The 72,089-nt window shown below is 34.7% G+C and overlaps 2 protein-coding genes across 2 annotated transcripts; both read right to left on the bottom strand.

The window, feature by feature from the left end:
* Positions 1-26,110: 26,110 nt before the first annotated feature.
* LOC145124015 (SWAP (Suppressor-of-White-APricot)/surp domain-containing protein) lies at positions 26,111-29,763 on the bottom strand. Its single transcript, XM_079059219.1, has 4 exons — positions 29,346-29,763; positions 28,713-28,873; positions 27,501-28,226; positions 26,111-27,419 (listed from the first exon to the last, which is right to left on the bottom strand). Exons 1-4 carry the CDS (start codon positions 29,596-29,598, stop codon positions 26,343-26,345), a joined length of 2,217 nt encoding a protein of 738 aa, XP_078915345.1. The 5' UTR covers positions 29,599-29,763; the 3' UTR covers positions 26,111-26,342.
* A 3,669-nt stretch (positions 29,764-33,432) lies between these two features.
* Positions 33,433-40,440, bottom strand: LOC145125668 (uncharacterized). The gene is made up of 22 exons (XM_079061093.1): positions 39,994-40,440; positions 39,652-39,852; positions 39,509-39,539; positions 39,248-39,432; positions 39,012-39,171; positions 38,825-38,921; positions 38,149-38,318; positions 37,909-38,075; positions 37,676-37,837; positions 37,477-37,566; positions 37,307-37,387; positions 37,097-37,240; positions 36,916-36,998; positions 36,684-36,825; positions 35,776-36,027; positions 35,615-35,702; positions 35,429-35,506; positions 35,265-35,331; positions 35,085-35,184; positions 34,092-34,208; positions 33,943-33,999; positions 33,433-33,728 (listed from the first exon to the last, which is right to left on the bottom strand). Exons 1-22 carry the CDS (start codon positions 40,108-40,110, stop codon positions 33,591-33,593), a joined length of 2,727 nt encoding a protein of 908 aa, XP_078917219.1. The 5' UTR covers positions 40,111-40,440; the 3' UTR covers positions 33,433-33,590.
* Between the last annotated feature and the right edge of the window lie 31,649 nt (positions 40,441-72,089).

The raw sequence follows: 72,089 nt of genomic DNA, 5'->3' as shown, positions 1-72,089 counted from the left end.
AAAATCTTTCTAAAGCTATAAAATTGGGACCGTGAACATACCCTCGATGCGTGATACCTTTGTTGTATGGTTGATTCAGGCTTGGGACTCGGGGGCACCTTGGGATTGCAGCAACTCCAGAGAGAGTAAGAGAGAGGGTTGGAAGGGTGCAGAATGAGGTTTCAGACTCTGCTATTTATAGTTGAGGTTTTAACATGCGCGATGCAAATATCGGCGCACGTCGCACATGATCATCGTTGCTCCATCAGGGTGTCGCCACGTGTCACTCTCTCCCTAGACGACATCACTCGGAATTTAATCAAATCTGGTGTCAGGTGCACACCGCGCAATGACGCGAACCTCACGCACACAAAAAGGATTTTGAAAAATCCATATCTTATGCATACGAGCTCCGATCTTTACCCTCTTTATATCTACGTGATGATGTTAACTAGTACTACGACTTTCCATTAGTTTGTTTTGGCTAGTTTTGACATTCATCTTTTTGCCTAACAGGGGTAAAAATAAATCATTTTACAAAAATCATATCTCTCTCATACAGATCCCGCTTTTGACATTCTTTTTCATAAAGTTCTTATCTCAAGGAGTACTACGATTCTCCGTTTTATAACTTTAGTCAAAACTTAACCAATCTCTACGTACTGTTTCCACGTCGTACTAATTATTTACGCGGTTGATTTTACTTTTTACAAAAATAATAACTCCTCCAATCGGAGTCGGATTTTACAAATTTTATATCCTTGGAATCACTTTGACGACTAATTCCAGAATATATTAACCTTTTTAAAAAATGGTACAACTTTTTGGACGCTTAATTTTGAGTCTAAACGTCGAATTATTTCTAAATGTAACAACATATTTGATTATATTTATTCATAAAATCAAACATTACAATACTAAGCTATCACATTTATGTCTCCCTAATATTTCATAATGGTGGATGGTGATGGTGATTTTCTTGGTTGTCACTAAAATGGATGCACCGTGTAACTTATCGAGCAATTGATCGATTTTTGGAATTAGATATCAGTCTTTGATGCTAATGGCGTTAAGAGATCTGTACAAAAATGCTACCTGTCATCCTTATTTTTCACTAGTAATACAAGGGAAGAATCAAGGCTTTGACTCGGTTTTATTACGCCATATATAAGCATTTTTTAGATCAACAAGGCATCAGTTGTTTCTGATAGTGCGGGTATCGATATGGCTTCACATTAACTGATGTTGTTGTAGGTATCGTTGGTATATGATGATCCTAGGCTCGCAATGGTGGAAGGTATTTGGGGTTGGTAAAGATGGATGTGTATGTATGAAAGATATGGGTTAAAGTAGGGTTGATGGTTGTTGGTGGGTAATTTGTTTTCGATGGACTGGACTCAAAGTGAAAGTAGATGGCATGTAGGAGTGATGGGCAATTTGTTTTCGATGGACTGGACTCAAAGTGAAAGTAGATGGCATGTAGGAGTGATATGATTTCTTTACTGATTAGTATTTTTATTTGTAGGGTGGACAATGAATAAGAATTAGGCTTACCACATAGTGTAATGGTTTTTAGGCCATGATTGAAAGTGAGCTGGGGAATAACAAAGTCAATGGAAATGGTCCCATAGTATGAAGCCATGATAGACCTAGAATAATATCTATGGTTGCCACCGATAAAATAAAGAAGGGAATTATAAATGGAGTTAGCTCGAGTTCGACTACAAGGTTAGGATATATACCGTCACATTAATATGGTCGTTGCCCACGATGACTAGGAATTCAGAGATGCTTTGAAATTCCAATTTGAAGAAAGAGACCATTATGGGTTGTATTGTATTGTGGGTTTTGCCACAGTCGATCAAGATGACGAATTGCCAACTGCCAAAATTCCTAGTAATACATAAGGCTTGCGGCGATGAAAGGCTAAAGAAGGTTGAAGTGGATAGGAAAAAGAATTGATGTTCCAACGGTGTTAGGACCTCTTCCAACTCAGTAGGTGGTTGTTCGGTATCCTGGTCATCGTTGTCAACAATTAGCTTGAAGTGTAGGGGTTGCACTTATAGCATGGGAAGTATTTCTCAGGGAATACGAAACACAAGCCTTAAGATTGATGCTTGTGTAGTGCCTCAACAGACAATCAGGTGAAGGAAAATGGAGTTTTGATTATTGGTGGTGATGGAAGTAACCAAGCGGTGGAGGTGGTTTTGGTGGTCAACGAGGTTACATGTAAAGTTATAGCTGTGTGGTTTGGGATCGGGGAAGGGTATGTAGTATAGTTGTGATTGTAGAGAAAACGAGTTTGGTACATGTTTAACTTATCTTCTACTAGCTTGGCTAACCCGTGTGCTTGATTCAGGGAGGTGGGATTGAATATCTTGATGGATACCAGACATAAAAGAATTAAGGATGGCTTCATTGTCGAGGCCATTCACACAATTGTTTATTTTTTTGAAGTCTGATTGATAAGTGGCAGTAGTTGATGTTTTGTGTAATTTGAAGAGAGCCGTCTAATGGTTCTTGTAAATAGAAGACCCAAAGCAGAGCTCGAGAGCTATGAGAAACTCCTCCTAACTTTCGTGTAAGTGTTAGTGGCATAGTGTTTATACCAGGATAAAGCATCTATTGCGGAATAAAATACCGACAATGCGAGGCGCTGCTCCGGTGGATTGGCATAGTAGTGAAGGTAATTGTCGGCCTAAAACAACCAATCTAGTGGGTTGCTACCATCAAATTTTGGAAGTGAGATTTTTGGTGAACGAGGTTGGTGATCGGTGTGAAAGGGTTTGATTTTTGGTTTATGAAAGTGGAAAGAAGATGATGGCTTTTCTGCATGGTTTTTTTAGAGTGGGGAGTAGGCGTTGGTTTGTTCATAGTAACCCGTCAACTGTTTCATGATAATTACTAGTAGGGTGTGGGTGGTGGATTGATTAGTGGTAAAGGAGGTGACAAGTTAGGAGATGTTATATACCATAGTTTCCATGGAGGCTTCCATGGTCGGAGTTTTATCAATTGTGACAACTGAAGAAGATGACTCTGTTTTAGGAGGCATGTTGAGGACAAAGCAATGAAAGCACCAAAATGATAATACCCGTAGAGGGGGTTAGGCTCCAAGAACCGAGAAGAAGAAAGAAACAAGTTTGGGATATTTTTTCGTGTTTAATCCAACTTCCAACATTACAATTTATAGGAATTCCAACTACCACTAAACTAGTAAATAAGATCATGCATGCAAAAAGAAACGTGGATACTTGATTGGAGCACTAGTTCCTTTATTGACTCATGAGAAAAGAACTGGTCTTCTTACTAAACTATGCAACATGTTTTGACTGTTGTATTAGGTGCTAAGCCCATAACTATATTTGGTATGTACTTGACCCGATAGTAGCATGGTCCTTTTGGGTTGCCTTCACCAGAGCAACTTGACTGGATGATTAGTGGAAAAAGAGGATATTATGGTTTATTAATATATTATATGAATAATATATTAAAAGAGAAATCATATTGGTTAATTAATATTGGTCAAGAATTAATTAAGAATTAATTTTGTGGTTAAAAGATATTAATTGAACTTAGGGGGCTGGAATTGCAATTATAAGATAATTGGATTTTGGGCTGTGGATCCTTTGGATAAAGGGATGGACGGAATTAAGGAAGAAGCCCACCTTGAATTCGTCCAAGGCCTTATTCCAGAAGATTCTTTTGGACTGTTTAAGGCCTAAGCTATCCAATTAGGGTTTTGACTGAAACCTTAGCAGCCCATCTATAAAAGGGACCCTAGGGCTTCATAATTCGGCTACCACTTGAACCCTAGAGATTAAGAGCCGATTTTGAGACTCCTTTCCCCTCTCTCCAAGATCATCCAACTTGCCTTGGTGTTTGTGATCGATTAGAGGTATTACATTTATGATACTAAGCTCTTGAAGGCTGAAGATTCTCGCTACAATTGAAAGGTAATCATCTAAACCTGTTTAATCATTGATTTCGATTTTGATATGCTAGGATTAGAGTTTATAAGCTTTGGATGATTTGCATGTACAATTAGAGAAACCTAGATCCAAAGCTTTAGGGTTTGCATGTGCACCATAGGATTGATGTATTGCTCAAAACCCATCATTGACTACTTCTAAATGTTACAATCCAGAAAACCGGTTGGCCTTTTGATGATTCTCTTATACTGAAGTTCCTCTACTAGGCTTCTAACAGTTGGGCTAGCAACATTGGTCTTGTGGCCTGTATCATTTTTATACTTATAAACCGAATGACCCATGAATTCTGTATCGAAATGGGTCAACAAATTTAATAAAATCTCTAAAATAATATCGTTTAGGTGATTTCGCAAGTCAATGTTAGGTCCCGTTTGATAGTTTCTGTCCGGTAAAGTACTGTTTGGGAAAGTGTTGGATGAGAAAGTTTTCTGACTGGGAAAGAAATCATATTGTTTGATTATACATTTGATTGACTGTGCTAAATGATGAAAAATGGCAATATTACACTGCTATTCTATACTGTGATGGATGAAGTTGCTGAATAATTATAAAAACATACAAATTGTCATACAAAATCAAAATTACACCATAATCATTTAAAAATTCAACTAGAATGTCGATTAAGTTGTTTTTAGTTTATTTTTTTGCAAGTTGATGTTACGTTGTTATTCTTTCTAGCAATTGTTTTATAACTCAACATGTGATTTTTGACCCGATTTATGTCTAATAGTAGTGGGATAGATGAATTTTCTAAAAAATATATTAGGATGATGGTGCTGTTGTCCAAAAAAGAAAAAATTAATCCAATAAATATGAATTAAAAAAATTAACTTAAAGAAATTAATAATCCAATAAAGTAATATTTATTAATATATAATAACCCAATAAAAAAATTAATCAAAAAAAAGGAAATTTAAAAAAAAAGAACTATTTAAAAGAAATTAATAATCCAATAAAATAATATTAATTAATACATGAATATTATATAATAAAAATACTATTTATTAATATATAATAATCCAATAAAAAAGTAATAATCTAATAAAAAGAAATTAAAAAAAATATATATTCAAAAGAAATTAATAATCCAAGCAAGAAAGAGGCAGTGGTTGGGGCACAATTGTCTTTCCAGCCTATTCAACCAGAAATATATGATTTTGGAGCTTTCTGGGAAATACATATCTTACCGGGAAATGCCCATTTTTTTTTGTGCATATCAAACAGTCTTTCCGGTCTATTCAGCCAGAAATATTTGTTTGGATCTAGAAAGATGTCTATTAAACGGGGCCTTAATTTGGTAATCTCTTTAACTTTGGTTTAAATCTAGAAAAATGAACTTTTGTTAAATCCAGAAAAATAGTAAACGTAGTTTTTTTCCTTTAAAATGTGGCAAAAATATTTTGTTAGAGAAAAAACAGCGGGATAATAATCGAAATAAAAAACAACTAGGTGCATGGAAAATATAAATATCATTTTTGATTAAAAAGAGAAAAAAGATTGAAAATCTCAAGAAAAATCTCAATATTTTCGGAAAAGTTACACTTTAGTCCCAATTTTTTTTTTCTGAATTTCAAACAATAATTACAAATGTGAAATCACCATATACAAAGTAAAAATATAAGTAGATATTCATGATTTCAATGCTACCAAATGGCTTCTAGCCCAACGGTATCAGGTGGTGTCCTCCCTCCTTGAGGTCGAGGGTTCAAGTCCCGTCGTGGACGTAGGTAGATTTAGGTGTTAATTTAGGTGTAGATTATATATTATATATTGCCGGTTCAAAAAATATTGTTCGTATTTATAATAATAATAATAATAATAATAATAATGTTTTTGTTTGCAGAAAAGTCATAATATTTTTGTTTATAGAAAAGTGTCAATATTTTGGGTTAGTTTATGAAATAGTCCCAAATTAATTTGGTACCATTCCAACCGGTCAAAAAGGGTTAAAATGTAAATTTTTGCCGGTTTTTAGGACTTTTTCGTTAAAAAAAATCTTGAGACTAAAGTGTAACTTTTCTGTAAATATTGAGACTTTTCTGACAATTTTCTAAAAAGATTAGAAAGAAACGTAGGAAATTTTATGAACGCAACTAAACCATTGGTTTACCAAGATATTATGATAACAAACGATTTATGAACGCAAATATCTTCAATATCTTGCAGCATGTTGGTCTCAATGATGACAATATATCTTCAATATAGACCAACCCGAACACGACCCATTTAATTATGGTGGTGATGGTGGCGGGTGGTAGTAGGCCTGACAATCGTGTCGTGTTTGAGTTGGCGGGTCAAAATAGACCAACCCGAACACGACCCATTTAATTATACAGGTGACGGGTTGGCGATTCATGGGTTGGCGGGTTTGGAACATAAATCCATATATGACCCATTAACCCGTTTATTTTTATGAGTTCACAGGTTAGCGGGTTCGTGGGTCGGATTTGGGTTTGTGTGTTCGTGGGCCAGATTCCATAAATAAAATTGATAATTAAACATTAATAAATTCTTGATGCAAACATATCTGAATTTTAGAAACTTAAGTCTTAAACATCCGAATGAAAATTAAAAACATTCATGGAATCATGTTCAAACTAAATATTAATACAAACATAGATAAATTAAATCGTAGATGTTGACGTCGTTCGATAATGATTCAATCGTTCGTGCCGCCATTTTTGTGAGATACTGAGATTATTTAGAGCAAACGCCAAACTGAGATTATACAGTTTATACTTTATACTAGGATAGGATACCTAAATACTAAGGATACCTAATATAAAGTATAAACTGTATAGCATATAATACTTAATACATTTAAAAAAATATATAATTTTATTTATTAAAATTCTAAACGGGTTGGCGGGTCAACCCGTATATGACCTGTTTAATAAACAGGTTGGCGGGTTGACGGGTTGAAAAAATCAACCCAAACCCGTTTATCTCGTGTCGTGTCGAGTATTGTCAGCCCTGGGTGGTAGTGGTGGTGGTGGCGGTAGGTAGGTAGTAGAGGTGGCGGTGGCGGTGGCAGTAGGTGGGCGGTGACGGGTGGTGGTAGGTGGTGATGGTAGCGGATGATGGTGGCGGTAGGTGGCTGTGGGTGGTGGTGGTGGTGTAGGTGGCGATGATAGGTGGTGGTGGCAATGGTAGAAGGTGGTGGCGGCGATAGATGGGTGGCGGTGGTGGTAGGTGGTAGTGGAGGCGCGGTGGTGGTGGCGGTGGTGAAGGTGGTGGTGGGTTGGTGGGTGGTGGTAGTAGTGGTAGAGGTTATGTTGTGAAACAAAACAATGATAATAAGATAAAATGTCATTTTCCTTAATATTAGAGAATTAATTTCATCATCTTCCCGAAGAAAAGTGTTTTCCCTATTTGATAGAAAGTTTTTTTATTTAGGATTCCAATTCCATCATAGTTGAACCAAACTATTCTTAATGCGTTCTTAAATATAACTACCAATAACACAAATTATAAAGATCAGTTGTTGATAGAATAGTTGTTGCTATTTCATCTGTTAAAAATACATAATATCTTGTTTTATATATAATTAAATAAAACTCTTTAACGACAAAACATAAATATCTAAGATACCGGTTAACAAAGATAATAATATAAAGGAGACAAATGGATTATAAAATAAAAAAATAGTATATTTTTTACTCAAATCATACATACTTATAAACCTAGCATTTTTCCTTGAACCTCATGCATTTGAAACCCCCATAAAAATTTGCAAACACCTCATGCATTTGAAACCTCCTATTTTAATGAATACCACTCAAAAATCTCTTAATAATGATTAACAATTCAAAGGTTTTATAACTTATATAATATATTTAATAAACAATTAATGGATACTCTATAAAAAGGTCTATCTTTTTTAGTAGACACACAAATACAAATCACATACAAAATTCACAAAGAAAACAAGTTTAAAGTTTTTTGTGCTGGTTTGAGGGCTTTGAACAATTTTTCGAGCCATGTTATTATGTTGAAGTTTTTAATTTGTAAGTTTGTTATATACTAATTCTTTTTTGTATTTTCTTGATTTAAGTATTCTTTTAAGAATATCATTGTATGTTGTGGGTGAAATTTTAATGTAAACTAGATTAGATTCATGTTATCGATCATATGTTATGGAAGATGATATATATAATATTTAATTAACTATTGTATACATGTTTGTATGTTCATGTTGCTTCAAAACAATAATTAATTAAAAATCATGGATATGTCATATTATCCATATTATCCATGTAAGTATTTTTTTAAATGAAAATTGTCTATCTTATCACTTTATATTTTAGTATATGTTTAACATTTTAATTATAACAATAAGTGTTTTTTAAAAGTTTCTTTCACTTATTAATAATAACAAGTGGTTTTAAAATTAATAAGCAATAATTATAAATAATAAAATCAAATTACATGGATATGTCATATTATCCATGCAAGTCTCTTTTGAAATGCAAATTGTCTATTTTATCACTTTATTATTTAGTGTATGTTTCACATTTTAATTAACAATATTAAGTGTTTCTTAAAAGTCTTCTTTAACTTTTTATTAATAATAAGTGGTTTAAAACTAATGAATAACAATTTTAAATGATAATAACATCAAATTATAAATTACATTTAGCTATAAATAAAGTGTATTTTAAATGAACATCATTATTGAAATTAGAAAATGATCGCATAAGTAAAAATATAATTAATCAATAATAATAATTGTTCAAAATAATACTAAATAGATAATTATATTTAATTCTATTAATGAGGAATGTGGGTTGATGTCAATGAATATTAATTGTTCAAAATAATAGAGATTATATATATATATATATATATATATATATATATATATATATATATATATATATATATATATATATATATATATATATATATTAGTGTAAAAATATTATCTCAAAGTTAATGTCAATAACATAACCATTTTAAACATATATTTTTCAATATTTTAACAATATATTTTTAATCTTCGCTCCGCAACGCGCGGGAATTCGTCTAGTAATAATATAAATAAAAGAGGTTTGACCAATTCCTCGGATGTATCGGGCCTACTAGACCGGGTTTAAAGCGTTGTTGACCAGCCATGTTAGATATGGTAATCATAGAGTCAATGAGTATGACTTAATGCAGCTTGGCCCCACATACACTCCAATTGCAACTTTTATCTTCAATTTAACATTTCGACTTTTTTCTACTTAATGTCATTAATATACCAAATATCTATGCATCTCTTAGTACTCCGGAGTGTTATCAATTTTTAATTTTGTTTATATTTAGTTTTTTTATACGTGACATATCATCTAATTTGTTTGTATTTATCATCACTCTTTTAACCGGTTATAAGATCAAAAGGGTTAAGATGAACACAAATAACAAGTTATATTGTATATTAAGTAAAAAAAAAAAAATATCAAATATAAATAAAATTAAAAGTTTGTTATCCAGCAAAAATTAACGGCTTCTTTTTTTTTCTTGTCAATGTAAAAAAATGTTTATGTTAGATAACAAAAATAACATTGTACTGACAGAAAATGTTGTGTTTTAATTTTATTAGTAGAAATAGTGTTTTAGTTCGTAAAATAAAAAAATAATTGTTTATAAATCTCTCTCTCTCTCTCTCTCTCTCTCTATATATATATATATATATATATATATATATATATATATATATATATATATATATATACTAGGTGTAAGACCCGTGTACTATACGGGTTTTGATCAAAGTTTAAATATTAAGCATTTTTAAAATAAAATTTCGAATTAAATACAACTGAAATGATGAATACGTAAGTACTTCAATCTATATTAATAAAGATAACTATTGAAAAAAAAATGAATGTAAGATACTACAATGAACAATTCAATAGACGTACATGACAAACTCACTTATTTAGAAACGTGAATGGTCAAAAGGGTAAATAGTAAAATTTTAACGCCCATATATGACATATATGAAAAAGCGAAAAAGGAAATTACGGGCCTTGGTTGTGATATTAATTAATTGCTTTTAACTTATATTCATCTAATACTTCATGTACTACATAGAAGTAATCTTTGTTCCCATGCTTAAGAATCATATCCGCAAAGATGAAAGAAGGATGTGCATTATACAAAGTAATACCATTAATATTTTAAGAATAGTCATCATCCATTAAAAGGACCAGGTTTTGTCGATTGAATGACGGTTAACATCAAATTTATCAAGAAAGGCACAGAGAGATGAGTGGTGAATGTATTGCAGTCAAGATAATTAGCCATCACCTTTGCAAATTGGACTATCATTAGCTATTTATCTAACAAAAAAACATTTACCGGAGCTCATGTGTCAAAATGAAAATCATGCATTAAACAAAAGCATTGAAGAAAATGTATTAAACAAAAGCAAGGTCACAAAATGGAAATATTAGAGAAAGTATATTCGCGTGATTACATAAAAAAGAAACTATTTACCTTCTTTCTTTTGGTTTTTATGGTTATTAGACTAAAGGAATAAGACTTTTTCCACCCCAACTTTTACACTCTTACCGGCTACTAAATACCCTTGTAATCCTAGAAAAAATTAATAAAAGATTCAACCATATTTCTTCTTTTGAACTTTCACAGAAGCTTAAATTTCAAATATAACACCAAAAAAAATCAAAATATAAAAATATCCAAAATCAAGAAGATTAGAGTCAACAATCAGGCACATTAAATCTTTTCTTTTTTCTGTATTATCTCTACATTCAACTACTTGGACAAAAATACCCTTTTTAAGTCCAAAAACACTCGATCCATATTTTGATCAACCAGAACCTTTTTTTATATATAAATAAACTGATATTCTCAATAAAGTTACAAAATATAATTTTTGATTTTCGCAAATGTCGTTTCTCTCGTGGCCTATTATCCAATCATTTCTTTGCATGAATCTTTATAATCACATTTTTTAGTCTAGAACCAATAACATATTATTACTATGTAGTAATAATATGAGTCAAATTAAAACAAAAACAAAACATATAAAAAGGATATTTGTGTACACACAGAAAAAATAAGTTTGAAGCACTTGAATTAAGCGTAGACTTCACAATGTCTTTGAATACACACACACACATGGATTTAACTTCGACCACACACTAAAGCCATAATATGGAAAATAAAAGTAGAATACGATAATAAGAAAACCACCTAAAGTACGTTAACAAAATTTTCATTTAACAAATAAAAGATACTCACTTTTAAATAATTTAGAGTAAAACACAATGTAGAAGTCAACTTATCACAACCCCCCGTATCATGCAATAATGAAATCCCTATAATAAGCACATTATTAAAAGGTAGTGAACATGGTGACAATTTCAATAATAATGTTGATGAATTACCTTTAATAACAACAAACCTCTTTTTACTTAATGAAATAAAGAACAATATCAATACCTGGTGCCTGATATATGAGGGTGAACCACAATGTAATTAGAAATTAGACATTTCCTTAGGAGGGAATGGCCAACACCAAAATTTACTTTTATAATAAAGTTATAGTCATCTGTTGATTTGATAGTAATAAAAGGATAGTACATTGTTATTCAAAGAGCTGATGATCTGTTAACATAAATAAATTATATGTTAACAGAAATTTGTTCCCTTTCTTTGACTTCCAACCACTTTTTTTTATTAATAAAGTACCCTTATTAGCATACATAACTTAATGATTATATTGCCCATGAACAGATTTATAGTTGGCATTGGCAAAAGTAAAATAGCATCGTAGCTTATACGAATTAAAAAATGAAACAAATAACATTGTTTCATAATAAAATGACCAAAATGCCCTCTTCCCAGATTTCCCCTGTTCAGAATGGTAGTTGGCTGCCATTATGGGTTTAAAATGTTATCAAAACATTTAAGTATGATATCGATACAATTTTAGCAACCTACTTTTATTTATTTTGATAATTGTTTTAAAACATATAAGTAAGATGCTATATGTGACATAAATCTGAAAAAAAAAATAACCAACAAATTTATAAAAGACAAATGAGATTTTTTTCCAATTTACCGATTTACCCTTCTGCTAAAAATGAAAGTAGCATGTTAATTTCAAAACCCATATATCTATCTTAAATAAAAATAAACACCGGTATACATATTTGCCCAGATGAATTTCCCATCATCATTAAGTAAAAAAGAAGTTACACCTTAACTGATTATTCCAATCATGACAATTTAGATCCACAAGATCTCGTTATGTTGTCTTTATTGAAGGGTATATAAGACATTAGTTATAGAAAATAACTTTTTTTGCAATTTAGAAGCTAAACATGTGCTAGGGAAATAAATGACAACATTGAGCCTCATGATTGGTATCAAACTAAGAGATTGTTTCTTTCATGTCACAGTTTTTGATTTGGATTTTACCTTCCTAGAGACATGTCTTGAGATCAATACCCACTGAACCTAGCAACCTGTGAATGAGTCTTGATGAGTGATTGTTTCCGCTTTGATAACAAACCCTTCTTTCCATTGTTTGCTATCAATAAAACATTTTGGTATGAAGATTTGTAAGGGCGCAATTAAGCTTGATGAAGTCTAGCAATGCAGAAACTTAAAACCCCAAGCAAGAATTTTTTGGGTATCGCTACCACACAGAACTGAAAAATCAATGGATTGGTAAAAACCTTAGGAAGAAAAATAAAAAATCAAGATATTTCTCATGAACGCAAAACTTGAAATAAAAAATCAAACCAAAATCAAAATAACCCCCACGACAAAAAATGTTGAAATTCAATATAGAAGAGGCATGAGACATAGGCATACGATATAAACAAAATTCTGATAATGAAGATTATATGTATTATTCGGAAAAATCAGAAAACAAATAAAGGGGAAAGAAAGCATTACCTGTAGTATCCACTGATGACACAATGTTCAGCGAAAGGACAAAGGGAAGTGAAGAACTGAAGATGAAGCCTCGTCCTCAAGAAGTCGTTCAAAATCGTGGAGATTTTGAGGATTTGGCTTTCAAATTAGCGTCCATTTAAGTTTAAAATCTCTTTTGCATGGATGATTTATAATTTCAATTTTGAAAGTTCCATTAAATTTTATACGGATTATTTGCCTACAAATCCTCTTATTTTTTTAAAAAAACTTACCTTAAATCATATAAAATTACCCCAATCATTCCTCCAAATCAATTCCACAAAATTAATCCCCATAAATTAGGAATCAATATTTTCAACTCTTATAAAACTTCCTTATTTGAAAAATCCAATGTGTAATTTTTCTAGACTATGTAAAAAGAAAATCTAAATTATAATAAAATTACATGTGGCCAAATATCTAAGAAGATGACAAGTGGCAAAAAAGTTCTTTATTTATTAGGGAGGATATATATATATATATATATATATATATATATATATATATATATATATATATATATATATATATATAGAGAGAGAGAGAGAGAGAGAGAGAGAAAGAGAGATAGGTTCATATGTGGATAAACAATTATTGTGTGGATGTAGGGATTAATGTGGATCAATCATTTTAAAAACCAAGATAATGATAAATTTGTAATCTTAGCTATTAATTAATTTTGGTAAATAAAAATTTATTAATTTCTATTTAAATAAGAGAATCACTTTCATATCTTTAACTTACATCCGTTCGGCCAAAACTCACGATCGCCTTCTTCGCTATTACCTCCGAAACCCTAAATCGACACCACTGCCGATCCAAAATTGTTTTTCCACATGTGTTCTTAATTTGTTGTTCTCTTGATCTTTTTTCTCGGATTCTTGGAAGTCGGCAAAATAGGTTTGTGTTTCGATCGTATTTTCAGTTCTGTCACATGATTGTCAAATTTTATTATTTAATATATAAAAATCTGATTAATGTGATAATGATTGGTTGTTCATCATTTGTGATTATGTTTGTTTGTTGTTTTACATTGATTCGATGATCTACTGGAATAAATATTCATATCATATTGAAATCATATTGAACGTGACTATTTGAAAAACGTTTCATTAAGTGATAGCAAGTGGAGAATCACCTTTTTTTCTCTCACTATATTGCCACCCAAATTTATGAGTTTGTTTTTTGAATTACCTTCGTAAATTGATAATTGATTAATATCACTAAGTAATCAAATTTTGATAGCCATTTTGGTTTGTTTGATTTTGGAAGTTACTGTATACTTCATTACTAATAAAATTTTCATTTCATATAAAAGTTTCAAAATTAGGGATACGTGTGATTCCATGCTCAAAATTATCGTTTCCAAACAACAAATCAAAACAAACATTATTTCGGTTACATTCTTATTTATTTGAATGTTAGTTGTCTACCACATTAATGATTGTACTGTAAATTTAAAAGAATTTATAGTTTCAATCTTTTACTAGGAGTTCTACATCATTCTTATTTATTTCAATCTTTTACTAAGAGTTCTACATCATTCTTACAGAATCTCTAATTTTGTTTGTAGGTACCATAAGCAAAGCTACAAAGTCAATTAACTTGAGTGAAGATATTTTTATTTGGTTTTTTAAGCATTTTCAGTTTTATTCTTTAAGAATAATATGTAATTATTAACTATTATTAGTTGTATTCTTTTAGAATGAATGTAATTTATGTTTGTAGTTGTATTCTTTAAGAATGAATGTAATTACAAATTCTAAAATATTAAAATTTGTTTCATATAAAATTTGTATTCATTAAAAGTTATTAATCTTGATAATATATGCTTATAGTATTCTATCCGAATATAATGTTTTTTTTCAAAATAATCATAAACACATTCTTTTAGAATGTCCAAATTAATAAAATTATTATTCAAATGACATTGTATTTTTATAAAACGTGACAGTAAAAATTGTTTTTTTTTTAAATTTTTTTTGGACCTTAGATTCTTCAAAATGTTCATTCAATCAGAATATATATTCTATTAGAATTTGTATTTTAAACTCTTGGTTCACATTTATCCCTACATCCACACAATAATTATCATTCATATTATAACCTAGCCCTATATATATATATATATATATATATATATATATATATATATATATATATATAGAGAGAGAGAGAGAGAGAGAGAAAGAGAGAGAGAGGTAAGTTCAATTGAGAAAAAATAAAAGGTTGAGAATTGGGGATTCATTCTCAGTCAATCATTTTTATATATGTAAAACACATTTAGATTAAGTCATTAAAGACACGCTGTTTTTCTGAATCGTTCATTCGTTCTTCATCAACAACATTTGTTATTCATTCATCTGGATCGTTCCTCTGTTCTTCATCAACATCATATCTTCTCCATCGACATCATCTGTTTTTTATCAACGTCATCTGTTCTTCATCAAAAAAACATCAACGTCACATGTTAATCATCAAAAAACATCGACACTTCATAAAACATCAATTCTTCATCAAATATCTTCGTTATTTCATCAAAATGTTGTGATTCATCATCAAAAACATTTATTCGTACTATTAAGTGTAAGTCGTGATTCAATCTTGTCCAGTTTCATTGATGTCAAGCAAAATCGATAAACATAATCCATATTTATCGATGTCACATCATTTTGCGATCACCAGTCATCGAAACTTCATCAATCGAACATTCACCAATATCAAAAAACAGATAGCAATCGAAAGTGCATCAACATAACCATATATTTGAAGATTTTTTTTAAAATCGCTTTTCAGGCTTGAAAAACTTCGTTTTTCATAAAAAATTTCACAATTTTTGATCTAAACCTACTGATTATTGATCAATTTTGATAGGATTTTATTTGTGTTGTAATTATTGGCTTCAATTGTTAATTTTTTACCATAATTATATAAGTTAATTTATTTGCACGCCAACTGTTCGATGAAATGCATAAACTAAATATATCACGTAATATTCACAAGTGAATATGTCTTTACACGAGAATCAATGTATGTCTTTTAAAAATACAGAGTAACTATGTAATTCATATGTGAATAACATATAAAAATTATTTTCACATGAGAATACATGTAATATTCACAAATGAATACAGGTAATATTCATAAACGATAATGTATTTTTTTCGAAAAAAAATATTGTTTTGAGGTCCTACGCAAGTTTGTAATTCATATGTGAATAACATATAAGAATTATATCCGCATGTGAACATATGTAATATTCACAAATGAATATATATGTAATAATCAAATGTGAATATATATGTATTATTCACAAATGAATAAAACTGTCAATAAAACCGAAGACTACAAAATATATAAAATTAAAGATAAAAAAAGTATTTGATAAGAATATATATTTATTCACATACAACTAATATTTTTAGGTTAATAAAATAATTATATAAGCATATATATTTTTATTAATGTTATATTCATTTGTGAATAAATGATAACTTTTTTTTCGGAAAATTATAAAAATAGAAAAACGTCATTTTGAGGCCCTAAACAGTCTCGAATGGCCGAAAAACACCGTACGTCACGACGATGCTGTGAGTTTTGTAAATCGCACCATTTTACATCAAATATGCGAATTTCGTCCAATTCCGAGACTAAACTTTATTGCGGCAAATTGTTTTGATGATGTCATTAAATTTTCATTCCTACTAGTAATGACATCATCATGACATGCTATTTATTCATATATGAATAAAGTTTAAAAATCATTACGACATATTTACTGATGATGTTACTAACTTCCATCTCACTAGTAAAAACATCATTGTAATCTGTTATTTGTATTTATGTGAATAATTTATACATGTATATTTATTTATTTTGTGAATACAACCTTTATATATATAAATAAATAATACACTATAAGAATTGGTTTGTGAATAGTTTTTTTTGTATATTGTAACAATATTATTTTACATATAAAATCAACATTATACTAAGACAAACAACATTGTATTGGTTAATGAATATCATTTGCATTTGAATTTAACACGATCAAAATAAAGAATATATTAAATTGTATAACATTTACACGTGAATATAAAAACATATTGTCTTCGTCAATGATATCTTCTCAATTACGTCAACCAATCGTCAACCACCAGGATATGAACAAACCATTGATTGAAATGTTATTCTTTTATTGAGTTATAACGATACCTGAAAAACATGTGAATACACATAAAAAATATTAAAAATATACTTTTAGTTCATAATAATAGCGATTTATCACATGGTATATTCACACATGAATGTATAATCATATGTGAATATTATATGATATATGTTGTTTATATTGTATATTTACATGTGATATTACATGGTATATTCACAAATGAATATTACATAGTATATTCACATATGAATATTATATGGTAGATTCACATGTGAATATTATATGGTATATTTACTTGTGAATATTACATATTCTAGTCACATCTAAATATTGCATGGTATATTCATTCATGAATATTACACAGTATATTCACATATGAATAATATATAGTATATACACTTGTGAATATGATACAATATATTCATATTTAAATATTAAACGATGCATTCACTTGTGAATATTACATAGTATTTTCACTTGTAAGTATTAGATGATATATTCACTTATGAATATTAGATGGTATATTCATATGTAGTATATTACACAGTTTATTCACATATGAATATTACACAGGATATTAACATATGAATATTACAAGGTATATTCACAAATATATATAATTTTTATATGTTATTCACATATGAATAACATATAAAATTGTATATTTGTTTTGTGTTTTAATAATCATATACTGATTAAGGTGCGAAAACATATTCATATGTGAATATAACGTGGTAATTTAGTTTATGCATTTCATCAAACAGTTGGAGTGCATACAAGTAAGCTTTTTTTTAAAATGCTAAAAACATGATAATTTGACTATTTAAAACTTACAAAATAGTAGGTAGATTGATAGAGAATTATATGAAATTTTTCAAAAAAAAAATGATTTGATGTTTTTCTAACCTTAATTTCGAAGTTTTGTTTGATGATCGATGTTGAATGAATGATATGAAGTGAAACTGTTGTTGATTATCGATGATGTTGATCTAATGACACTGGGAGTATAATTAATCGTAGATGTTGAAGATATGCTCGTATTCAAGCAAAATTGAAGGTTGGATTGAAAGAACCAAAAACGAATTTTTTTTGTCTACTGTTGAATGACGTTGATGAACGTGTTTTTGACGAAGATGGATGATTGATTAACACTGGATGATGTTGATCGAGGATTTAATTGAAGAAATTTGGATGATCGTTGAAGGTTGGAGAAGAAATTTGGATGATGAACAATCGAGTAGTAATGAATTTGAATTGTTATCAAATTATCCACAGTTACGTATCTGTGATTGAAGGATATCATATCATATTTACAAGTTTGTCACCGTGTATTTTATGTTAAGGTGCTAATTAAATGATTGGCTGAGAATGATTCCCCTATTCTCAACCTTTTTTTTTCTCAATTGAACCCTCCTCTATATATATATATATATATATATATATATATATATATATATATATATATATATATATATATATATATATATATATATATGTTGGATAAGTCGACCAAACAAAATATCCTTTCCACATGTATGTCATATGAACAATCAAAATCAAGATAAACCATAAGTCCTGTTTCGAATTTTCACACCTGGGAATATCGAGATAGAAATAGCAAAAGTTTCGCTCTCTCAAATAAACTCTTTCTTTTTTAGAAAAAAAAAATATTATCTAAACCTACTGCTGAATGTTGTAAAGTCATTTTCTTTGACTACAGTAAAGGTTAGTATCAAAGAACTAATATAGAAGAATTACCAAGGGTATGTTCCGCAAAAATAGAAGTTTATGTGAGCTTTTAGTTTTTTAAAAAATGAGATGAAAAAAAAAATTGTGTGAGTATGAGTTTAAAACTTTTTCTTTAAATAAACATGGGAACTACTTTATTATTATTATTATTATTATTTTTAACAGCAAATCTAACTTACTCTTACTAAACTACTCATAACACCATATATGTTATGAACAAGACTTAAAACTTCGACCTTAAGGATGGAGAACTACATTTGGTACCGTTGGGCTAGAAACTCCTTGGTGCTTCAAATAACTTTTGAAGAAATTTAGTGTTTGTCATTTTATATCTTTCAAAACTTAAAATTACTTTTATCGAACACTTAATACAAAAATGAAAGTTCTTCTAGCTATCTATTTCAAGTTTTTTGATTTCGATTAACAACTAGTTTTGACAAAGGATACCAAACACTTAATACAAAAATAAAAGTTCTACTTATGTGTTTCCGGCTTTTTAATTCCGACTCACAACTAGTTTTTGACAAAGAATAGCATACACTTAATACAAAAATAAAAGTTCTTCTAGCTATTTGTTTCCAACTTTCTAATTCCGGCTAACAGTTAGTTTTGATAAAGGATACTCCAAGACTATCATACAACTAGGCAAAAAACAGAATTGTAGCTGTGATTGATTACAATTAACGTGTAATACAATAAGAATATATACTAAATATATTTACACTCTAATCCTTATACTATAATATCTATCTAATATTCCCCCGCAAGCTAAGGTCGGGTAAGAACTTGTAGCTTGGATCGTAACCCTTCAAATCTTTGTGAAGATAGTGGCTTAGTGAATATATCAGCGATCTGGTCATCTGTGGATATGAACTGTACTGAAAGCTTTTTCGCAGCACCCCTTTCTCTTACGAAGTGAAAATCGACCTCAACATGTTTCGTACGTGCATGGAACACGGGATTAGCGGATAAATAAGTGGCACCAAGATTATCACACCACAATACTGGTGCTTTGGTTATCGGTATGCATAGCTCTCGTAATAGTGTTTCAAGCCAAGTAATTTCAGCAACAGTGTCAGCTAGAGCTTTGTATTCAGCCTCAGTAGATGACCGAGAGACATTCTTCTGTTTTCTTGCTGACCAAGAAACTAAATTGGAACCAAGATATATGGCGTAACCCCCGGTGGATCGACGGTTATCTGGACAACTAGCCCAATCAGCATCAGAATAAGCAGTAACCAGAGGAGATGTCGCATCTCCATAAGCATGGATGAGGTTGTCACATGAGGGGGTAAGGCGTAGGCCAAAGTTACTGGTGCCCTTGAGATATCGTAGGATCCGTTTGACAGCAGACCAATGGTTGTTAGTTGGGGAATGCATAAACTGACAGACTTTGTTGACTGCATAGGTGATGTCGGGTCTGGACAAGGTGACATACTGTAATGCACCAACCACTTGACGATATCGAACCGGGTTTTCAAATAGGGGACTATCACCAAGAGACAGAGAGGCACCAGTGGGAAGAGGCGTTGAGACTGGTTTGGCTTCAGTGATACCAGCATGCTGCAAGATATCTAAGATATACTGCTGTTGGGATAAAAAGAGATTAGAACCAATGTGAGCAACCGAAACACCAAGAAAGTACGAAAGTTCCCCCATGTCTTGAAGAGCAAAAGTTTGACTTAGACTTCGTACAACTCGATCAATAGCCTCGGGGTTGTTCCCTGTAAGAACGATATCATCAACATATACTAACATGTAAATATGTGTGCCCTTGGTGGAGAGTATAAACAGAGAGGGGTCAGTACGTGACCCTTTGAAACCAAGAGTGTGAAGAGCACCGGATAAACGATGAAACCAAGCGTGTGGTGCCTGTTTAAGTCCATACAATGACTTATGAAGTAAGCAAACATGATTGGGTTTCTGTGGATCAACGAAACCAGGAGGCTGGCGTAAGTAGACAGTTTCGTTAAGATCACCATGAAGAAAAGCATTTTTAACATCCAACTGACGAAGAGGCCATTTGTTGGAGACAGCAAGAGAAAGAACCACCCGAACAGTAGTAAATTTGACAACTGGACTGAAGGTTTCATGGTAATCAATGCCAGATTGTTGATGAAAGCCCTTGGCTACCAGACGAGCCTTGTAGCGTGTGATTGAACCAGATTGATCACGCTTAATTCGATAGACCCATTTGCAATCAACAATGTTGAGATTAGGTGTGTGAGGCACAAGTGTCCATGTGCCATTCCGGATTAGTGCAACATACTCATCAGCCATTGCCTTTTGCCAATTAGGGTTTTTAACAGCAGCTGAGAAGGTGGTAGGTTCCTGTTCATGGGAAGGAGAGGTATGAAATGCCGATGGGTTAAACCGAGTTGTCTTCTTCGGATTTTGGCGAAGGTTAGAAGGGCGAACGCGAGTGGAATAGGTCTCAATGGAAGGTGGGGTGGGTGGTGGGTTTGGGTCAAGAGTAGGTGGTTTACGACGTTGGCGTTCGTATGTGCGAAAAGGGGGGGGAGGTGGGATGCTGGCAGTTGCTGGTTCAACAGAAGTAGGCGTGGCAGCTGCAACGTCATGGGCTGGTGATGGAGATGTTTGTATAGGTGTTGGTGGTGAGGTGTCAGGAAGAATAGGAGATGGATAGATGGAAACATATGGGTTGGAGGTGGGGATTGGAGGTGGCACGGGTTTTGGCGCCAAGAATGGGAAGAAGCCCTCATGAAATCGAACATGCCTAGAGATATATAACTTATCAGAGGTTGGATCAAGACATCGATACTCGTGGTGAGAGGAACTGTATCCAAGAAAGACACACAGTATAGACCGAAAGTCCATTTTATGTGGATTATAAGCCCGAAGGTGGCATTGACTCCCAAAAACTTTAAGGAAAGAGTAGTCAGGTTGGCGCTTAAAGAGGTGCTCAAAGGGGGAGATGTGAGAGGTAGTTCGAGACGGCATACGGTTGATGAGATAAACCGCAGTATCAAAGGCAAAATGCCAAAAGGTATTTGGAACGCCAGATTGAGCAAGTAACGTCAGCCCGGTCTCAACAACATGACGGTGACGCCTCTCTACCAAGCCATTTTGTTCGCTTGTATGAGGACATGAGAGACGATGAACAATACCAAGGGAGCTAAAGAACTGAGTTAATTTGGGAAATTCACCCCCCCCCCCCCCAATCTGTTTGAACAGATTTAAGTGTTGTGGAAAACTGTCGTTCAATAGTTGTGAGAAATCGTTTAAACACATCAAACACATCAGATTTTCGTGTAAGAGGAAAAATCCACATGAAGCGAGAGAAATCATCGACACATAGCAAAAAATAGTTGTGACCATCAGACGAGGTCACAGGTGCAGGACCCCAAACATCACACACAATAAGATCTAAAAAAAAAATTACTTGTAAAAGTAGTAGTGGACAAATGAAGTTTGGATGATTTTCCAACATGACATGAATTACAAAATGAAACTGAAGTTTTTCTAGAAACTGGAAGACAATACTTAGAACACATAAATTTTAAAAATTGCGGATGAGGATGGCCTAGTCGTTGATGCCAAACGTCATAAGGGGCTTTAGTGGTGGTGAATGCAACTGTGGGAAGACTCTGAAAAGACGGAAGACGAATGGAGTAGAGCCCATTGTTACTTGGACCCGTAAGGAGGGTAGTTTTGGTAGTATTGTCCTTCACAGCAAAAAAAGAAGAGTGAAATTCAAAGAAGACATCATTATCTAGACAAAAATTTTGAACAGAAAGAAGATTCTTTTTAATTTCAGGAACATGAAGAATATTGGACAAGGAAAATGTTTTTGAAGGAGAGTGAAAACGAGTAGAACCAATATGAAAGAATAGGTAAACCTGTACCATTGCCGACATGAAGAGCATCTTCACCGAAGTAAGGCGTATGACTGTCAATAGATGAGAGATCATGAGAGACATGATTACTGGAGCCTGTGTCAGTCAGCCAAGTGGTAGTTTGGGAACGATTTTCTACGAAGTTAGCAGAAGGTTGTGGGCGTTGGCGGATAGTGGTGGGGTCACGGTTAGGGCATTGGGAGGGGATATGGTCGATGCCACATCGGTTACATGTGTCATACATAGTGTTTTGAGTGGAAGCCCAAGGAAACTGAGTTCTAGTACCACCAGATGAGGAGTTGGAGTTGCCTCTGCCACGACGGTTGTTGGACCCGCGACCTCGAGAAGATGAAGGTCGGTTGGTGTAGAAGGCCTGGGGGGTGGCAGGTGTGGTTGGAGCTGGGTGAAGTTGAAAACCGAGTTGAGCAACCAGTTGTTGAAGGGCTTGCATTTGGTCAGGAGATGAAGTAACACTGGTAGGGAAGGAACGGGTTGATGAGGTAGCGGCAAATGCTTGGATAGGTGCAACCGTGGGAAGGTTTTTTTTTACCATAAAGTCATGGTCTGCAAGAAGACCATGAAGTTCTTGAAAGGAAGTAGTTGCTTGTCGAGCAAGAATGGTTGATTTGAGGCCGTTGTATTCCTCACGTAGACCAGAGATAACGAGCATGACTAGATCTTTTTCCTTGACCGGTTCACCAATGTTGGCTAGGGCATCTGAGTATTCCTGAGCACGTAAGAGATAGGCAGAGGCAGTTTCATCAGGTTTCATCTCCAGTTTGAGAAGCTGAGTTTTGAGTGTAAATTCTCTAGAAGACGATTGAGGGGCATATGCTCGTTGTAGAGACAGCCAAAGGTCTTTTGCAGTTGTACCTTGTGCATGGGAGTAGGCTGATTCGGAGATGGTGGACAGCAGGAGCATGCGTACATGGGCATCATTGGCTAACCAGGCAGCATACGAGGGGTTTGGTTGGGGCTCGACGGTGGTTGCTTTTTCTGCCGGCGGTATGGTAGGGTTAGGACAAGGAATCGATCCATCAATATAACCAAAGAGGTTGTTGGTAACAAGAAACGGTTGGATCATAATTTTCCAGAAACCATAGTTGGTGGAGGAGAGAGTAAACGGAAACTTGTGGGAGTTGTGTGATGTTTTCTCAGTTGTGGAGAAGACAGCAATGGTTGTCATGGTGATGATCAGACTGTTGGTTGATCAGATGAGGATGAAGAAAAGATGAAGAAAGCGCAGAGGTTTTTTTTTTTTTTTTGGCGGCTAGGGTTGTAATCCTAGAGGAGCCGATCTTGGCTCTGATACCAAAACAGAATTGTAGCTGTGATTGATTACAATTAACGTGTAATACAATAAGAATATATACTAAATATATTTACACTCTAATCCTTATACTATAATATCTATCTAATAGCAAATGTCCATGCGTTGTGGGAATTAAAATTTGATAGCTAAATATTGTTGAAAATGATTATTTCATTGACATTAATTATGAAATAACAATTTTACACCATGTTGATATGTAAAGATGTAACTATTTAATTTGAACGATATAAAAAATAAATAAACTACAAAAATCAATATAATACTTGGTTTAGTATTAGTTTTAACACTTCTTATGATTAAGTAATTTAAAAATTATTTATTTGATTACTTTTTGTATTTTGGTTCATTATTTAAAATATCAATATTTATAAGATAATGTAATGTAGTGTAATTTATAATTTTATATTATTGCAAATTATTATTATAGTTAATTTTAAAACCGCTTATTGTTCTCAAAAATATATAAAAGACTAAAACTTAGATATAAGGTTGGTAGGTAAACCCTCTTACTACTTTATTTTTTGCCCGTCATCGTAATGTCATTTTTTTCTTACATTCCCCTTTGATAGAAAATGATCATCTTTACTACCTCTCACCACGTGGTTTGGTGTTCACCGCACTACCGTCGTGACATCTCACCTCACCGTGGTATGTAGTATTGGTACTCCTACCAGTCAATAGTTTTCCTTGTATTTATCTTACATTAATTAACCAATTTACGTGACACAAAGGTTTATTAGAAATTTAAAAGTTTATGCAAGTTTCAAATGAATGTGGTGCAAGTAATTTTATCTTTTTATAGATAGATATAAATATAACCAAATAGGCTAAGACTTAAATATGTTAGAGGTAAATATGTTAGAGGTGACAATTTAGGGTTATTTATAGGCAAATAAATCGACTTCTGCTTCATTTCATCAACGGGTAAAACACGTAAACCCAAACAAACTTAAAAGTGCGTAGCTTTATAAATAAATGTTATTATTAATATCTGTATCAGCATTCAGCACAACATAAATATATTTAACAAGTTATCTATTTACAAAATTCAAAAGAAATTGACAAAAAGGCGTTACAAGTCATCCCGACCCGGCCCGAACGGTTACCCAACATACCCATTTTGACACCCCTTAACTTTTTTTAATAATAATTGTATATTCTAACAAAACAATCCTAATTAAAAGTTTGAAAGGGCAAAAGATTAATTTAAAATAAGAAAGAGAGTTGACTCTTGACTAAGATTCTGCTAACACGATTCTTACACGCACATAAGTGTATCAAATATGCCAATCCAAAGAGTTGAATTTCTATCGTCTTATGTGGACATAAACTAATATAATCCACATTTGGGAATGTGGGGTTCAAAAGACAAGCATATCAAGAATTCTTGCGACAAAGAAATTGTAACTCGTGTCAACATGAGTAGTTTAAATGGAGCTTTCGAAGAGAAATCAAGTCATTGACTATGTGTGAAACTTCTTTTCCTTTAGTTTTTGGAAGTGGGTCAAGTAAAAAATATGGAGACCGATTCAACGCCATTAATACAAGGGTACTATTATTTCTTCCCTTTGTTATGACGCTTACTTAACTTTCACTTTCGCCATCACTAGATTGCCATTTTTTCATATCATTGTCGTTTTCTACCTTAATTCGATATAGGATAGGGTTCTAGTTGACAAAAGGACTACCATTATTTATAAAAAAAATAATAATTACAAGATAACGATAAGTATGAACAAGGATTCAGATGAGTGAAATATTGTAACATCTCAAGCGTCTGTATGTACATCTGAGATGTTTCCACTATAGTAGACCTTTTTCACAAAAGCTTATTTGTTGGTTTCAGAAAAAAAGTTATTTATTTGTAATTGATAAGACAAAAGAATAAAACATTATTAGAATTATGAAAAAGCTCTATATAGAGAGCTTGTAGATTCACAAGGAAAGTGAAAAGGGCTATGTGAAATTAGCTTTTGACTCCCATTTCTTGGGGTTTTATTTTACTTGATTCCAACTATACAAGACTTGTAGCCGTTTTTGTTGACCCCAAAGGAGAAAAGCATGCAATTTCTAGCTTCTTTTGTTGACCCAAGAGAGAGAAAATAATAGGATAACAACTATGAAAGTTGACCCAATAGTAGCTCATTCATAATGTGTTTTTATTATAACAATTTAGAGCAATAGTCATTTGTTAATCTACACTAAACAATTCTTAACCCTAGACCCAAAAGCTTAACATGTGATCTCTTTTAGTATATCATTGTATGCATATATGCAACTCCCTAATACATAAAAATGTAAATTAAACGAAACAAAAAAAAAATAATAACTTACATTGTAGACATCAACATTGCTCTGATTTTGGCTCTAAGATCATCAGGAACCTCAGTTATCTGAGAGGGCTGTGGCTTTTGTTCTTGATATGAAGAACTTGACACATCAACAGAAGCTTCTCTACTCACATGTCCCCTTTTTGAACTCATCTCCCCTTCTTCTGAATTTGAAGCCTTTCCATCATCATGAGTATGCTTATGTTTATGCCTAGAAGAACGAGAACGACTTTTCCTATGTTTATGAGAAGAAGACTTGTGGGACCGATGTTTCCTTCTAGAATGTTCATATTCATGTTCATCTTCGCCATCTGAACTACTAGAGGATCGATGCTTCTTTTTCCTTTTGTGATCTTTTTTATTATTGTTTTTGTCCACGTCATCATGTTTATGAGAAGTACTATGATGAGATCGATGTCTTTCTTCACTCTCATGAGATCTATGCTTCTTCTTCTTATGGTGTCTATGTGACCTTTTTTCTTCACCCTCATCATCATCGATATCATTATGTATGCTAGATCTATCTCTGTATTTCCTCTTTGAACGTTTTTCATCATCCAAATGCTCCTTTTCTGATTTTATTTTTTTGTCTGATGTGTCGATTGATACTTGTGGCTCAGCTGATAAGCCACGTGTGGGTTCGGCTTTTGATGGGTTGGTCCCACTTTTCAGCATTGCCACAAACATTTTAGCCCGTTTTAGTCTCTCAGCTTTTAACTTTTGCTCATTGGAATCAGTTTCATTTACATTAGAAGATGATTGTTGTTGTTGTCCACCAAATTTTCCATTCAAGATCCCTAAATTTGGATGTTTGATGCCACGTGTAGCAGCTTGAAGAATAGCTGCAGCTTGAGCAGCATCCACCTGGACACTTTGTTCTTGTGTGGGTTTAGATGGAGGATCTGATGCTTCTTTTTTAGACTTATTCATTACCATTTTGAATTTCTCTTTTCTATCAGAATCAAGAGGTATATCATCAGATTCCATTAAAGAAGCTTTTGTATCCCTTGAGTTTAACATTTTCTTGTTGGAAGAATTGCCTTTCTCATTGTGGAAACTCCCAACGGTTGACTTCGACTACAAGATGAAAAAATAAATAAATATGAGAACAGATTATTGACTTAAATAATGTAAATAGACGAAGAAAGAAGAAAGAACCTCATGAGCTGTGTGAAGAACTTTTAGATAGTATGGATGGAATATGTTATTTGGAATTAGAAAAGGGAATCTGCCATGACCACGATCTTGTTCTATAAGAACTCCTTCAAACTGCCTCCCGTTCTTGATGATGAACTCTACTATTTTATCAACCAATTTTTTCATGTCAGATGGAGGATCCATAACCATGAGCTCAGTTTTGGGAATTGGAGGAAGAGAAGAAGCCCGAATACCAGAGACTGAACTTGATGTTGATGATTCACCTTTTCTCATGCTGCTAGTTTTTCCAGCCTTCATTACATTTGGAAAAGAATTCTTTTTTAAAATAGGAGCATCTAGTGATTGCTTTGAAACAGGCTCGTCTTTGCCAGCTGGCAATATGGTTGTTTTAGTTTTCCAGCTGGCAACATCGTCTTTTCCAGATGGTGATGATGGATGCTCTGTTCCATTATCATCATCTTCACCAGTGCCATATACAGAACCAAGTAAAGACAAAGCTCCTGTGGGGTTCTCTGTATTGGATGCTTTCTCTTCGTTTGACTGAAGAAGATCTTTGTGGTTGACTAGAAACCTGAAGTAAGGGTGTAGGTGATGATCAGGCATTAAGAACCCAAAAGTGGGGTTGTCTCCTTGTTTGACTCTAAGAACAATCTCTGATTGACCTCCATTTTTGCTGACAAAAAGAGCAGTCCTTGAAATAATCTGATGTGCTTTTTCTGTAGGAGGCTATAAAAACACAAAACGAATAGAAAACAAGGAAGGGTTCATTTTAGTAATGGAATTGGTAAGTTTTCATAAGAAGATACAACAGGAGATGCCAAATAAAGCATAATAAGCCTGACAAAAGTATGGAAAATCAAAAATCAGTAAATCACAATAACAATATAAATAACTGAGGATGTGTGGCTTCCATTTTCAAGTTGTGTGATGATTTTTATGGTGATAAAACATTTTATAATCCTAACCTAACCCCACCTGCACGGACCCTTGCACATGATATCAAAAGAGAACATGGTGCCTGTGAATGGCAACCTTAGGGCATAACTCGATCCCTGCTCCGAGCATCTGTAAACTTAGACATGGTAAGCTTTTAAATAAAATATGTACCTTAGGGAATTGTCCTTTTGGTCATATCCATCTAAATAGCAGTTAATAATAAACAATAGCTTCAATGTATTCAAGTTCAGGGAAAGCTGATGCATTTGAGCTTACCAAATTCTGAACCAGGCTTTCAGGAACAGGGAAAGGGGGATGAAATGCAGGGACTTCTGATTCAGCTTCAGCATTCTTTTGATCATTAGATTCCTCATTGTTGCCATAAGAAAAAGGAACAGCATTAAACCCACCCACAGGTTCCGGTTTTGGATCTGCTTCTGAATACAATGGAACAGTTGGATGAGAATTAAGAATACCAGTATAACAGAAGTGTAAGAAATGTATAGTAGCCATACTTTAGAAAGATGTGAGCATGGAAACAGTTTACCTCTACAACAGTTATATAATGGCACGACAAAAAACTGAATATCACATTAAGGTCATAGATCTTTTCTGGATGCATTGAAGTTTCACCCTTTCAAAGAATTTTTAAGTTTTGATATCATCTGATATGACTAATTCCTCGAAACTAAAACCTGATAACTAACAAGCTGTTCTATCAACTTATTTAGGCATTGCACGAGTTCACAAATATCAACTTGCAACAAAACATGTTGTGATAATCATCCTTCGACAATCGGCAGTTCAATCTAGTAGAATATTACTTCATCCGAACAGATACAATCAATTAAGTCAAGGAACTTATAAACGTGAAATGCAACTGTTTGTGTAATGAGCAAGTGTCATTACCTTCTTCCTCGGAAGGTGAGGGGAGATCCAGGTACCGTTCATAATCGATTTCCACGTCAGCGGAAGTTGAATGCGAGGTTTGAGGATTACGCCGCCTCCGAGATGGCGGAGGGCTGAAAAGGAGGTGGCGAACGTCGTAACGATCGATTAGTAGAGAATTCCAGTCAACAAGTGCGTCTTGGGAGTTGACGAAGGCTGCCGTGGTATCATCGTCGAAGAGGAGCGCATGGCGCCCAACAATTTCAATATCCATTCCTTCTGCAATCAATTTGCTGGATTGAATACCCTGAGGAACTCGATTAATTTGTAAATGTAGGGAGTTTAAGAAACCCTAGGAGAGAGAATCCGGCCGACTTGAGGTGGGTATGGGCGATAGGATGAACGCTTTGATTATTATTTTCGTCGGTTGTTCCTTTACGAGGATGCGATAAAGTAATATTATTATTATTCATTACATTTAGGTTATTGTTTTGATAAAGTAATGTTATTATTATTCATTATATTTAGGTTATTGTTTTCTTATGTTGCATGAAGGGAAGTCGGGTTCGGAAGGGCAACTCGGCAATGGAAAACCGAGTCTCTTTCTTTTACCTCTATTCTTCCCTTCTTTCTTCTCCCCATTCTTTATGACATTTTTCTCTTCTCCCTCTCTTCTTATTCCCCCATTTCTTGGTGGGGTGAGTTGGAGTTGGGTGTGCTCTATACCACTCCACTTTGTCTTAGACATCTTGTCATATATTTTATAAATTTCTCTAGTTAAAAATCATTTGATTTTAAAATCATTTTATCATATAGTTTGATGCCACTATTGAGTAACATACTCATCTTCAAACGCATATTGCTTCTATGTCGCGTAGGTTTTAATCTGCCCCAACCTCTCGAAACAAGTATTCCTAACAAGACTATCAACAGGTTGTTGTTGACTCTCATAAGAGGGCCTGGTAGAGGTGTTATTGAGTTTTGGGATGTCACTGAATTTGTTGGCTTTGAACAATTGGTTGGTTTATCTTGGGAGAGACTTTCAAGAGAACATATTCACATGGTGTAATCACCATCATAGAAAGTAAATACATGCAATACAAAACAATTAACATGGTGTAGTATGCAAATGTATAGAAGTAGCTCTTATGTTTTTGGTTAATTTTTTAATATCGATTCAAACGGATGTATTTAACTTTAAAAAATAAAAGAAAAACTAACTAAATGAATATTTGACAACTTTAGTTAAAAGCTGGAAGTTGAAATTTTATTTGTATAGAAGTATTCAACAAACTAGTTTGAAGCTTTTAAAAATATAAAACTAAAGTTAAAAGCTTCCAAAAACTAAAATTACTTGAGTTAGTTTTTGGATGATGAGATTTTTGTTAAAATAATTTTTAAATTGATACTTTTAAACATAGTTTTTTCTTTAATTTGGATTTTTATTTAAAGGTTAAAAAGAATCTTGAAAGTTCAATGTTGAGCTTGAACACACCCTAAATGTTTGTTTGGTTGATGAGATGAAATTACAAGCAAAATCATTGAATAAACAAGACAATAGAAAAATCCCTTTACTTTTTATTTTTATTATCATGTTTGGCTCTTTTAAATTATTAAAATAAATAGCTCAAACATGTTATTTATAAGTACATAAAATAACTAAATAAAATTAAATGGAAATATTAAAAGAATAAATTTTGACCGAACAAAATATATCAATAAATAAATCATATATATATATATATATATATATATATATATATATATATATATATATATATATATATATACTTTTCTAATAATTAGAAAAGGTCAGTTCAAAATCTTGTTTTTAAAAAAATTAAAATATTAAAATAAATAATTCAAACATGTCATTTGTATGTATATAAAATAACTAAATGAAACTGAATGGATAAATTAGAAAAAAATATCATTTTAAAAATTAAATTTTGATCACATAAAAATATATCAATAAATAAATTATGCAAATACATATTTAATACAGTTTATAATATATATTATATATTTTTTAATATTTATAAAAGATCTTGTTTTCAAAAAATTAAATACAAAGCCCATGATATATTTAAAAAACAATATAAATAAGAATATTTTAACTATTTTTGGAATATAACAAAAAAAATGTACATGTATTATAATTCTTTTTTTAATTATAGAGATTATATAAATAAAATTGATTTTTATTTATAATATAATCATGTATCTAGTTTATCAATAGATTAATTTATTTTTTTGGAACAACATACTTAATGTTAAAACTGAGCTAGCTAGAAGATAATAGCAAAGAAATACAAATTAAGCCAGAATTATATTTTGTAACCACAGAGTCCAATTCTTTTTAGCCTATCGTTTCTATAATAAAACCAAACAAAATGTTAAAATATTCTCAAATATTTGCTCATCATATTTGTGTTGTTGAAACACTACAAAATTCAAATACGATAACAACATCCAAATAAGTGTCATGGATATTAATAAGTCATTTAAATAGTTTATCGAAAAGCTACTATATAAGAGTTATGATAAGATACTTGTGTTATCTCGTCAAACACTAAAAGAGAAACAACTTTTGTTTTCTAAAGAATGTTTATTGTTTTATCATAGATTTTATTTTCTAATAATTACACCATAGGTTAAACAACTTTTGTAATATGTATATACAAAGAGAAAAATAATAAAATAAATAAAATAGGTCAAATAAGACGTTATTATGTAAATTTATGAAATTTAACAATGTTAAAAAGGAAAATTATCGGCCATTTTGACATGTTTAAAATATTACAGAATAAAAAAAACATAACATAATATACAATTATATTTAAAAAAAAAAAAAAAAAAAAAAAAACTCATAATTTATTCTCTTGTTCATAAAATGACATTAATTTTTACATGTCGATTTTATTTAATTTTTCAACAAAAAACTATTAATTGGTTTCATTTAAGTGTTTTGACAATTATGAGTGGTGACGTGAATGGTCCGTATATTTTCTTAACCTCTTATAAAGGTGGACGGTATGCTCATAGTACTCATCGAGACATGACCATTTTTATGTCATCTTTTACCAAAATACCTCCGTATGCATTAAGGTACCACAAATGATGAAATTCCTCATACCTCCGCATGCATTAAGGCACCGCAAATGATGAAGTTCCTCAGTACGGGTATCCACAAGATGATGATATCCCTCATTTATCTCATGCATTATAAGGTGTACACTATTACTTTAGTACTTGTACATCTGGCTACAATTGACCAAGTTAGGAAAATAATTGAGCATAAAGTGGAAGAGAGGATGTTAGTAATGTGAAAATGAGAAATGGGAATACCAAATTCTTCAAAGTATGAAAAGGTATAAAGAGGAAGAGAGGATGTTAGTAATGTGAAAGATGAAAAATGGGAATACCAAATACTCCGAAGTATCAAAAGCTAAAACACATTGATATGTTATAATATGTCAAAATGATGATATGACCAACCTAATCACTCATGTCAAGTGATATGTCTCATTCAATTGTCACAACAAAATCGATAGTTTCCATATATAGATACATAATAGATTGTGTTTCTATTTATTTTTACCCTTTAAAAACAACAAAATTTCAGCCCTATCTTAGGGTGGAAGGAGTTCATCCCTTCTGCCCTTCCAAGTCACATGCCACATTAACGATTCTCTCCTCTCACTTCCAACCCTCTCAACCTACAATACATACAAATCCATCTCTTTGGTACAAGTTATGATGCATATTGTATAAGTGGGAGGAGCGCCTCCAAGAATTTGCTCAACCATCGTCTTTGTGGTACCACATGTTGGTGGAATGATGGCACCGGCGGTACCACGAGTTTGTGCACCCTTATCCATTCACTTTATCATCTCCGGTTACAAACATGTTCATAAAATCCTTTTGTTTTTTTTTTCTCGTGTTTTAGATTTCGTCATCCATTCATTTTAAAATCTTTCTAATAAAACTCTAAGTAATGCATTCCTTTTAAAGCCTTTCTATAAATATACACAAAAATACCACGTTATCACCAAAAAAAAAGTCTAAAAGTGTTATAGTTCAACTGGAAATAAATGAATAGCAATAGTTAAACCACAAATTTTTCAAAATGGATGTTGAAATTTAATAGATATAAAAATAAAAATAAAAGAAACCCAATTACATACAACAAAAAACTTAGTTCTTATTATAAACATATATATATATATATATATATTTTGAAAGTATGTAAATAGAAATTGAGAATCATTTTCCCCCAACAGACACCAGGGACTGTTTATGCACAAAATTGATAGTCGATTGCAAATATTTATCAGCAGGCCCAAGACATGATCTGGCGATCTCCACCAACTTAGAGCATACAGAAGATATCTCCTGATTCACCTGACCAAAATAGCAACATACTTTCATTTCTTTCTATTACAATTTTTCTTGTTCTTATTAAGGCACTGGCATTGTACTTTTAATTGTTTTCTTATCAACATACTCTACTTTGATAACATTTTTCAGAGTAGAATGCTGTAATGACAAGAAATGAAAGTAGGTTGTTATTTCTTAAATTTAATCCTTGTTTTATAGAACATGACACCAAACTTACATTGAAAGACATGGCAATACAGTTGCAAGCTTCAAGTGCCAAGTTTCCTCGTGTAGCCTGATGAAAAAAAAAATATATCAAATTTTAAGCATTTTTGTTATAACACGCGAAATGTTCAAATAATAGCAACATAGTTTTGAGTTGATGACCTGTGAAGATTCTTGTGGAATAATATCAACCATGTTATGAAGAATAAGAGTAGATAATGATATAAGTTCTTGGGTATATCTTGCATCACCAAAGAATAAACTATCATTGCCAAAAACCTGAAAAAAAATATTAATATAATATGAAATCTCATGTTTTAGATATACAAAATGTTTGTGATACAAACACAAACACAATATCCAAAGTCAGATATTCGTTTTTGGAAATTGACTTGTGTGTTTGTGTTTATATTGTAGGGCAAAAAAAAACACGTGTATTTTCACCATTTTTATCAATTTAGTCACTTACCTTGTATTCTAGATTGTGATTAAAACCATTACATTTTTTTCGTTTAACAAAAAAAACAATTTTTTTAGTTACCAGATTTTCAAAAGTGGGAAATATAGAAAAGCACATCATACTTTCACCATTTCATCAATTTCAACGTTGAACTATTGTTTTTTTATGATTATTATGATAATACTTTGTTGGCTAAATAGATAAAGAATAACAGTTTGGTAGAGATTAAACAATTTTATCAATCTAGCCACTTAACTATTTTCTGTTAGTGATTACAACCATTATATTTTTTAGTAACCAGGTTTTCAAAAGTGGAAAGTACAGAAAAGCACAACGTGCTATCACGATTTCATTAATTTAGACATTGAACTATTATTGTTTTTTGTGATTATTATAATTATTGTTTGATGGCTAAAGCGATAAAGAAAAACATTAAACCAATTTATCATTACTTAACTATTTTCTGAAGTGATCAAACCATTATATTTTCTTTGAATAAAAAACACTTTTTTAGTTACCCAATTTTTAAAAGAGGAAAACACAAAAAAGCACGACGTGCTTTCATCATTTCATCTGTTTAAAATTGAATTATTATATTATAACACTTTTTTAGTTCCCCCAAAAAAAGAAACACTTTTTGAGTTACCCAATTTTGCACTGTATTATATAAGCAGTGAACATGAATGCAGAAGTACCTCTTCATGAATTGGATGATAAGGGAGCTCATTTTGAGAAAATGTTGCAAATAAGGAAAGAAGTGAACATAAAACCCGTATCCTTAATTTTGGTGTAATCCTACAAAACAAAACATAAAGAATAAAAAATTAAAACTGGATGTCAATTTTATTTATAAAATTGAAAGCCAGAAGCCTAACCATGATTGGGAATCAAGCAAGGATAATATGTTCTTTGGAATGTAGGTAACTCCTTGTTCCAAAGTACCTTTAGCAACAAAATTCAGCATCATATTAAAAAAAAAAAAAAAATTGTTTAATAGTAAACAATTATTTTCAAGATGAGTAAGCCAAAAATGAATAACCTGGAACCATAAGCATGAAGCTGCAGAGCTTTCTCATTAAGGAAACAATACCATCAGCATCTTCATTTTTACGCATGCCTACATACATACACATTTAAAGCTAATTTAAGGGTTGTTTCTTTTTTAAGGAAACAAATCAATGAGGGCAAATTTGTAAAAAGTTAGGACTTAATGGGGGGAACTGACCATCTAGTAAGTTAACATCTTGTAAGCAGCTGATTGCAGAGTCTAAAAGCCCATCTGAATGAGAAATCAAACCTCCCAACAAAGAAACCTGATATTTTACCAACAAGATTAATAATAGGCTCTTGATCAATTTAAGTAAACCAAAAATTAGAAAATTTTACCTCTGCAGTCTCAAGGTATAAGATTAACTGCCTGGAATAAGATGGAATACATGGTATTGTAACTTCATTAAAAGTAATGCAAGATTTTATAAAATTTAAAGTATCTTTTTTCTCTCTCAATCTTAAAGCTCTGGTTGCTAAAAGATTGCTGGAATGAACAAGAATCTCCTTCAGATCATTCATGCTACTGAAAGCTCCACGACACTCAATCAAGAAAGTCAAATGTCGATCCAAATCAATACCATGGTCAACCTGACAATAATGGCTACCCAAAATTAGATAAATTGACTAAATTACATTTTTGGTCCCTGTGTTTAGGTGCTTTAATTCGGATCAGGTCCAAAAAAAATCTTTTGCAATTATGGCCTTATGCCCTCATCAGATGGTTTCATGATTTTTTTTGTCCTTATCCCTTGTAAAAATGACTATTTTACCCTTTATCTGATTACTTCCCATAAGAAAAATATATAAATTAGAGTGCATTAAAATTTTGTTCCCTGTGCTTTACTCAAAATCACAAGTTTGGTTCATTTTCCGAAACATTCCGAAGTCGTCCTTAAGTATTCATATGGTGGCAGATCTGGTCCCTATGCTTTACTCAAAATCGCAGGTTTGATCCAGTTCATTTCATTCAAGACTTGCATTTGTTGTCAGAGGGACTAATAGTGCAATGAAATGCAAAGCTAAGGATAAATTCGGGAATATTCCAAATTTGTAGCTTACTCAAATTAATATATTAAATAAATAATTTTTTTGTAAAACATCCGATTTAGGATAAAATAGTCATTTTTGTAAGAAATCGGATAAAGGGTAAGATAGTCATTTAGTGATAAAGGTCCAAGTGCCAAGAAATAATAGAAACTTACATTACATGAAGTATTTCACAATGCATAATGAGCATTAATTACCTTATCAATAAAACGAACAATTAATCGCTCAGCTTGTTGATTATCATCCTGTTTTGTGCTTGAGAAATCAACACTATCATGCAGAGACTGGGCAACATCAAAGAGAAGTTTTATTGTGGTGGGATCATTGATGTGATCATTTCTGCTCAATAACAAAGGATAAAAGAGTCAAATTACATTTTCTGGAAGAGAACACATAAATTGACAAATACAGGTACCAAATAGTAAGCACCTTGTGGCATTATTGAGGATGTGCATACTCACAATGCTTCTTGAGCTTCCATGCATTACATCTAATATGTCAACAAAATAGTTCTGTAGTAAGACAAAAAAATAAAATTTATTTCCTGTTTCTTTTCTTTTTCTTTTCAGTTTTTGATGAAAAAGAGCTAAAACAAGAATGTAAAGCTTACCAGGTCAAAAACATATTTCATATCATCAAAATGTGTGACCAGTTTCACAATAATTGATTGCAGGCTAGCCAGTTCATCTTCAGTAACCACTTCATTGCATAATCTCTCAAATATTTCACTTAAAATGGAACTTAGATAATGATCCTGGAACATTAGGATATGGTGTTAATTCAAGTGTTACAAAGTATAATCACAAGTCATAAAACTTACAATCTTATATTGAAGAATAATATCCATATAGGCATCCAAGATCTTCAAGTACTCATCAAGGCTCTTCCTTTTTGTAGCAACCTAAAAAGAAACTTAGCAATATGCTGTTAGAAACTTGTAAATGTTATATTTGTTATAAAGTAAATGGAAACTGTAAAAACATTGAGTACCTGAATTACTTCATCAATTAATACATCAACTGTGTTCACTTGAGATATTCCCTCGCAAAGCTTCAACCCAAGCACCTTGTAATTTAAACACTGCACAGAGAACAGTTTAACAGAAGATAACATGTATACAAACTGAAACTAAAAGTTGACCAAAGTCATGTGGCATAAAGGATTAAAGGTAAAACCTTTCAAAGGGTACCTGGTCAAATGAATAATCAGAGCTGCAGTCAACAAGGTGAAGAATTTCTACAGCATTTGAACATACTACTGATACTGGAAGTTCTTTAAGTAAATAATGAAGGATAACTGATATCCAAGGAACTTCTCCATATAATTCAAGCCTCAAAATCATATCAGCAACCTGTAGTCAAAAAGTCAACATCTCATAGTGATAGTATACCACTGATTAGTCAAAAAGTCAACATCTCTAACCTGGTTAGGGTCCTTAAAAATGCATCTCATAGTATACTCAATTGTTGGTTCCATCAAGCTGGTAACCAACCTTCGATCTCCCAAAAAGTTCCCATACTTGGTTTCTTTCATGGATACAATCCGTGTAAGCACAGTTTTTGTGTCACTAATGCACGCTATCAGATGCCCTATATCATATAGTCAAAACATATAATTAGATCACTTAATCGTTTGCACATTACAAAATATAAAAGTCAATACCTGTATCGAGTTGGGGAAGTTTTTGGGCACAATGAAGCAAAAAGAAGCGACAGTAGGCTGATGCTAATGGATCTGCAACCCCTCTTATCATTGTAACCAATCGCATGAGGTCATCCATGACATTATCATGCAAAAATCGCCAGCATGGCAATATCGCAAGCTCAAGATAGCTAAAAGACAATCTCAGATTAGAACAAGTTAAATCATCATAATACTAACAAGTTAAATCATCATAATACTGAGGGGATGTTTCTTTTATACTTAATGGGCTTAATGGGTTATGCACTTAATCTGGACAGCTACACATGGCTGTTTCTTTTTCACTTAATCTGGGCATAATGACTTAATGGGTTAAGACAAAAAAACCTAGCTTAATGTATTAAGATACCAACTTTCACCTATTTGCCTTTCTTCTTTTTCCTCCTAACTCCTCCCATGTTAAAATTGATAAATATTGTAAAATTTGGTTTTTGGAATGTAAGGGTAAAATGGTGGGTTAGTCCCATTCAAACGGTTTATTCAGTCTAGAAAAGAAACAAACCTTATGTATACAACACTTTATCTGGACATACATCATTACCTATTTAGCCACTTTCCCATATATAACTTCATGAGGAAAAAGAAAAAGAAACAGCCCCTGAATGTAACATACAGAAGATAAAGATAAGAGATTCACATGCGTGGAAGAAGCTCGTGGATGGAAGCAATTTTTCTGAACCAATTATTGCATGTCTCTTTGGCTTCAAAGCATATACTATTTGCATCAAAGTCATCTGTAATGATATTATAATTGTGTAAATTTTATATTTCTATGTAAAAACAAATTTTAGTGAGAGCGAGAAACTGAAAAGGAGATAAGAAACCTGATAAAGAGCATATTTTGGTTCCATCATCTGCAAACTCGGCTTTCTGTTTAATCCGATCCCATACCATATCACCAAGCATGTCCATTATATCAGCAGCAAGAACAAATAATGTTGGATAAAATTGTGCCACAGATGTGTCCATCAGAAGCCTAGCAACCTGAAAGCCAACAAAATTTTGATTCCCAAACTACAAAATTATATATAGTTTTGTTGATAAAGAAAAAGGTAGCTACCTTAATTGACAACTTTAAGGTTGTTACACGATCATCAGAATGCCAAGAACGCATGATCTCATCTTTAAGTTCATGCAACCGTTTAATGTACTCCTGCTGGCTAACAATCTTGAATCCTCCTTCCTTCAACTTTTGAGAATCATTCAATTCATCTGACTGAATATTTGATGATAGTTCTCCACTTGCTGATAAAATTTGGAAAAATGTTACTTCCAGGGATACAGGCGATAGAAACAGAGATAAGTTAGTAATACACCATACCCTTGCTGCCTTTTATGGTTTTGCTTGAAAACTGTAGTGGAAAAGATCCAGGTTATAACTTGCAAAAGCTACTAACAGAATTGTTTAACTTTTCTTATGGTTTGATTATGATTTGTGTGTATCATGATGTTTACAGGACTTACCGAAGAAACTGAAATCATTTTTGGGACAGGAAATCTCTGCATTAGTAGCTTATTAAAAGATGTCCACTCCTTCTTTGAAGAGAGATGAGAGGCTGGCTGGGTAGCAGGAAGCTTTTCTGCAACTGCCATATTTTCAACTGGCTCCAAGATTTCTGTTGATAGCCCCCTTAATGGATCAAAGAATTCAGTGCTCCCATGATCCTGTCATAGAAATTTATTAAAACTTTTGCACTGCACAAAGATCAAAATGAAACTCCTAGCAATTGGAGATATTTCCAGTCAAATTGCCATCAATAAGGAAAGTATCTAACAACCAATCAAAGGAAAGGACGACACTCAAACCTGCGTATGTGATAAGGATGAAGATGGGGACGAGCAGAGAGGATGCGAAGAAACCGAAATTCGGGTAAGTGAATAGACTTTGTCTTCGGCTCTGTAATCACGCGTTTTGAATTCCATCTCTCCGATCACAAACCTTTCACTGCAGCAATCGCGCTTCGTAATGCATTATACTTCAGTAGTTGTGACCCATGGAAGACATCATCCTGTCGTCTTGGGTGAGCCGAAGGCGAAAAAATCAATGAGAAAGAGAATGCTGTTATTGCTTGTATGATTTACCCAAATCAGACTTCCTTGGATTTTAGGGTTCGATCGCGCTACTGATTACTAACTACTATCCCTCCGGATGAAATTCCGAACTAGAACGAATCTTTTGTGTGTAAACCTGAAAATCTACGCACGTTTGTACCGGTACTACTTTGGAGGGGATTGAATTTGGTTCATGGAAGTAGCTATTGCCGCTATTAAATACGTTGCTTAATGGACCAAAATTGACTTCCATCGAAGGTAGATGTCATATAATATTTGTGGGAAAATAACTTTAAAATGTAAGATATTTTTTGGTTTGTTTATACTTCGTTATTGAATTTTTTTTTCTATATTTACCCTTGTCATCTTGTATACAATCGGTCCTTATGATTGATTGGTGTGAGTTTAGCCGGTTTTCGGCATTCTTTGCAGCTCCGACGAGACTCCGGTCATCTTCTTCGGCCAACATGATTTTCCCGGTGATGTCAAACCCACAAATCGAGATCTGACTTCTAGACCTTCAAAGCCCCAGTAAAATTTTAACCCACAACCTTGAATTCATTCCCTATTTCGTAAGCCATTGTGCCTAATTTTCTAATTCTTTGTGTGGGTTTTTAGTTTCAGCCAACAAGCTCCTTGGAACTATGGTCTTCGATTTTTAATTGATCAATAAGGGAGAGGGTAACACTCGGTTCCGGATTGTTTCGTTGTTGGGGGGCTGCGGCCCAGTCATCAGCTGTCATGAGGCTTAGGGCTTCGGGAAGGGAAGGATTTAGTCCGTTCCGGATATAGTTGTCATGGTGGTATTCGATTGTGTCTTCAGAAGCCAAGGGTAGAATCGTAATTTGATATCTCGGTCTTTATGGGGTTTTGGGTTTTATTTAGAAGGTTTTAAGGCTCAGGGGTATTGCTAGGAGCGTAGGGCTTCTCGCCACCTTTTCGTGGATATAAGGTTCGTTGGAAACGGACTTAGGACGAGTGAGTTATGACACTTTGAAGGTTTTGGCAGAATTAGTCCCTAATGGAAAGAATTGGCGGATCAGTCTCATGCATGCAAGGAAGCATGCGCGTGCTTGGCTGGGTACGCCCAGCGTATAAAGGAGACGAGTGGCGGGTGGTTCATGAGTACGTCGGGTGTACAAAGGGGCACGCGGGCGTACTCCCTTCAGACCAAAACCCTAATTTTCCAACTTGTACCCTATATAAGCAACATTATACCACTCCTTAGGTCATTTCAAGTCAACCACCACCCCTTTTCACGTCCATGAAACCCTAGATTTGCTTTGGATGGAGCTTGGAGCTTGAAGGAAGACTTGTTAGTGTGTGTGCAAGAATATAAAGGTGGTGTTCAAGTGTTGATCATGGAATGGGAGCTTGTAGATCCAAAAAGTTCTCATATTCTGCAACCCACTGGAGGTAAAAAGCTCTGATCTTGTCTTTTCATTTCATAGATCTCCTTTTTGGGTTGTTCTTAACCATTTAATCATCTTTTGGGAGGTTTTGTGAGCTTTAGCCATTTCAGAAGTTGATATTGTAGATCTGGATGTTTTGGGTGTCCCAAAGTCATAAAAATGCAATCTTTATGGTCCATTTGGACTCATGCAATTGTTAAGACCTTTCATTAAGCTCTTTTGAGCTCTAGAGTCTCATTAAGTAGTTTATGTAAGTAAAGTTGCCAACTTTACATATTAAGTCATCTATGGGAATCAGATCTGAGAGTTTGGGACAATGACTTAAGTGATTAAGTGCTTTTGGAGGAAGGATAGGATTCAAAGGAGTACGTTGGGCGTACGTCTGGTACGCTGCGCGTACTGGCCCAAAGTGGTGTACGTTGGGCGTACTCGGCCTGGTTAACTCACTTTGTTTTGTTGACCTTTTGGGCCTTGGACCATGGACCAGGAGTTGGTTAGAGTAGCCCATTTAGTATTTCAGGCCTTTTTGGAGATTGGGCCTTCTTGGGTTAGGTCCAAGATGGATTTGGGCCTTGTGGGCCATTTCGGGTTTGGGCTATTATTTGGGTTGTGGATTGTTGGACCAGCTAAGGATATATGTTTGTATTAGAAATAAGTTATTGGGCTTAGGGTGAGGCCCGTGTAAGGGTTTAGGCTGTGACATCCCCAATTTCACGGCCAGAAAAGACCGATTTAATTTATGCTTTTAAAATAAAATCGGAGTAATCCTTTGATTAAAAGACTTGCGGAATTTGTTCCCAAAACAAAATATGATAAAAGTTTATCAAAGCATTTCTTAAAGAAATGAATTTTCATTATATTATAAAACCTCGGGATGTCATGTTCCGATACAGACCAAAAGCATAAACAGTACCATAAAGGCCTTACAACATTTATTTATATCTACTGGCCTATAATCCAAAATCTCTCATAATCGTCCAACTATGCTCTTGTTCCACTACCTGTAATACAGAAAAACTGAGTGGGTCAGGCTTGGGAGCCTGGTGAGCATATAGGGTTTTCAACCCAGAATAAGTAAATTTATTATGTTTAAACATCAAACAACTAACCAAATTTTCTCATCCCCATTATCTTCTTTATTCTTAAAGATCTTAATAATCATATGTCCTCCATTCATTCATTCCTAAGGATTCTCCTAAGGAGATCACCCGTTCCCGTATTCCTCACTTTACGTCCCTAAAGTATCTATTTATAAGGGACCTAGTCTAAGGATTTTCAATGGGGCGACAACACTGCTTCGGGGTTTCCTTAGCAATTTATGTCAAATAGGACAACCATCGGAGTGATAACATTGTTTTCCCCATCAATTTATGTCGAATAGACAACCAAAGGGGTGACAACATTGCTTTCCTCTGCAATTTATGTCAAATAGGCACGAAGTACATCGTCGCCAGGGTTTATACAACATGCACTAATTCCATAGCTACCAATATTCATCTATACAATACCAAATCCATACTCTCAACGTACATCTATAAGGCACTGAATCCATAACTTCCAACGTACATCTATAAGGCACTAAATCCATAACTTCCAACGTACATCTATAAGGTACCAAATCTATAGATGCCAAGGTTTATACAACTGGTAAACACATAGTTTAAAACATCTGGTAAACACTCAGTTCAAAATACTTAATGAACACCTAGTGAACACTTAGTTCAAATATACCTGGTAAACACATAGTTCAAAACATCTAGTGAACACTTAGTTCAAATATACCTGGTAAACACATAGTTCAAAACATCTAGTGAACACTTAGTTCAAATATACCTGGTAAACACATAGTTTAAAACATCTAGTGAACACTTAGTTCAAATATACCTGGTAAACACTTCGTTTGAAAATATTTAATGAACACCTAGTTCAAACAATGTGATAATAATATATATCTGCAAGACCACTATTATTATTAACACATATATATCATATTTCTAAAACAATCTATCCCATTCCGTCGATCCCCACATACTGACCCTATACAATGATCTTACGAGATCTAGCCTAAGAAATCGATATGAACAACAAACTGACGAAGCTGCTTCGGAAATTCCCTGGCAGCAAACGAGGATCAATAAAGACATCAAATGAGGGGAATGGAATAAGTTTCACCACGAACCTTCATTCGTAAAAGAAAGAACCACAAGACAATTAAGTCAGGGGTAGTTATCTATATAATAATGCCTAGTTGTGGTCTGAATATCGTGAGGTATTTTACCCCCAGACTCACCCTATCCAGCATCGAACTTTGCCTAGCAGTGGTCTGAATATCATGAGGTATTTTACCCCCAGACTCACCCTATCTGGCAATACAACATCAGACATACCTGGTGATGATATATGGTCCATTAGCATGGCTTGGACTGCTCTAGAGCGCCAGCCTGGCCTGGTGCGCTCCTGCCAGCCCTGCCTGGCGTTCCCTTGCCAGCCTTGCCTGGCGCTCCCTTGCCAGTCGTGCTGGGGACTCTCCTGTCGGCCCGGCCCGGTGCTCCCTCGCCCGGCGCTCCCTTGCCAGCCTTTCCTGGTGTGCGCCGGCCAGCCTTGCCTGGGGTGCGCTGGCTAGCCCCGCCCGGTGCCTCCGAGCGGCCTTGCCCATCTCCTTGCTAGTTGGGCCTGAATTGGGCTGGTCCAAGGCCTGACCTAATTCCCCTTGACCTAGTTGTCCCCTATAAATAGAATAGTGCCTCCTCCATGAAGGAAGACCTTTCCCTTGGACTCTTCCCCAAGTGGCTCAGCCGCCACTAGACCTTCCCCATGGCTCAGCCGCCACATTATACTCTGGCCGGGTGGCTTAGCCGCCACCCGCCGCCGTCAACCACTATACACCACCACCAACACCAAGATGGTCCTCTCTAGCTAAAGAGAGCCATCTCAGATCTACTAGATGATTTAACTTGACCGTCGGAGCCCGCTCCCGGGGCACAGTCCCTAGGGCGGCTCTAACGAATTTGGTCTGTGATGTCCAGATCTCCGCCTCAGCAGAAGACCAGAAGAGTCGTCGGAGGTCGATGTCGCATCATTTGGCGCCATCCCGGATTCGATCAAGTAGCAAAAGCCTCAGTTGGTTTCAAGCTCGTTCTTCCTCACATTTGTTCAGATCTGATGGGTTTTCATCTCAGGTTTCCTCATATCTGTTAATTTCTAGTATCATTTGTTCAGATCTGTTTATTTTTTGCCAATATTTGTTCAAATTTGCTTCACCATCTTTTAGATCTGTAGATCCATCACGTTTTTTAGTCCAGATCTGTGAATCTATATGATTTCCTTCACTCAAACACTCCCCAAGTTTGCAAAAATCTTCTTAGAATCATTTTTTGGTTCATATTCTGGGGGTTTCTTGAGTATGTAACGCCCGTAGATCCGGGCTAGTCAATTTAGAGACGATAAGCGTCGAAAATGACTTTTTGATAGAAGATTATTTAGGAGTAATCTTAACTAATTTGTAATATATGTTACAAGGATTCCGTACATATAAAGAACGATGAAATCCGAGTTATAACGAAGAAGTTATGATCCGTCGAAGTTTCACGACAGAACCGGCACGACACAGCGCGACGTAAATAGTGAATTTACGATAGAGCGATATTTAGCCTTAGTGGTCTAAACGAAAGTCGTAGAGTTCGTTAAAACGAGAGCGTGCATAAAAAGAACGTCTAAATGACTTTTTGATAGAAGATTATTTAGGAGTAATCTTAACTAATTTGTAGTATATGTTACAAGGATTCCGTACATATAAAGAACGCTGAAATCCGAGTTATAACGAAGAAGTTATGACGCGTCGAAGTTTCGCGATAGAACCGGCATGACACAGCGCGACGTAAATAGTGAATTTACGATAGAGCGATATTTAGCCTTAGTGGTCTAAACGAAAGTCGTAGAGTTCGTTAAACCGAGAGCTTGCATAAAAAGAACGTCTAAATCTGACTTCGTATGAGGAAGTTATGATTTTTCTAAGTTTCGACTTAGCGGTATGCAGCCCGAAACTCGAATATGAGATCGAGTGATTTTTAGCCGAAACAATCTAAACGAGAATCGAAGATCTCGTCGTTAGTAGTCCAACGGTAAAAAGACAGACGAAAACAGACGTCGGATGAAGAAGTTATGATTTTATAACGGAGTTTTCCTGTCCCGGCCTACTAAAAATAATATAATAAAAATAAAGTCAAAATTAGCCAACGGAGTCTAAATGAAAGTTGTAGATCATAGTCTCACCTACGCGTGGATATAAAGAACGTCGAAAACGGAGCTCGTATGCGAAAGTTATCAATTTTTGAAGTTCGAGGCACGCATACCAAAACTTATCCGAAGAGTACGCCCAACGTACTGCTTGTAGAGGCATTACGCCCAGCGTAAATCGGGGTTTCAGCCCCTATAAATAGAAGTTGTGAGCTGCCGAATTTGGTTGCTCATTTCTTTCTCTCTCACTCGTTTTACCTCGTTTTACGTGCAAGTTTTACCCCCGAAGCCCCGGTATCATTCCCGACACCCGAAGCAAGTCCCGAAGCCCCGAGGATCCCGAGAAGTAAAGTTTCCGAGTCGAGACTCTGCCCGCGTAAAGCCCGGTTTTGGAGAAAACGTCCCGGTTTTATCGAAAAAGATTATTTTAAGAGGCGAGGTGCTGTCCGATCATCGTGTTATCAAGTGAGTGTATAGTTACTTTCTTCTAACACATAAATATGATGTATTTACCATGAAATACGTGTTATGTGTTTATATATTGTTTGTTTATTTGAGATGGGTGTGGTATGAATGTTTTATATAGGTTTTAAATAAGCCCCGGTATCATTCCCGACACCCGAAGCAAGTCCCGAAGCCCCGAGGATCCCGAGAAGTAAAGTTTCCGAGTCGAGACTCTGCCCGCGTAAAGCCCGGTTTTGGAGAAAACGTCCCGGTTTTATCGGAAAAGATTATTTTAAGAGGCGAGGTGCTGTCCGATCATCGTGTTATCAAGTGAGTGTATAGTTACTTTCTTCTAACACATAAATATGATGTATTTACCATGAAATACGTGTTATGTGTTTATATATTGCTTGTTTATTTGAGATGGGTGTGGTATGAATGTTTTATATAGGTTTTAAATAAGTTAAACTGTATATGCATTTTATATCTACGAATATGTTGCGTAAAACATTGGTAGATAAATGATGAGGTATGAAAGATAATTACGAATAATATTGGCAGATGCACCAAATAGAGAATCTCAAAATACTAGCAGATGCGCCTAAGAATAAAATTGGCAGATGCACCAAATAGTGAATGTCGTAATCCTGGCAGATGCGCTTAAAGGATAATGTCGACAGATGCGCCTAATACTGTATGTCGTAATCCAGGTAATGGCCTGATAAAGTATGTCGTAATCCAGGCAGTGGCGCCTAATAAAGTATGTCGTAATCCAGGCAGTGGCGCCTAATAGTGAATGTCGTAATCCTGGCAGAGGCGCCTAATAGTGAATGTCGTAACCTGTTCAGCCATTGCTCTGCAGTAGGGAGTAATTTTGTATTTTAGAATTTTAGGGTTTACTATTACCTAATACTTATATATATATATATATATATATATATATATATATATATATATATATATATATTTCCTATGGTTTGTATCCCTACACTTACAATGATTAAGTTCATATATTGAACTTCCAATAGTTTAAGTCTAAATACCAATCCGTGGAATTTAGTTCACTTAAACCACTGCTCTGATACCATGATTGAAAGGACCCCACACTTTCATATTTGCAAAATTGTTACTCCGAAACATGCTACATGCATATTCATAAAACAATATTTTATATTGATAAAACGATTACAAACTACTGGATACAAACCCACTATTTCATAGTGTTATATATTACATAACTCCCCATGATTCTATAGTTTTATACATATGGGAGTGCAAAGTACAATAGCTTCAAACTATTCGAAAATCTTCTATCAATACAACAGTTTCAAACTATTCAAAAATCTGCTACCAGTATATAACTATACTGGATGCTTATCTCCTGCAAATTAGTTAAACATTGAGAGGGGTAAGCGGTGGCGCTTAGTGAGTTCAATAATAGATACAATATAACGTTATGCCATATATATACTTCAATATTCCAGAAGCAAAGAGGAACAAGGAACAACAAAGGCATAATGCGAAAAGCTTTCCATATTAATCAATGAGACATAACAATTTCCATACTTGATATAAAATCAATAAAGTTTCAGCACAAATGGCACAGTAAATACTCAGGAATATCATTTTTGCTAGAATATTTAGGCTTTCAGCCTTATCTTAGCATACTACCGAAGCCAAATTGATGCCTATGTCATACACTTCATGGTCAACGGTTCATACCGATACCCAAGTGATGCCTATGTCATACACTTCAAGTCAGAGGTACAGCCTTGCTATAAAAATAGCAGAAACAACAACTCGAGATGATAACATGGGAAAAGCAGATAGCACATATAACACATAACATACAATTGTTCCTATATATTAAACTCACCGTGAAATAACCGGGGGTCAAAATAGTAATTCGGGCAGCACTTCGGCTCTAAATATGACTTTCTTCGTTGAAAACCGGGCTCTGCGAAGGTAGTGCTTCGAAACCGAAAAGATAAATTTTTCGGGCTTCTCGGGAATCTCGGGGCGTGTTTCGGGCTTTGGAATAAGTACCGGGGCTTCGGGGGAAGTCGGAATGTAAGAAAATGTTGAAAAAGGGTGAAAAAGGGCAAATTTTCAAACATCTAACCGGGAGGTCTCGCACCCCTTATATAGGTGCGAGCCTCGGATCCGAAGCGAGGGGGTGAGGACACGCGTATGCGAGGTTCGGACCAGGTGGCAGCAGGGCGAGGCTCGGTTCGGACAGACGTGCGCTTCGGATTGGGCCTCCTCCTCGGTCGAATCACGAGGTTGCACGCGCGTCGGATCACGTGGGTGCATGCGAGGATCACGTGACGATTTCGGACACCTGTGCGACACACGTCGCTTCTCGGACGTGCCACGCAGCAGCTTCGGACACGTGGCCAACTCCGAGCGAGGGTGACGTGGCAATCACTATTCATGAGAAATTTCTCGAAAAATGTGCCCAATCTTGTAAAATCCATAACTTTCTCATACGGACTCCGTTTTTGACGTTCTTTATATATGCACGCGTAGAGAAAATTATGCTATACAACTTTCATTTAGACTTCGTCGGAAAATTTTGACTTTATTTTTATATTATTATTTTTAACAGACCGGGACTGGTAAATCCGTTAAAAATTCATAACTTCTTCATCCGACGTCCGTTTTCGTCAGACTTTTTACCGTTGTACTACTAATGACGAGACCTTAGATTCTCGTTTAGGTTGTGTCGGCTAAAAATCACTCGATCTAAAATTCGAGTTTTTAGTTGTCTACTGCTAAGCTGCAACTTGTAAAAATCATAACTTCCTCATACGAAGTCAGATTTTGGCGTTCTTTTTATCAAAATTCTCGGTTTAACGAATACTACGACTTTCATTTAGATCACTAAGGCTAAAAAGTAGTTTATCAAAAACTCACTTTTTACGTCATTCGGCACCGTGCCGGTTTTATCGCGGATCTTCGATTGGTCATAACTTCTTCGTTATAACTCGGATTTCGACGAGGTTTTCGCCTACGTGTTTCTAACGAGATTATCTACAACTTTCAATAATAAAATTTTACTTATTTCAAATTTTATATTTTCGCTAAATTTCACTATTTAGCTTTTAATTAGAATCTCATAAGACTTCCAATAGTTTATGAGTGATTCTAAACATAGTTTTACCTTATTTCTAGTAAAAACTATCTGTTAGAACTCAATACTCAATATCACATAATATTTCATAATATTATTTACTTAAAACACGATTTCAAAACGTGTATGTTACAAATACCTCCTCATTTTGAGAATTTCGTCCCCGAAATTACATCGATTAAAATAAATGGGGGTATTTCGCTCTTATCTCATTCTTATTTTCCCAAGTATAGTTCGGGCCTCGATGGTGTTTCCACTTGAAAAGCACCAACTCTACTTCATTATTACGTAGCTTAGTCGTTCTTTCGTTTACGATCTCTTCAGGCTCTTCTACATAAGTTAACTTATTATCCAGTTTCACCTCGGATAATGGAACTGCTTCATCATAGATGCTCAAGCATTTGCGCAGATAACTCACATGGAAGACATCATGAATACCTGCCAAATCTTCAGGCAATTCCAAGCGGTATGCTTGTTTACCAATCCTCTGGAGGATTTTGAAAGGACCAACAAATCTAGGACTTAGTTTTTCTTTCTTTCCAAATCGCATAATACCTTTCCATGGGGATACCTTCAACATTACAAAATCACCCACTTGGAATTCTATTGGTCGCCTCCTCTTTTCCGTATAGGACTTTTGTCGATCCTGGGCGGCTTTCATTCTTTCTCGTACAATTTGAATCTTGTCGGTGGTGTCTTGAATCATTTCAGGGCCTCCAAGGATTTTCTGTCCTATTTCACGCCAACATAATGGAGTACGACACTTGCGACCATATAATGCCTCATATGGTGGCATTTTAATTGAAGCATGGTAACTGTTATTATACGAGAATTCGACAAGAGGTAAGTATTTATCCCAGTTACCACCGAACTCCAAGACACATCCACGAAGCATATCTTCTACAATTTGGATTGTTCTCTCCGTCTGACCATCTGTATGGGGATGATAGGCTGTGCTGATAGCAACTCGAGATCCCAATTCACGTTCCATACTCGCCCAAAAGTGAGAAGTTAAGCAAGTATCACGATCGGAAACGATCTTTAGTGACACACCATGTCTTGCAACAATTTCATCCAAGTATACTTGTGCGTATTTCTCCATTGGAGTCGTTTCACGCATGGCAAGAAAATAAGCGCTTTTAGTCAGGCGGTCGACGATTACCCAAATGCTATCATGCTGTCTAGCAGTCTTAGGCAATTTGGTAATAAAATCCATGGACAGTTCTTCCCATTTCCATACAGGTACACTAAGACTTTCTGGGGTTCCGTAAGGCTTTTGGTGCTCTGTTTTGACTTGTAAGCATACTAGGCATTCTTGTACATATCTTCCAATGTCTCTCTTTAATCCAGGCCACCAATAATCAGCTCTTACATCATAGTACATTTTACTTGTACCAGGATGTATTGAGAATTTAGACTTATGGGCTTCATCTAAAATCTTCTTTCTTAATCCACCAATCTTCGGAATCCATAGCCATTCTTGAATACCTTCAATCCTCGTGGATCATCAAGTAAAACATCGGTGTAATGTACCATCCCTTCTTTCTTCACATTTTCTGGCTTTAGGGCCTCTACTTGCCATTTCTCTAGTTCATCTAGAATAGTGAACTTTACTGTGGTGTGAGTAATAGCATAACACATACTATTACGATAAACTTTTATGCTAAGTGCATCGGCAACTACATTAGCCTTTCCAGGATGATATAGGATTTCACAGTCATAGTCTTTGATCAGCTCCATGGCTCGTTGTTGTCTCATATTCAGATTTTGCTGACTGAATATATACTTTAGACTCTTGTGGTCGGTATACAGTTGACATTTTGTACCAAAAAGGTAATGTCTCCAAAGTTTTAGGGCAAATACCACTGCAGCGAGTTTGAGATCATGAGTGGGATAATTCTTTTCATAATCTTTCAGTTGTCTTGAGGCATAGGCTATCACCTTACCACGTTGCATCAACACACAACCGAGTCCTAATCTTGAAGCATCGCTATATATAGAGAAATCATCATCACCTTCTGGAAGTGATAAGTGTTGGATTAGTGTCTAAGTCCATAACTATAATTGGTATGTACTTGACCCGACTCGGCATGGTCCATTTGGGTTGCATGGCATCGGAACATTTGGATAGACCGTTTATGAGGAAAAGACATTTTGTGACATATTAATATATTATAAGTTCTAATATATTAATATGAAATCATGTTATTTAATTAGTATTGATCAAGAATTAATTTGGACTTAATTTAGTGATCAAAAAGAGACTAATTAAATATATAGGGATTGATTGTGTAAATCATTCATTCTTATATATGTGGGCTTATGATCCAAGATTCCTTTATGATGGGTTTAACCCATGTGGTGATCCATGGATACTCCATGGAGGTTAAAACCCATGGAGCATAAGGAATGGGTAAAGTCATGAGTTACATGGTGTAACCCTAATAGCCACACTATATAAGAACCCCTTTAGTTCAAGAAATTGGCACTAGTGATACATACTTTGAGGGCTAGCCAATTTGAACATGTATGTCTTCTTCTCATGGTTATTCCAAGAGTTCATGATGTTGTGTGAACCATTTGAGGTGTCACACTTGGGGCACTAGGCTCTCAAGCTTCATGGAGTCAAGCAACAACAACAAGGTATGTATTCTATCCGTTTTATTATCCTAGTATCAATGTTTTGGTATGCTAGTTAGGATAATACCTTGGATAATCATATTTGCATGTATAATAGAGAAAACATAGATCCAAGGTATTTAGGGTTGCATATACACTTAGGAGTGTTAGAATGCTCAAAACCCAACAGTGGTATCAGAGCCTAGGCTTGTTTTCAATTATACTTGATGCAAATTGCTGAAAAATGCTGAAAAAGTCGAATTTCGGGCATTCTGGGCACTGTACTCGCCGAGTCCACTGATGAACTCGCCGAGTACATGAAGAAAATCATCCTACTCGGCGAGTAGGTTGATACACTCGACGAGTAGGAGCCCCAGACAGCATATTTTCGAGGTTTTTGGCTAGAAATGGACTAGGAACATTACCCTAAGCTGTTTTTGGACTTATAAACTTGTTTTTGATGTGGTAATGTTCATGCTAATCCAATTTCAAAGATAATTGTCAATAGATTCATGTTTTGTATTAGTTTAGTGATTAGGCTAATTACATGAAAAAGTTTGATTTGAATTATCTTGTTCTTATGAGTTGCTTAGATTAATAGAAAAGTTAATGGATTATGTGTTTTCAATCCATTTTAATCTAAGAGTTGATTCTAAAATGTGTTTTTGTAACTTGTCCTCAAGTTATATGAAAAGTCACATTTAAGTTTCATAAAACTCATAAAAGTTGGTAATGGTTACAAAAATGAAGAGTCTTGTCCTCAAGTTATGGAGGTTCAAGAGTCACTTCATTAAGTAATAAAATGTGTAACCTTAGTTAATTCCATAAATTACAAAATAAAGAAAAGTTACATTCTTTTATTAGTTTAAAGTCTTCCATAACTTGTCCTCAAGTTATGGAACTTGAAGAGTTTTTTAATTAAAACTAATTTAAACACATAAGTTATGGAATTAATTAGTTTTGAATAGTTTCAAAACTTGCCCTCAAGTTTTGGAATTTGAAAAGTTTCACTTATGAATACTTTAATTCCAAGTTAGCCCTTAGAATTTTAAAAGTTAAAATTCAAACCCTTATACTATTATTATAATTTTAATTATATAGATATGTATAAGATAAAGTCAATCTTACCGTTAGTAGGCCTCATTCACGAAGCCGGTCTATAAGGGGGGTATAAGGTTACTGCCTATAAAATGGCAGTTTAATGGGTGTCCACTCTCACCCACCGCTTCCTTGACTGGTGGAGGGTCGTTAGCCGAACGGGTAGGAAAGGACTATAATTCTCCCTTCATTAAAAGTATTAATGATAAATACTAAGTAACTAAACATTTATAAATTCCCAATTCTTAGTTACTTAGGAAAATGTGAAATTGGTGCTAGCCCATAAAATTACACTTTGTACCTTACCAAGTCGTTAGTGGAGCGTGTGTGGTTAACCGGCACACTAACATGGACTAGTAAGAGTGGCAAAGGGTAACTTAACTTTATTATAGATCGGTGGAGCGTGTGTGGTTAACCGGCACATCGATTAGGTAATATTGTTGAGGGTACCAAGTCAATTTGTATGGTTATTCACACCTTGTTTGTGATCCTCGGCATCCCAGTCACAAACTTGAGAGGGCACAATCGAGATTCAAACATGCCATTGAAAGTTCAATGTATCTCAAAAGATCTAGGAGTTTCAAATCCAATTAAAACTTAATTATATTTCGTTTTTCATGGTGGAAATTGGTAAATCGTCATTTACCTACCTTCAACTATTTTATAACTTGGATTACGGCATCCCTCTTCCAGTTATAAATAGGTTGTTGGGTCCTAGCCTTAATATTTCATATTGGGTATTATATTAAGGACTTTAAATCAACTCTCTTGAATATCTCCCAAAAGATGATCTTCCCAAATCTCTTGAAACAAGCTTTCCTAAATGAAGATGATGTCCCATGGAAATCATACTTCTTTCACCTCCTCCAATTATTCTCCCTAACCCACAAGTTCCTGAAAAGTTTAAGGTCACTCAAGCCCTATTGGCAAGAAAAGGTCTATATGTGATCATATCTTGGAGATGTAGTCACATATTGACAAGCCGGGAGAGTTGGGTGTCAAAGTCTAGAGGAAGCTATGATCAATCACTTTCTAAGTCACATAGTGAGTTCCTTTGGGACTCCTATGAAACAGACTATGACAAGACCCTTAATGATCTTATCTATTTGCTAAGATCAACTTCCTAAAACTTTATGGACCTTGACAATGATGACATTGGATATCCAGTAAAGCTCTCTCTTCCCAATGGAAAGGGATAGGCCATAGTCAACTCGGTTGACCAAATGGTAAAGAGAAAGGCTAAGTCTGAGATAGTCCCATTATCAAGGGTCCATCGCCAAAGAAAGGGGCATTGGTTGTGAAGCTGCCAAATTTACCTAAGGATGTTAAAGTCAATAAGTTTGATTCTACTTCAGGTAAAGTCCACTATCTAACTCTGCTAAGTTTCTATTCTGAGATTCTTGATACATGATGTGACTGGGTCACATGTTTATGTTTTAAGAATCAAAGGAAAAGTGAAGAAACTTAAAGAAAGAATATGCTGAATCTGATGGCATAGATGGATTTCTATCGCATAGTTTGAAGATCGGATTCTTGAGCTACTTCTTAAGAGTTATGATATATTGCTTAGGAATAAATAACAACAAAGTTTTCATGTGCTTTTGCATTGTAAGGATAGTTTTTCCACAAAGTTTTAAAATAAAAGAATTTTTTTTTTGTTTTTAAAATATCCTTACAATGGCATTTGTGAAAACTTTTGTTGCTTATAAGATTCCATTAAGAGCAAGAGTGGAAATATGAATTTGATTTTTTCATTTGTGGTAGTCTCTAAATTTACCAAATAAGGAAAGATTCTCATCACCTAAGTTTCAGTTGGATAGAAACTTGGAATCATGCAAGTTGCATAGCATGATGAATAAGAACTTTCAAGCATTGGTAAAATTAAGACTAACTACTTGTTCACATGGATGTGTGAGTCAAGTAAAGGATCGAGTACACATTCTTGTGCACTGATCAAGCCCACCACAAATAATCGTTAAGACTATTCGTCATTATTTACTAAAGTTTAGTAAATATGGTTATACTTACATGCTTAAGTATAATTCTGAATCATTGGAAAAAGGTTTCAATGTATGGCATAGCGAATAAGAAGAATCAACTTAGGCAGAAAGATAAAAGTTTCTCAAATCTGAAAAGATGGGAGAGTACTTTAGTATCATGTTATATAATCATCTTAATGATTAAGAGACCTTATCACAATTCATCCTCTAAGTGCATTCTGGTAGCTAAGAAGAGGAGCTATGAATTGTTGAAGTGGTTAAATCAAGAAGATGATTTATACTTCGTTCCAAAAACAATTCTTAGAGTTATACTCTAAGATTGTAACTTGAGTGACATGTCTTAAAGAAGGTTTAAAACACTTGTCAAATGTAAGAGTAAAAGTTTTCTACTCTTGTACATTTGAAATTGGTAAGTTGTGATGTTTTGGATAAAACAAAGACCAACTAAGGCCAATTGTGTGAAGTGTTTGTCTTGATTAGAATCCACACTATCTCTTGAATATCTGACAAGAAAGTCTTATATGTCAAGAGGACAGTGGGAGTCTTAAAGGTCTTGAAAGTCTCAAGAACTAATCAAGAATAAAACCTGAAGTTCTTCATTAGCACACGACTTGAGGTTTATAACCTATCGTGTCGACATGTCTGTGCCTATTCAAGTTGGCTTTGCATAGGAGTTCTGAGAGTTCTCAATTGGTTGCACAGCTACTTCGAAGCAATGGCAGGCCCTTGAGCTGCCAAATGGCAAGAATTTAAGATTGCACAAGTTTAATCCATATAAGTGTGGATTTGTCAGTAACCTTGTCTTGTGATTATGGTTTTGACAAAATTCATATGGATAGGAACTCATACACCATAAAATCTAAGTGTCATAAGGTTTCTCTCCGATTCATGAAAATGATGGTGAGGAAACACTTTCACTAAGTAGATTTTAGCTAGATAGCAATTGTGATATTTGCAGTTCTCAAAGTCGTTAGTGGAGCGTGCGTGGTTAACCGGCACACTAACATGGACTTGTGAGAAGTGGCAAAGGTCTAAAAAATTGAGACTATGATTACGACATCCCTTTTCATAGTTCTTAAAATTGTTTAGACACACAAGCATGCTATCTAAGGAAAGGTGTATGTTTTTTGATAAAGTTTTATCAAAGCAATCTAGTATCAGAAATCTGAACTTTGGTAAGAAAGTCGATAAAGTATTGATTTCTAGAAGTCCAGCTGATTTCTGATTACATGTCAAAGCTAGTGGGAGCATAAGTGTTATGCTAATAATCATCATGTTAGTGGGAGCATGATAATTATGATAAAGGTTGCAAGTTATCAATGTTAATTATAGAAAACAAAAGTTTCAATTCGTGAGGCTGCAGGGTTTGAAAAAGTTGTTTTGCTATAATTAAGGGAGAGGAAATTATACTTCATTTCAATTCTAAAAGCTTAGATTGAGATTTTAATCGTATTTAGTCAAGGATATATATATGAATTTCATGTTGGAATGGCTCAACATAAGGAAATTCTATATATGGGTCCATTATTTCGTTCTAAAATTCGATTATGATTACGGCATCCCTTTTCATAATCTGAATTATGAGAACTTGGCAAATAGAAATGGAAATGTTATAGCAAAAGACTGGTTTAGTCTTTATGTGAGACATCATGACTCGTGTCCCATATGCTTCGGATATAGGATCGATTACATGTGCTATATTTATCCTTTATAAAATTTTCCAAATGCCTGGGCCATTAAGAAGGGAAAAGGTCTAGAATTGGATATGACTAAAAGGATTAAGCAATTGTCGAGGACAATCTAAGGTTTACCAAAGATTGGTTGCTCAATGACAGTTGGAAGTATAGTGATAATTCTGGAAGGACCATATTGACATAATCTGTAAGGAGGCAACTCTTGTTCAAAAGTGATAGTCAAAATGGAATATGGAAATGTTTCAAAGTTGGAAATTATTCAATCTGTGTAAGATTAGGAAACTTAATGCAAGAAGGATGTTTCCAAGGAGTTGATCTCCTTGGAATGCTCTGTAATGTTTGTTGTCAAGTCCTTGTGACTCTGTGCATAATCATTACAGGAGGATCAATGCATATAAGTTTAGAATCTAACAAGATTACGGTAAATGACAAGAATTTGGTGTTCTTACATTTACAAAAAAGGATTTGGGACTGTGAAAGAGGATCATTGGAGTCATGTTCAATTGATCTAATTCACAAAGTGAAGATCATAGACAAACATAGTATGCATACTTGGTGTATGGCATGACTAGTGTTTAGAAAACATAGTGTGCATGCTTGGAGCATGGCATGACTATTGTTTCAATTCAAGTATTAAGTTGATTAATCGAAACATGAATAATGAGTAATCAATATGGTGCTTAGATAAAAGATGTTTTATTTACACTCAAAGTGTTGGGGCCATATAGGATTAGTATTATGTTGTGTTTCACTTTGCATGTTTTGACTTCCAGAATAACTTGGTCGTTCTCCCTGAATGACTAAGTTATTCAAACCATCCACAGTCAGTCATATGTTGGAAGTAGATATGAATCAAGACTGTCATGAATTTGGCTTGTATGATTTGTCTAATGTGCATTAGACATAGCAAGAGTTGCTACAACATTCATGAGTGCTCATAAGTTCTGAGTATTGGATTCAACCCGCGCTCATTGGAATCACTTCATGGATTTTATCACGAGTGATCATGAGACGATAATATCTTATATTCTTCAAACCTAGAGATATGAGTTGTTACTATGAGTTGGTTGTACATTGATTGCACGAAAACGCATTCGGTAACTCGGTGTTATAAAACGTGCCTTTGTGTATGATTCAACAAGTAGTAGAACAAGCCATATGAGTCGAAGTTTATCCATTCCTTTTACCTTCGGGACAAAAGCGATATCTGTGGGCCCCTCGATGATTTGGTGATGACAAATGTAAGCGCTCGGCCGGGCCTGGACTGATTTGATTTGTTCAATTAGTCAGTCGTCATAAATCGGAAATCGGGAAACAACAAATGGACAGAGAGAATGATTATAATCCATGTCTCAGTCCATATGATATCTAGAATGGAGGAATATATGATCCCTTATCTAATGGACAAGTCATTGACAAAGGTTAGAGTTCATCTACAAGGTTAGAGTTCGACAGCGGCTTTTGAGAGCTACGATTGCCAGTTGGTTCCTGAAGTCATACGCAATAATAGTTTTAGACTTATCCAAGTGGGAGACTGTTGGATTAGTGTCTAAGTCCATAACTATAATTGGTATGTACTTGACCCGACTCGGCATGGTCCATTTGGGTTGCATGGCATCGGGACATTTGGATAGACCGTTTATGAGGAAAAGACATTTTGTGACATATTAATATATTATAAGTTCTAATATATTAATATGAAATCATGTTATTTAATTAGTATTGATCAAGAATTAATTTGGACTTAATTTAGTGATCAAAAAGAGACTAATTAAATATATGGGGATTGATTGTGTAAATCATTCATTCTTATATATGTGGGCTTATGATCCAAGATTCCTTTATGATGGGTTTAACCCATGTGGTGATCCATGGATACTCCATGGAGGTTAAAACCCATGGAGCATAAGGAATGGGTAAAGTCACGAGTTACATGGTGTAACCCTAATAGCCACACTATATAAGAACCCCTTTAGTTCAAGAAATTGGCACTAGTGATACATACTTTGAGGGCTTGCCAATTTGAACATGTATGTCTTCTTCTCATGGTTATTCCAAGAGTTCATGATGTTGTGTGAACCATTTGAGGTGTCACACTTGGGGCACTAGGCTCTCAAGCTTCATGGAGTCAAGCAACAACAACAAGGTATGTATTCTATCCGTTTTATTATCCTAGTATCAATGTTTTGGTATGCTAGTTAGGATAATACCTTGGATAATCATATTTGCATGTATAATAGAGAAAACATAGATCCAAGGTATTTATGGTTGCATGTACACTTAGGAGTGTTAGAATGCTCAAAACCCATCAATAAGATTGGAGCATGAGTCAAAAGATCTTTTAAAGTCGAGAAAGCTTTTTCTTGGGTTTCACCCCATTCGAACTTCACTTCCTTTCGTGTAAGACTCGTGAGAGGTACGGCTATACGAGAAAAGTCTTTAATAAATCTCCGGTAATATCCCGCGAGACCCAAGAAACTACGAATTTCGGAAGCATTACGGGGCACTTCCCAATTTTGAATAGCTTCAATTTTAGTAGGATCTACGGATACACCGTCACCAGAAATATCATGGCCGAGAAATTGAACTTGGTGAAGCCAGAATTCACATTTCGAGAATTTAGCATATAGTTTCTCCTTTCGAAGAAGTTCTAATACCGCACGAATATGAATAGCATGATCAGCTTCAGACTTGGAATAGATTAGAATATCGTCAATGAATACGATGACAGATTTATCGAGCATTGGGCGGCATACCCGATTCATCATATCCATGAATACAGCAGGAGCATTCGTTAAACCAAACGGCATAACAAGGAATTCGTAATGCCCATATCGAGTACGAAAAGCAGTCTTCGGTACATCCTGCTCTTGAACTTTTAACTGATGATAGCCAGATCTTAGATCAATCTTTGAGAAATAGCTAACACCCTGAAGTTGATCGAACAAATCGTCGATGCGAGGTAGTGGATACTTGTTCTTGATAGTCACCTTATTCAGCTCACGATAATCAATGCACATCCGCATCGATCCGTCCTTTTTCTTGACAAACAATACTGGAGCACCCCAGGGAGAGGTACTTGGTCGGATAAAGCCTTTGTCAAGTAATTCCTGCAGTTGGATCATCATTTCTTTCATCTCTGCTGGCGCAAGACGATAAGGAGTCTTAGCAATCGGAGCAGCACCAGGCATAAGGTCAATTCGGAATTCTACTTGCCTGTCCGGAGGAAGTCCAGGCAATTCTTCGGGAAAAACATCTGGATATTCCTTAGCAATGGGAACATCATTCACCGTTTTCTTATCTTCTTTTGAGACATCGACCGTGTTGGCCAGATAGATAGAACACCCTTTCGATATGAATTTACGGGCTTTGAGGAAAGATATTATTTTTACGGTTCCTTGTTCACCATAGACATAGATAGGATTCTCCCCTTCAATGGGAATACGTGCTATCTTTTCATAACACAAGAGGTCTGCGTGGTTCTTTGACAACCAATCCATGCCGATAATAATGTCAAAGTTGGGCAAGGAGATAGGAATTAGATTAGCAAGAAAATTGTAGCCTTCAATTTCTATAACACAATTCCTATAGACTTTATCGGCAAGTAATGATATACTTCCAGCAGTCTCTACGTGAAAGGGTTGCGCGAGTGCATAGCAAGCAATTTGAAAAGAATGCGCAAATTCATAAGACACAAAAGAATCTGAGGCACCAGAATCAAATAAAATATGAGCAGGTCTAGAGTTAACAAGAAATGTACCCGTCACAACATTCGGGTCCTCGCGTGCCTCTTTTGTGGTGATCTGGAATGCACGACCCTTAGCTTTTGGAACCTCCTCCTTTTTAGTTGGAGTACCCCTTGACTGTTGAACATGAGCTTGACTTTTCGCCGGTTGTTGAACGGAAGCTTGACTTCCCGTCATCTGACTAGTAAGAGTGGGGCAAAAACGCTTCATGTGGCCAGTAACACCACATGCAAAGCATGTAACACCTTTCATTGGACACACGGGCCTCTTGTGTCCTACTTCTCCACATCCAAAACAGACCACAGTTCTTTCTGTTGGATTAATGTCTAAGTCCATAACTATAATTGGTAAGACTTGACCCGACCCGACATGGTCCATTTGGGTTGCATGGCATCATGCATTTGGATAGACTATAATGAGAGAAATAACACTTAAGGTTGGTTAATATATTATAAGTTCTAATATATTAATAAGGTTATTTAATTAGTATTGATCAAGAATTAATTTGGAATTAATTAAGTGATCAAAAGGAAACTAATTAAATATATGGGTTGATTGTGTAAATCATTCATTCTTATATATGTGGGCTTGTGATCCAAGATTCCTTATGTTGGACTAAGTCCATGGGGTGACCCATGGATACTCCATGGAGGTTAAAATCCATGGAGCATAAGGAATGGGTAAAGTTATGAGTTACATGGTGTAACCCTAATAGCCACCATATAAAAGAATCCAATGGCTCAAGAAATCGTGCACTAATGTGTGAGTGTGAGGGCTAGACGATTTCAAGGAGTGTTCAAGTTTCTCTCAAGTTATTCCAAGTGTATTTGGTGTTGTGTGAACCATTTGAGGTGTCACACTTGGGGCACTAGGCACTCAAGCTTCATGAAGACATTATACATCAAAGAGGTATGTATTCTATCTTGTTATATTTATTATTTTGTATGCTAGATTAGGATAATACCTTGGATGTTCATAATTGTATGTATAATAGAGAAAACATAGATCCAAGGTATTTAGGGTTGCATGTACACTTAGGAGTGTTAGAATGCTCATAACCGAACAGTGGTATCAGAGCCTAGGCTTGTTTTCTTGTTATACTTGCAAAAGTAGCTGAAAAAATCGAGTTGGATGCATATATTCGATTGTTTTGGCTGGAATTGGACTAGGAACATTACCCTAAGATGTTTTTGGACTTATAAACTTGTTTTTGATTTGGTAATCTTCATGCTAATCCAATTTCTAAGATAATTGTCATAATTTCAAGATTTGTATTAGTTTGTATGTTCATGCTAATTTCTTGAAGATTGATGATTTGAATTATCTTGTTCTTATGAGGTTCTTAGATTAATAGAAAAGTTGTGTGAAATAGTTGTTTCAATCCATTTTAATCTAAGAGTTGATTCCAAAGTGTGTTTTTGTAACTTGTCCTCAAGTTATATGAAAAGTCACATTTAAGAATCATAAAACTCATAAAAGTTGGCAAAGGTTACAAAATGAAGAGTCTAGTTCTAATTAAATTATGGAGGTTCAAGAGTCTCTTCATTAAATTAAAAAAAAAAGTGTAACCTTAATTAGTTCCATAAGTTACAATAAAAAAAGTTATTTTTTTTATTAATTAGTTTAAAGTAGTTTTAATTAAAACTACTTTAAACTCATAAGTTATGGAATTAATTAGTTTTGAATAGTTTCAAAACTTGCCCTCAAGTTTTGGAATTTGAAAAGTTTTCACTTATGAATACTTTAATTCCAAGTTAGCCCTTAGAATTTTAAAAGTTAAAATTCAACCCTTATACTTTATAATATTATAAGTTAATAATATTTATATATATGTATAAGAGTAAAGTCAGTCTTACCGTTAGTAGGCCTCATTCACGAAGCCGGTCTATAAGGGGGGTATAAGGTTACTGCCTATAAAATGGCAGTTTAATGGGTGTCCACTCTCACCCACCGCTTCCTTGACTGGTGGAGGGTCGTTAGCCGAACGGGTAGGACAAGGACTATAATTCTCCTTTCATTAAAAGTATTAATGATAAATACTAAGTAACTAAACTCTTATTAATACCCAATCTTAGTTACTTAGGAAAATGTGAATTTGGTGCTAACCCATGAAATTACACTTTGCACTTTGCTTAAGTTGTTAGTGGAGCGTGTGTGGTTAACCGGCACACTAACCTGGACTTAACATGGTAGGCAAAGGGTAACTTAATATTCATCATAGTATCGGTGGAGCGTGTGTGGTTAACCGGCACACTGATTAACGGGTAAATATTAAGGGTACCAAGTATATTTGCATGGTTATTCACACCTTGTTTTGTGATCCTCGGCATCCCAGTCACAAAACCTGAAGGGCACACTCGAGATTGAAACATGCCTTTGAACAGTTCAATGAATCTCAAAGATCTAGGACTTTCAAATCCAATTAAAACCTAATAAATTATTTCGTTTTTCATGGTGGAAATTGGTGAATCGTCATTCACCTACCTTCAAATATTTTATAGCTTGGATTACGGCATCCCTCTTCTAAGTTATAAAATAGTTTGTTGGGTCCTAGCCTTAATATTTCATATTGGGTGTCATATTAAGGACTTTAAATCAACTATCTTGAATATCTCCCAAAAAGATGTCTGGTCTAGACATTTATGATCTTCCCAAATCTCTTGAAACAAGCTTTCCTAAATGAAGATGATGTCCCATGGATATCATACTTCTTTCACATCCTCCAATTATTCTCCCTAACCCACAAGTTCCTAAAAAGTTTAAGGTCACTCAAGCCCTATTGGCAAGGCAAGGTCTAGGTGTGATCACATCTTGGAGATGTAGTCACATATTGACAAGCCGGGAGAGTTGGGTGTCAAAGTCTTGAGAAAATTGGTGGCTCAACTACTTTCGAAGTCACATAGTGAGTTCGTTTGGGAATCCTATGAAACAGACTAAGACAAGACCCTTAATGATCTTATCTATTTGCTAAGATCAACTTCCTAAAACGCTATGGACATTGACAATGATGACATTGGATATCCAGTAAAGCTCTCTCTTCCCAATGGAAAGGGATCGGTCATTGTCAACTCGGTTGACCCAATGGTAAAGAGAGATGCGAAGTCTGAGATAGTCTCATTATCAAGGGTCCATAGGTAACTATTGCCAAAGGAAGGGGCATTGGTTACGAAGCTGCCAAATTTACCTAAGGATGTTAAAGTCAATAAGTTTGGCTCTACTTCAGGTAAAGTCCATTATCTAACTCTATTAAGTACATGTTGATTCTGATCGCGAAGATGGATTTCAATCGCATGGTTCGGTGATCAGAATTTTGGGCTATTACTTAAGAGTTATGATATTTATATTGCTTAGGAATAGATAACAACAAGGTTTTCATATGGATTGTAAGGATTAGTTTTTCTGCAAAGTTTTAAAATAAAAGAAAAAGGTTTTGGTTTTATTTATTTTAAGTATCCTTACAATGGCATTTGTGAAAAGTTGTTGCTTATAAGATTCCATTGATAGCAATATTGGAAAAATGGATTTGATTCTTTCGGTTATGGTAGTGTCTAATATTACCAAATAAGGAAAGATTCTCATCACCCAAGGTTCAATTGGACCGAAACTTGGAATCATGCAAGTTGTATAGTATGATGAATGAGAACTTTCAGCTTGGAAAATTAAGACTAATTCCTTATGTAAATAAGGAAAGGACTAAGGGATCGAATACACATTCTTGTGCACTGGTCAAGTCCACCACAAAAGATCAAGAAGACTATTCGTCATGATTTACTTAAGTTCAGTAAATATGATTATACTTATAAGTTTAAGTATAAGTCTTTAGCATTGGAGAAGTTTCAATGTGAGACAGAACGAATAAGAAGAATCAAAGTATGGCAGAAAGATAAAAGTTTCTCAAATCTGAAAAGATGGGAGAGTACTTTAGTATCATGTTTATGATCATCTTAATGATTAAGATACCATATCACAATTGGTCCTCTAAAGTCATCTTAGTGCATTCTTATGACTAAGAAGAGGAGTCATGAATTGTTGAAATGGTTAAATCAAAAAGACGAGTCATACTTCGTTCCAAAACAATTCTTAGATTCATACTCCAAGATTGTAACTTGAGTGACATATCTTAAAGAGGGTTTGTTAACACTAGTCAAATGTAAGAGTAAAAGGTTATCTACTCTTGTACATTTGAAATTGGTAAGTTGTGATGTTTTTGATAAAACAGAGACCAACTTAGGCCAATTGTGTAAAGTGTTAGTCTTGATAAAGAATCCGCACTATCTCTTGAATATTTGACAAGGGAGTCTTATATGTCAAGAGGACAGTGGGAGTCTTAAAGCTCTTGAAAGTTTCAAGACTTAATAGAGAATAAAACCTAAAGTCCTTCACTAGCACACGACTTGAAGTTTATAACCTATCGTGTTGAAATTTTTGTGCCTATTCAAGTTGGCTTTGCATAGGAGTTATGAGAGTTCTCAATTGGTTGCACAACTACTTGGAAGCAATGGCAGGCACCTGAGCTGCCAAATGGCAAGAATTTAAGATTGCACAAGTTTAATCAATATGAGTTTGGATTTGTCACTAACCTTGTCTTGTGATTATGGTTTTGACAAATTCACATGGATAAGAATACATACACTATTAAATCTAAGTGTCATAAGGTTTCTCTCCTATTCATGAAAATGATGGTGAGGAAACACTTTCACTAAGTAGATTTTAGCTAGATAGCAATTGTGATATTTGCATTCTCAAAGTCGTTAGTGGAGCGTGTGTGGTTTACCGGCACACTAACATGGACTTGTGAGAAGTGGCAAAGGTCTAAACAATTGAGACTATGATTACGGCATCCCTTTTCATAGTTCTAAAATTGTTTAGACACACATGTGAGCTATCTAAGAGAGGTATATGATTTTGATAAAGTTTTATCAAAACAATCTAGTATCAGAAATCTGAACTTTGGTAAGAAAGTCAGCTGATTTCTGAGTACATGTCAAAGCTAGTGGGAGCATAAGTGTTATGCTAATAATCATCATGTTAGTGGGAGCATGATAATTATGACAAAGGTTGCAAGTTAGCAATGTTAATTATAGAAAACAAAAGTTTCAATTCGTGAGGTTGTAGGGGTTGAAAAAGTTGTTTTGCTATAATTAAGGGAGAGGAGATTATAGTTCATTTCAATTCTAAAAAGCTTAGATTGAGATTTTAATCGTATTTAATCAAGGATATATATATGAATTTCATGTTGGAATGGCTCAACATAAGGAAATTCTATATATGGGTCCATTATTTGCGTTCTAAATTTCGATTATGATTACGGCATCCCTTTTCATAATCTGAATTTTAAGAACTTGGCAAATTGAAATGGAAATATTATAGCAAAAGACTGGTTTAGTCTTTATGTGAGACATCATGAATCGTGTCCCATATGCTTCGGATATAGGATCGATTACATGTGCTATATTCATCCTTTCTAAAATTTTCCAAATTCCTGGGGCATTATGAAGGGAAAAGGTCTAGAATTGGATATGACTAAAATGATTAAGCAATTGTCGAGGACAATCTAAGGTTTACCAAAGATTGGTTGCTCAAGGACAGTTGGAAGTATAATGTTAATTCTGGAAGGACCATATTGACATAATCTGTAAGGAGGCAACTCTTGTTCAGAAGTGATAGTCAAAATGGAATATGGAAATGTTTCAAAGTTAGAAATTATTCAATCTGTGTAAGATTAGGAAACTTAATGAAAGAAGGATGTTTCCAAGGAGCTGATCTCCTTTGGAATGCTCTGTAATGATTGTTGTGAAGTCTTTCTGATTTCGTGCATAATCATTAAGAGGATCAATGCATATAAGTTTAGAATCTAACAGATTTCAGTAAATGGCATGAATTTGGAATTCTTACATTTGCAGTAAGGATTTGGGACTGTGAAAAGAGGATCATTGGAGTGATGTTCAATTGATCTATTTTACAAAGTAAAGATCATAGACAAACATAGTATGCATACTTGGTGTATGGCATGACTAGTGTTTAGAAAACATAGTGTACATGCTTGGAGCATGGGACAACTATTGTTTTAAATTCAAGTATAAAGTTGATAAAACCGAAACAATGAATAATGAGTAATCAGTATGGTGATAAATAAAAGTGTTTATTTATATTCATAGGGTTTGATACCATATTTGATTCATTTATTCTTGTGTTTCACTTTGCATGTTTTGACTTCTAGAATAACTAAGTCGCTCTTCCTGAATGATTAAGTTATTCAAACCATCCACAGTCGGTCATATGATGGAAGTAGATATGAATCAAGACTGTCCTGGGTTGGTTTGTAGAGGTCCAAGTTGGTGGACAAAGTGGTGCTACAACACTCATGAGTGCTCATAAGTTCTGAGTATTGGATTCAACCCGCGCTCATTTGAATCACTTCATGGATTTTATCACGAGTGATCATGAGACGATAATATCTTATATTCTTCAAACCTAGAGATATGAGTTGTTACTATGAGTTGGTTATACATTGATTGCATGAAAACGCATTGGTAACTCGATGTTATAAAACGTGCCTTTGTGTATGATTCAACAAGTAGTAGAACAAGCCATATGAGTCGAAGTTTATCCATTCCTTTTACCTTCGGGATAAAAGCGATATATGTGGGCCCCTCGATGATTTAAAGATGATACATGTGAGTGCTTGGCCAAGCCAGGACTGATTTGATTTGTTCAATCAGTCAGTCATCATGAATCGGAAATCGGGAAACAACAAATGGACAGAGAGAATGATTGATAATCCATGTCTCAGTCCATATGATATCTAGAACGGAGGAATATATGATCCCTTATCTAATGGACAAGTCATTGACAAAGGTCAGAGTTCATCGACAAGGTCAGAGTTCGACAGAAGCTTTTGAGAGCTACGATTGCTGATCGGTTCCTGAAGTCATACGCAATAATAGTCTTAGACTTATCCAAGTAGGAGACTATTGGATTAATGTCTAAGTCCATAACTATAATTGGCAAGACTTGACCCGACCCGGCATGGTCCATTTGGGTTGCATGGCATCATGCATTTGGATAGACTATAATGAGAAAAATAACACTTAAGGTTGGTTAATATATTATAAGTTCTAATATATTAATAAGGTTATTTAATTAGTATTGATCAATAATTAATTTGGAATTAATTAAGTGATCAAAAGGAGACTAATTAAATATATGGGTTGATTGTGTAAATCATTCATTCTTATATATGTGGGCTTGTGATCCAAGATTCCTTATGTTGGACTAAGTCCATGGGGTGACCCATGGATACTCCATGGAGGTTAAAATCCATGGAGCATAAGGAATGGGTAAAGTTATGAGTTACATGGTGTAACCCTAATAGCCACCATATAAAAGAATCCCATGGCTCAAGAAATCGTTCACTAATGTGTGAGTGTGAGGGCTAGACGATTTCAAGGAGTGTTCAAGTTTCTCTCAAGTTATTCCAAGTGTATTTGGTGTTGTGTGAACCATTTGAGGTGTCACACTTGGGGCACTAGGCACTCAAGCTTCATGAAGACATTCTACATCAAAAAGGTATGTATTCTATCTTGTTATATTTATTATTTTGTATGCTAGATTAGGATAATACCTTGGATGTTCATAACTGTATGTATAATAGAGAAAACATAGATCCAAGGTATTTAGGGTTGCATGTACACTTAGGAGTGTTAGAATGCTCATAACCCAACACTTTCCTCTAGTCTGCATTCGCCCGGATGATTCTTTCCACAATTTCGACAAGCTGGCGACTGAAGAGAAAAAGATTGTGACCTGCCGCGGCCACGAAAAGCACTCTGAGATTGTACTTGCTTGCTAGGTTCAGATCGAACGGATTGAGTTGGTGGAATAGGGGAAGCAGAAGCAGTCCTTTCAGTACGTGGATGCTTCGGAACAGTAAGAGTGGCACCACGTAGTTCTAAGTCATGCTCACGTCTTCGAGCATACTCAACGACTTTATCGAATGACAGTACTTCCCGATTGGCAACGAAATCGTGAATTTCGTGCCGTAGTCCTTCTAAGAATAACTGAATTTTCTCATCTTCAGTTGGAATATACTTTGTAGCAAACCTTTCTCTTTGATTAAACTGAGTTTGATACTCATTCACAGTCATTCCTCCTTGTTTAAGCTCGAGGAATTCCTTCTCCAATCTCCTCCTCATATCTAGAGGACAATACTTCCCTAACAAACGAGTTTTGAACATTTCCCAGGCTAAATTCTCCTGGTCAAACCCGTTTAGAGCTTCATATGTTGCTTCCCACCAGACCAATGTTTCTCCGATGAGCATTGCAGAAGCATAGTTAGCTTTGTCTTCATTATCCACATGAGAGATGCGAAACACTTTCTCTGTGTTCTGGATCCAGGTAAGAACAACAATTTGATTAAGAACACCAGAAAACTCTGTAGCACCACTACTTTTGAAATCTTTGAACGAGGGACGCTTCACTTCTCCTTTTGAAGATTCTCCAGTGGCTTTCTCTTTTCCTTTATCACCATTCTTTTTGTGTTCTTCGAGAGTCTTTCGAATAACACCGGTAAGTCTACCCAAGAGTCGCTCCTCACGAGGAGATACTGGAGTATTCACTTCCTCAGGTTGAGGACCTCCACCAACCTCAGGGGTATGGCTACTAACCTGTTCAGCCATTGCTCTGCAGTAGGGAGTAATTTTGTATTTTAGAATTTTAGGGTTTACTATTACCTAATACTTATATATATATATATATATATATATATATATATATATATATATATATATATATATATATATATATATATTCCTATGGTTTGTATCCCTACATTTACAATGATTAAGTTCATATATTGAACTTCCAATAGTTTAAGTCTAAATACCAATCCGTGGAATTTAGTTCACTTAAACCACTGCTCTGATACCATGATTGAAAGGACCCCACACTTTCATATTTGACAAATTGTTACTCCGAAACATGCTACATGCATATTCATAAAACAATATTTTATATTGATAAAACGGTTACAAACTACTGGATACAAACCCACTATTTCATAGTGTTATATATTACATAACTCCCCATGATTCTATAGTTTTATACATATGGGAGTGCAAAGTACAATAGCTTCAAACTATTCGAAAATCTTCTATCAATACAACAGTTTCAAACTATTGAAAAATCTGCTACCAGTATATAACTATACTGGATGCTTATCTCCTGCAAATTAGTTAAACATTGAGAGGGGTAAGCGGTGGCGCTTAGTGAGTTCAATAATAGATACAATATAACGTTATGCCATATATATACTTCAATATTCCAGAAGCAAAGAGGAACAAGGAACAACAAAGGCATAATGCGAAAAGCTTTCCATATTAATCAATGAGACATAACAATTTCCATACTTGATATAAAATCAATAAAGTTTCAGCACAAATGGCACACTAAATACTCAGGAATATCATTTTTGCTAGAATATTTAGGCTTTCAGCCTTATCTTAGCATACTACCGAAGCCAAATTGATGCCTATGTCATACACTTCATGGTCAACGGTTCATACCGATACCCAAGTGATGCCTATGTCATACACTTCAAGTCAGAGGTACAGCCTTGCTATAAAAATAGCAGAAACAACAACTCGAGATGATAACATGGGAAAAGCAGATAACACATATAACACATAACATACAATTGTTCCTATATATTAAACTCACCGTGAAATAACCGGGGGTCAAAATAGTAATTCGGGCAGCACTTCGGCTCTAAATATGACTTTCTTCGTTGAAAACCGGGAGTTTTCTTGAAAACCGGGCTCTGCGAAGGTAGAGCTTTGAAACCGAAAAGATAAATTTTTCGGGCTTCTCGGGAATCTCGGGGCGTGTTTCGGGCTTTGGAATAAGTACCGGGGCTTCGGGGGAAGTCGGAATGTAAGAAAATGTTGAAAAAGGGTGAAAAAGGGCAAATTTTCAAACATCTAACCGGGAGGTCTCGCACCCCTTATATAGGTGCAAGCCTCGGATCCGAAGCGAGGGGGTGAGGACACGCGTATGCGAGGTTCGGACCAGGTGGCAGCAGGGCGAGGCTCGGTTCGGACAGACGTGCGCTTCGGATTGGGCCTCCTCCTCGGTCGAATCAGGAGGTTGCACGCGCGTCGGATCACGTGGGTGCATGCGAGGATCACGTGACGATTTCGGACACCTGTGCGACACACGTCGCTTCTCGGACGTGCCACGCAGCAGCTTCGGACACGTGGCCAACTCCGAGCGAGGGTGACGTGGCAATCACTATTCATGAGAAATTTCTCGAAAAATGTGCCCAATCTTGTAAAATCCATAACTTTCTCATACGGACTCCGTTTTTGACGTTCTTTATATGCATGCATAGAGAAAATTATGCTATACAACTTTCGTTTAGACTTCGTCGGAAAATATTGGCTTTATTTTTATATTATTATTTTTAACAGACCGGGACTGGTAAATCCGTTAAAAATTCATAACTTCTTCATCCGACGTCCGTTTTCGTCAGACTTTTTACCGTTGTACTACTAATGACGAGACCTTAGATTCTCGTTTAGGTTGTGTCGGCTAAAAATCACTCGATCTAAAATTCGAGTTTTTAGCTGTCTACTGCTAAGCTGAAACTTGTAAAAATCATAACTTCCTCATACGAAGTCAGATTTTGGCGTTCTTTTTATCAAAATTCTCGGTTTAACGAATACTACGACTTTCATTTAGATCACTAAGGCTAAAAAGTAGTTTATCAAAAACTCACTTTTTACGTCATTCGGCACCGTGCCGGTTTTATCGCGGATCTTCGATTGGTCATAACTTCTTCGTTATAACTCGGATTTCGACGAGGTTTTCACCTACGTGTTTCTAACGAGATTGTCTACAACTTTCAATAATAAAATTTTACTTATTTCAAATTTTATATTTTCGCTAAAATTCACTATTTAGCTTTTAATTGGAATCTCATAAGACTTCCAATAGTTTATGAGTGATTCTAAACATAGTTTTACCTTATTTCTAGTAAAAACTATCTGTTAGAACTCAATACTCAATATCACATAATATTTCATAATATTATTTACTTAAAACACGATTTCAAAACGTGTATGTTACACTTGGGGACTGCGAGACAATACTTGGGACGAGTATGAGTAGGTGTGAATAGTAGTAGAGATCTATACTACTGGAAGCACAGGACTCACGCTTGGATCAGGGAAAGTCACAAGGTGATCAAGAAGCTAGTAATTGATTCTGTTTTATTCAAGTGTGACATTATCATTGTTTCGGTAATGACTAGTAAGATGGTTGTTATTTCAACCCTAGTGGTCACATCGAATTAAGTCCGACTACAATGAGTTGGTTACGTGGTTCGGAGAACCAAGTTCAAGGTAGCATCTGACTTAAGTCAGAAGATTGAAATCAATGCGATCGATAGCATCGCGCTCGTTGTTAAAGAC

This window comes from Lactuca virosa, chromosome 7 (genome assembly GCF_052849685.1).
Source record: "Lactuca virosa cultivar CGN04683 chromosome 7, Lactuca_virosa_CGN04683_v6, whole genome shotgun sequence".
Lineage (NCBI taxonomy): Eukaryota > Viridiplantae > Streptophyta > Magnoliopsida > Asterales > Asteraceae > Lactuca > Lactuca virosa.
Note: the sequence above shows the minus strand (reverse complement) of the source record. Positions and strands in the feature narration are given on the sequence as shown.

What these genes read in the sequence shown, in the direction of transcription:
- LOC145125668 (XM_079061093.1), bottom strand. Translation starts at nt 40,110, where the DNA reads ATGGAATTCAAAACGCGTGATTACAGAGCCGAAGACAAAGTCTATTCA. An exon ending in AAATGATTTCAGTTTCTTCG is followed by an intron (nt 39,540 to 39,651) that starts GTAAGTCCTGTA and finishes TTTCCACTACAG; the next exon opens with TTTTCAAGCAAAACCATAAA. An exon ending in AACCATAAAAGGCAGCAAGG is followed by an intron (nt 39,433 to 39,508) that starts GTATGGTGTATT and finishes AAATTTTATCAG; the next exon opens with CAAGTGGAGAACTATCATCA.
- LOC145124015 (XM_079059219.1), bottom strand. Translation starts at nt 29,598, where the DNA reads ATGGATATTGAAATTGTTGGGCGCCATGCGCTCCTCTTCGACGATGAT. An exon ending in CTCACCTTCCGAGGAAGAAG is followed by an intron (nt 28,874 to 29,345) that starts GTAATGACACTT and finishes CATTGTATTCAG; the next exon opens with AAGCAGATCCAAAACCGGAA. An exon ending in AAAGCCTGGTTCAGAATTTG is followed by an intron (nt 28,227 to 28,712) that starts GTAAGCTCAAAT and finishes GTGTTTTTATAG; the next exon opens with CCTCCTACAGAAAAAGCACA.